This window comes from Cnephaeus nilssonii (assembly GCF_951640355.1).
Source record: "Cnephaeus nilssonii genome assembly, chromosome: 6".
NCBI classification, from domain to species: domain Eukaryota; kingdom Metazoa; phylum Chordata; class Mammalia; order Chiroptera; family Vespertilionidae; genus Cnephaeus; species Cnephaeus nilssonii.
In genome coordinates, this window is record NC_137077.1 from 8,624,568 (window position 1) to 8,696,071 (window position 71,504).

Here is a 71,504-nt window from a genome sequence, read left to right on the forward strand (position 1 = left end):
TGGTTAGGGGGTGATCAGGCTGGCAGGCAGAAGCGGTTAGGGGCAATCAGGAAGGCAGGCAGGCGAGCGGTTGGGAGCCAGCAGTCCTGGATTGTGAGAGGGATCCCAGATTGGAGAGGGTGCAGGCTGGGCTGAGGAACACACACACCCCCTGCACGAATTTCATGCACCGGGCCTCTAGTATGTTTATAAGCTCGTTGGTTAATCTCTTCCCGCCTCCCTTCCCCCCTTCCCTCAGATTTAGCAGTCTGTTCCATGTTTCCATGTCTCTGGTGCTATTTTATTCATCAGTTTCTTTTACTCATTAGATTCACATATGAGTGAGATCATGTGATACTTGTCTTTCTCTGATGGTGCTGAGTGTGGAGAGTGTGGCTTCAGTCTGAGACCCGAGTCTGACAGGCTACCTGGGTGTTCTCCCTGCCCTCATCCCTCCACGGACAGGGTCCCGGAGGAGGAGTGAGGGGGCTCTGCCCCCTGGGACAGCATGAAGCTTCCAGGAGACTGGCAAGAGGGAGGGGCAGGGTGCACGGGCCTGGCTTCTCCTTCCAAACTCAGTGCACAGGTGTGAGGGGCAGCGGGGCTGGGGGTGGGTGCCGAGCTGAGTCCCTCCACGTGGAAGACCGAGGCAGGGGTGAGGCTTACGTGTCCTCCGTTACCAGAGGGCACTGAGCGGGGCTCCATAAACATCTGTGTGATAAGGGAGTCTGTCTGTAAGGCAGGAGGATGATCCTCACTCTCCCAGGACAGTTGAGGATCCCACAAGGCTCCCCGCTGAGGACCCCAGGGGGTCCCTGCCCGAGGGAGCCTGGGATGTTCTGCATGAACTCACCCCTCCTCCCGGCTGGGACAGTGTCTTCTCATAAGCCCTACGGGCGCTTTCCAGCAGAGCTACGCCCCACGTACATGTTTTATTCTACAGCCATAAAGTGGATCAGGGAAGAATTTACAATCAAGGCTATAAAGTAATAACAGCAAAGAGGCTATTTCGTTGGGTTCAGGTGGAGGTGAGCGAGGAGTTCAGAAGTTCACGACCTCAGGGCATTTCCTGGCAGCTGATAACCCTCCCTAGGCACTGAAACCTACTGGTGTGTCAGACGCAGAGGTTTCCTCGAGGTCTGAACAAGGGGGTGGGGGGGAGGGGGGCACTGTTGATGGTTCTCAGACTGGACTGATAAAAACCTGTGGGCTTGGGTGGTGCCCCCAAGACAGGCACTGGGGTGGGGTGCCACTTTCTCAGACTCACCTGTATGCCACCTGGGGAGGGCGTCTTCTCTGACTTCTGTCCTTTTTGTCATGTAAAGGGAGGGCAGCGTGTGACCAGAGAAGTGAACCAGCTCAGCCTGCCATGTGGTGTCCGACAAGCCTGGGTTCACGTCCTGATTCCCACTCACTGCTGGTGTGACCTTGGGCAAAACCCTCTACCTCTCTGGGCCCGAAGGCTCTGACCTGATGGGGAAGCCAGGAGGCAACAGGCGGGGATTCGAGTTCCAAATCTGCCAACGCTGACCATGGGGTCTTCAATGATCCCTCTGAAACGGACGATGGTGATTCCCTTATGCGTCCTTTCCTTCAGCATTATTGACACTTTATTTGCCTATGGGAGTTGCTGGAGGACTGAGGAGACACAGGCCAGGACCAATGAGCAGATCTGGGAGGGTGCTCTGGACCCCCGGCCTGTAATTAATCCCTCACCCCAAGCTCTGTGCCTGAGATTCTGCCCTGTGTGTGTTGTAAGCCCACCAGCCCACATTGGCTTTATCCACTTATCATGCCCTGAAACTCAGAGTTTTACGGAACTCTTTACAGACACCTCCCTGAGTGAGTCATTTGAGAGAGGTTGGGAAGCTTTGCATCCTATGGCCCATCGTAGAAAGTCACGTGCATATCAGCAAACGCAAGGCTCTGAGAAGTCCTGCAATGAAAAATAAAATAAGCGAAGAACTTTTGTTTTTAAATATAGTCCCTCCTCAGATATTGCAGGGCAATTCTGTTCAACCGAACAGGCTCTAGAAACATGGACCTAGGAGGAGTCCCACCTCTTGGGCAGGCCCCACGTTTCCAAGCTGCGGTTGGTTAGATGAGCTGCTCAAGTTGGTGGCCCACTTCACACTGAACCCCAGGCCCTCTCAGAAGCTCCTGGGCCAGGGAGCTCTCCTCTGCAATACCCTGTCATCCCCAAGAGGGTCTGCGCTTGTCGCCTCTCCAATAATCCCTGACGTGACTTCTGTTACTGGCTCCCGTGAGAGATGGTGACTCAGGAATGGAGGAGTGTCCGCAGGCCACTCCTTGCCCCTGAAGAAAGCGTTCAGCAACGTGGGGGAGGAGGTTGGCTCCCTCTGGGACTTCTGCCTGGTTTTGTGCGAAGCTTCATCCTCGGATTGCCCTGAGCCCCAGGGCAGGTCACGGCCTGCAGTCCACCTTCACCTCTGTGCACACGGCTCAGTGACAATCAAGGAATGACTAGAACTCCCCTCCAGAGAAGCAAGCTCTGAGAGCACAGTGGCCATGGCCCTGTGGTTTGCTGCTGAATCGCTAGCGCTGATGTGGCTTCCGGCCTGTAGTAGGCGCTCTGTGAGCACCGCTGAATGAATGAATGTGTCCTTCCCGGGGGGGTCATCTCACAGTTGAAACTGAACTTTGCTTTAGGGCCTTACATGCAGAGATCACATGATGGATAAGAAAACAACTTTGTCCTGGGCTTGACTGCACCGTTAGGAACATTTTAAGGAAGGACCCAAGCCTGGGCAATCAGAGTTCCTGGGATCTCACACCCAGCTGCCTCCCGACTCTCTGTTCCAGTGGGTCAGCTGCTGCTTTCCCACCAGCCTTGCTCTCCAGGCCTTGGGAATTTCGTTCATGCTGTTCCACTCCTGGAAGCTCAGACCTCCATTTCTCTCTCTCTCTCTCTCTCTCTCTCTCCCTCCCTTTCTTCCCCCACCCTCCAGCCCCAGCAGTTGGAAACCTACCCCACCTTTGTGAAAACTCTTCAGAACCCCTCAAAGCATTCACTCATCTCTCACCCTTGACTGAATTCCTCTGGCAGAATGAACTTGGCCACACTTTTAGGCCCTTACCTTGGGATTTCACTGTTTCATTGACTGTTTCCCCAATGAGATGTCACACTTCCTGAAGGTCATGTGTCACACCTTCTAGGCTCAGAGTGTGGCACAGTTCCTACCGGGCACACTGGGGCTGGCCATAATGCCTCCCAGTACCATTAACGGAATACTTGCTCTGCGGGGTATTACGCCACATTGCTTCTACATTGCCTTATGAAGCCAACAGTTCCTTATCATCCCATTTTGTAGATGAGAACACTGAGGCTTGTAGAAGCTTACAGAGCCAGGAAGTGGTGGTAGATTTGGGACACAAGGCCAAGACTTCCAGAGTCTGGGCATTTAACTCATACTCATCACACTTGATGTGTCCAAACGCACAGGGAACATCAGGGTGAGGCCGGGCCTCTATTTTCTTCATTTCTTGGGCTCAGATCCCTTTTGCAATAGGATAGTGGACAGTGAAGCCAGGTCTGGAACCCAGGACCACCTGTCCTTGGTCGTCAGGCATGCTGTTTCTCCTCCTTACGAATACGTCCTCCTCTGCAGGGTGAGGACAGCAGTAGCCACTCCATAGCCCGTGGGGAGGACACTGGGAGAGGCTCTGTGTGAGGCGGTGCACACAGCCTGGCTCACTGGGAACACCTGACACCTGCCTCTCCCTTCCCATCCCCCCTTTCAATGCCTGAAGCACCGCTACAATCTCACTGGTTTTGATCTTTGTAAAATTTGGGATTTAAACAAGTCTCTAACGCTTAGCACATGGCCAGCATACCTCGGTGGTTTGTGAATTGACCCAAGTTATGTTTAGGAGAAACCTTGTGTGAAACTTCACCTGAACATGGGCGATGGAGGCAGCGACATTGACTCTGCGATCATGGGCAGGTCACCAACCCAGGGCGCCTCGGGCCGGGTACATGTGCCATGGAGAGATAGAAGTCATCTCATCGCTCCCCCTCCCCCCCTCAGCTTTATAATTGACATATTGTGTAAGCTTAGGGCAGGGGTCCTCAAAGTTTTAAAACAGGGGCCAGTTCACTGTCCCTCAGACCATTGGAGGGCCGGACTATAGTTTAAAAAAACTATGAACAAATTCCTATGCACACTGAACATATCTTATTTTGAAGTAAAAAAACAAAACGGCAAAAACACCCGCATGTGGCCCGTGGGCCGTAGTTTGAGGACGCCTGGCTTAGGGTGTGCACGCGATGATCTGAACATGTATATTTTGCAAAATTATTTCCGCAATAAGGTTAGTGACCACCACCACCATCTCACCTGATTGCCATTTTGTGTGTGAAAACATTTAGGATCTACTCTCCCAGCAACCTCCAAGTATATAATATGGAACTAACTATAGTCAGCCTGCTGTCCATTAGATCCCCAGAACTTACTCACCTCAAAACGGGAAGTTTATACTCTTTGACCAACACCTCCCCATTTCTACAGCCCCCAGCTCCTGGCAACCACCATTCTACTTTCTGTTTCTCTGAGTTTGGCTTTGTAAATATTCCACATATAAGTGAGATCATTTACTATTTGTCTTTCTCAGTCTGACTTATTTCACTTAGCATTCATCGAAGAACTAAATGAGATAGTGAAGATAAAGCAATTTGCTCTGCGTATATTAAGTGCTAAAAATCGGTATTTTTGATAATACTAGTTATCCCCATTTTCATGCTACTTAGTGAACAGGGAAGAAAACGGATGTCAGTGATAAGATATAGAGAGCAAGCAATAAAAGAGGTATACTAAGAAATACTATAGCAAAATCGAAATGGAATTCTAAAATCTGTTCAAATAACCCACACATACACTTCCCTGCACTTCCTGTCCCTGTTGGCATAGCCCCCCTGGACATCCTCCCTTCATGGAGGGGCTCCTTTCCACGCAGGAGGCTGTGGGCTCTGGAGCCTGGATGGGGCTACCTGCCTGGCTGAGCCGAGGCGGAAATGGGCCCAGCAGCATGGGGTGTGGGCAGCACCCTCCCAGGCAGTCACTCCCTCAGTGGTTCTGATGTTGTACCCAAGGCCTCAAAAGGGGGGTTATCCAACCTTTCCTCCCCATTCTACAGATGGGCACACTGAGGCCCAGGGGTGTGGGAGCAGGTGAGGAGAGCTCAGCCCGAATCTGGAATCTTCCATTGCTAGCCCAGGGACCTCTTTCTCTGCCCTGGTCTGCATCTTCCCAGAGGGCTTTGGAACGCCCGGGAGCATGAGCTGTGGGACGGTGACCTGGAGAGCAAACTGCTCCATGGCTGCCCCCCCCCCCCCCCATGGAACCTGACACGTGTGACCCTCCAGACCCTTGTGAGCCTGAAGGTCGTAAAGCATCACACCAAGTTCCCTGGAGGGCTGGGCGCTCGAAGACCCAGGTCAGGTAATTCCAGGGGAAGGCTTCAGCCCCTGGGAACAACCCTTAATTCCATTTTTCAACTCACCACGTGTTCTCGGGCGGCATTTTCCGCGGCCACGGAGGGACTGCGAGCCCGTCTACACAGCACCGTGGGCATCAGCGGAGTTGGTGAGCGGTGTCCACTGCTGCCCGGGGACGATGCAGGGGTAGCCTGGTCTTTGCTTTGGGTGTAAACATTCCAATTTATCAGCATTCGAATTACAGAAAGTCTCTCTTCAACAAGGTAAATGGGCAGAGCAAGTCTGACTGGGGAGAAGAGGCACAGTGCGTTGTAATTCCTTTCCACGTAGAGAGAAAGTGCGAGCAGAGAGGGCGGGGCAGAGGGTCTGAGAGATGCTGGGCCTCCCGGTGGCCTGAAGTGGTACAAAGGCTTCTGTGGTCTCGGGAGGATGGAGGCCCCGGGAGAGAAGTAAGGCAGCTGCAGGGGACGGTTCTTACCTTTTTTGAACCATGGAATCTTCTGGCAGCCTGGTGACGCTATGGGTCCCTTTTCTGTATTTATTTATTTATTTTTTAAATACGTTTTTAGCCCTCACTGGTTTGGCTCAGTGGATAGAGCATCAGCCTGCGGACTGAAAGGTCCCAGGTTTGATTCCGGTCAAGGGCATGTACCTTGGTTGCGGGCACATCCCCAGTAGGAGGTGTGCAAGAGGCAGCTGATTGATGTTTCTCTCCCATCAATGTTTCTAACTCTCTATCCCTCTCCCTTCCTCTCTGTAAAAAAATCAATAAAATATATTAAAAAAATACGTTTTTATTGCCCTGCCTGAGCAGTTTGGCTCAGTGGATAGAGCGTCGGCCTGCGGACTAAAAGGTCCCAGGTTCGATTCCGGTCAAGTTGCGGGCACATCCCCGGTAGGAGGTGTGCAGGAAGCAGCTGATCGATGTTTCTCTCTCATCTATGTTTCTAACTCTCTTTCCCGCTCGCTTCCTCTCTGTAAAAAAAATCAATAACATATATTTTAAAAATGTTTTTATTGATTTGTAGGGAGAGAGGAAGGGAGACAGGACAGAGAGACAGAATCTTGATGAGAGAAGAACATCATTGTTTGGCTGCTCCGCTTGTGCCCCCTTTCCCAGGGCATTGAACCTGAAAACCAGGCGTGTGCTCTGACCAGGAATCGAACCGGCGGCCTCTTGGTTCCTGGGTTGATGCTCAACTGCTGAGCCACTCCGGCCGGGCTGAGGAATGCTTTTCAAATCGGTGAAATAAAATACAGAAGATTGTAAAAGAAGCCAGTCATAATGAAATTCAGCTCCAAATAGTAAAACCTGTGTGTTCCTGCAGCTCATGCTACATGCGCTTCTTTATGAACACACTCAATATCCCGGGATATCTACAGCACCCATAAACAGACGGAAGTGTCGGGGCGGACGAAGTCACAGGCATGGGGAGCCCACCACTGTGTAATGTGTCTGCAATCACAACAGAAGTAGATGCTACGTCTTAGCGAGGGGTCTGTGACAACACAGAGGCACATGTCTTCGGGATGTAGACATATAATAAGAAAATTGTCTGAGCTGACAAGAGGTTAGTGTTTGGAATAAATTGATAGCGGTTAAGGTTAAATAGAAAAAAAAATGTTCAATAATGTCCTTGTTTGCTTTACAAGATATTTTTTCCTGGATTTTTAAAAAGCCCTTTGACACGGTAAAATGTGTTATAAATGTATTTTTTTTGTAATAAAAATCCCTTTGTTTCCCCAACATAGTAGGGAACATGTCTTCATTTCTCCCCCTGTTAAGCCACAATTAAGGTGGAAGAGTACCATGTAGTTCTCATGGTCTGGATGTATTAGGTCCCCCCCCCCCCTTGCTAAGGAAATGATCTCTTGAATGTCAGGTGCTCCCCCCACTGAAGTCCCCTGGTGCAGCCAGAGGAAAGCCCTGTGGCGTATGATGCTCTGCTACTTCCTGTGGGTGACAGGCTTTCACTTGAGCCTCATTTTTCATCATCTCTACAGGGCCGATTGCAATCTGAACCCCACAGAGATGAGATGGGGTGAACGGGGTAGGGGCTCAACAAATATGACCTCCCTCAGGGTCCCATAGGGTGTGCACAGCCCATGTGACTGTATGTGATGCCCTCGATACCCTCTTCTTTTCCTGCAAGACTCTCCCCCAGTTTTATTGAGGTGTAATTCACAAGTAAAGATTGTATGTATTTAAGGCATACAACGTGATGATTCGATATATATTGTGAAGTGATTATTAGTCAAACGAATAAACACATCTATCCCCTCACACAGTTACTATGTTCATGATCATCATCATCATTATTATTATTGGTGCAGTGAGAACACAGGATCTACCTCTTAGCAAAGTTCAAGAGCACAATATAGTATTACATGGTCACCATGCTGGAATCAGATCCCCAGAGCTTAATTCATTTTATAATAGAAAGTTTGTACCCTTTGATTAATCTCTCTCCACTTTTCCTATCTCCTCCCCTCACCCCCACCCCAAGCCTCTGGTAATCACTGTTCTACTCTCTGGTTCTATGAGGTCAACTTTCTGAGATTCCACATATTAAGTGAGATCAGACAGTATTTTTTTTTCTCTGGTTAGTTTCACTTAGCACAATGTTCTCCAGGTTCATCCATGCTTTGGCAAGTGGCAGGATTTCCTTATTTTTTTTCTTTTATGGCTGAATAATATTCCATTACATATACACACACACCATATCTTTTTTATCCATTCATCTATAAATGGACACTTAGGTTGTTTCCGTATCTTGGCTATTGTGAATAAAGCTGCAATGAACATGGGAGTGCAGATATCTCTTTGAGATGCTGATTTTACTTCATTTAATATATACCCAGAAGTAAGATTGCTGGAGCACATGGTAGTTCTATTTTTAACTTTTTGAGGAACCTCCATACTGTTTTCCATAATGGTTATATCAATTTGCATTCCCACCACCGTTGCATAAGGGTTCCCTTTTCTCCAAACCCTAGTCAATGCCGGTTATATGCTGTCGTTATAATAGTTTATTGTGCTATTAATAGATTTCCTGTGAGGGTGAAAAGTTCAGTGATCAAAGTGTGAGACACATTGGGTTTCACGGAGTTACACACTCTCGTAGACCCTGGTGTCTGTCCCGTAGATCTTCCCAGAAACGTTGAGATGCAATAGGCTCTGTGGTTCTTGACCAGGGAGCTGCAGCTTACACATTTCCCAAAGTGACTCACCCTAGGAATACTCTTCATCCAACACTATGAACATCGCCCGAACCACCGATGTCCAGGGTGTCTAGCTCTAGAGAAGACCACAGAGAGCATCTTAGTTACATCTCCCAGGAACTTTTTAATCTAAGCATACAGTAGCTGTGATGTGCTTAGCATCTACTGCGTATTAGACATGCCAGGAGACTCTCTGTGCCTCTGTTTCCCATTGATAACATAAGAATGCGAAAAGTGTCTTCCCCCTAGGGCTGTTAGGAGGGTTCAATGAGTCATATTTACTAAGTGTGTAGAATAGCACATGGTACTTTACCTGTGCTTACTAAATAGGTATGCAGTCATTTATCCAGGCAGCATCTTGGCAAACGAGGCAGATGGCTTCCCGTCGTCAGAAGAGGAAACTGAGGACTGAGCCTAAGATCCCTGACATTCTTTGTCAAGGGAGGGGGACTCTGCAATCTCATTCTGCGCAGTCAGGGAGGCTGCCACGGACTCCCAGAAGGAAAGGGTGCTGGAATGTGCCGTACCTTTCTGCCCTCATCCGTGTGCTCTCCCCCGCGCACTCACCATGCTCCAGCCCTCCGGCCTTCCCACTGCAGAGACTTTGAACTTGCTGGGCTAAGTGCATGGGCCACTGCCCCGAGTCTTCTCCGGGTCAGGTCTCAGCTTCCGTATCTTGATCCCACAGAGGCTTTGCCTGCTCCCCTAATTTAATTATTCCCTGTCCCATCACCCATTTGAGATCTTCATAGTTCTCTGAAATTGTATTTATTCTTGTTTACTCTGTTCTTGTTTGTTTCTCTTCCCTCCCCATCAGGATATAAGCTCCAATCCAGAAGGACATTTTTTCACTCTGCACACGATTGTTTTTCTAACTTCACATAGTGCTTTGAACAAAAAGGTGCTCAAATATTTGCTAACTGACTGAATGCTACACTCCTAAGGAGCTCTTCGGCGTTGGCTCATACACAGGGGCTTTCCGGAAGCTCATTCCTTCCTGTGGCCATCGGCTCTGCTGTCTGTGGCTTTGACTGTTCGAAAGTCCCCTCTCTAACTGGATCACTTCTGCCCCTTTGGTACCTGCAGAATAAGTCTCTTCCTATCAGTTTTGGAGGTGAGCTCTAGGTGGTGGCCCCATCTTTCGTTTGTCAAAAGACTGTTTGTCCTTCCTTTCTCCCCTTCACGTGGCCTCTCAGGTGAGACATACACATGGAGATCCCCCGCCCCCACCTTATCTTTCAAAGGAAATCCATAGATGGCTGATTGCTCACTGTCAAGTACCAGGGAACAGAAACCCACTCAGTCTTTCAGCCCAAGAATGAAGAGGAAACTTGGACAAATAATTCGTATTTCTAGAAGTTTATTGTGCTATTAATAGAGTTCCTGTGGGGGTGGAAAGGTCAAAGTCTGAGACACACTGGGTTTCACGGAGTTAAACACTCTCGTAGATCCTGGTGTCTCTCCCGTGGATCTTCTCAGAAACATTGGGATGCAATGGGCTCTGTGGTTCTTGACCAGGGAGCTGCAGCTTACACATTTCCCAAAGTGACTCACCCGGGAGTACGCTTCATCCAACACCTGTGAACATCTGACCCACCGATGTCCAGGGCTTGTAATTTGGAAAATCCTTTACTAGATGTTTCTTAGCCTTTCTAGCTCTAGGATTTCATCATTCTGGAGAGGAACCTTGTAGGGATAGGACATCATTCTCCTACTAAGTCCACAAGGAGAGGCCTGCCTGGCCCACCACTGATGAAGGGAGCAGACGCACTGGGAAGGAGCTTAAATGTTTCTCTTTTCCCATCGCCATGGGCAGCCATCTTTCTTCCTTGTCTTCCCTCTTCATTCCCCAACCCCCCAGCAGGTTTATGACCCCCTTCAAATAACATCTCAGGATTCTTGGGGAGATAAGAACCACCAGGTAATTGTTTGGGAGCTGTAAATGACTTAAATAGGTTAGGAGTCTAATTACCACCAAATGACTTTATTGCCTCCTGGTGATAACAGGGCTGTAACCTTCCCCCCCTGGGGAGGACCGTCCCCACCCCCAGGGGTCACACGGCGGTCAGGGCCCTGGCAGCTGGGGAAGAGGAGAGAGGCCTTCTTCCAACCCCCCACACCCTGGCAGCGCCTGGGAGCAGCTGTGCTGGTGGAGGCGAGCACATTGGGACCTCGCGGGCTCCTCCTCTCCTTCTGCCACCCCGTTGTCTTCCTGGGGACCTTGGCAAGTCCCTGCCACTCTCTGAGTCTTCACACTTACCTTCAAGGCCTGGTTTTCCAGTCTGTATGCAATCCTGGAGCCTAGTCCTGCTTATTATTTATGCTAGTTGTTCAGAAGTTTACCGTGGTAGAGGGTACTGGGGCTGGGGGAGAGGAAGCACATACATAACCATGCCTAATGCAGGATTTACTCACTCATCTATCCACCCAGTCTCAATATTCATTGACCATTTACTATATGCTAGACAGTGTGTTAGAAATGAAAACAGATGCAGTTAATATGGAGAGGAATACACACACACACCATTAATACAGTCATATTATAAATTTTGTAGATAGCAGTTAAACGCTTTGGCATCCGGGAAAGCTGAGTTCACGTTAGACCTCTGCTGTGTGACACTCAGTAGGTTAACCCACTTCTGACACTTATGATCTGTGTCATAGGATTTGGTGTGAGACTTAAAGCAGGTGACACATAGTAGGCCCTCAATACATGGGGCCACTATGGTCATAATAAAGGTACATAGTGTTATGGGAGTGAAAAGGAGGAACCATTATAAAAGATAACATGTAATTTATCTTTGAGAAGTTATCGGTAAAGATAATATAAGCTCTTTCTAAACTACCAAGTCATGCATATAACAGCCACCAGCATATTCTAAACACTTGAAAGATGTTATCATTTCAAAGGGGAGGTGGAGGGCAATGGGGCAGAGCGAGCGCAGCGTTTGAGTTGGGCCTGGAAGCTTGAGTGGGATTTCAATGGGTGGGAAGAGGGGAGGGCATTCCTAGCCAAGGAAAGTGTAGGGCAAAGGGCAGGAAATAGGACCGAACCAGAGTGTTCCAGGAGCTTCAAATTATTTAGTGTGGTGGAGGCAGGACTCATGGAAGGTTATGGAAGGAGAGAAGGTTGGAGAAGTGGTGGGAGAAGGGGCTTTTGGAAAACCAGGCTGGTTAGGGCTTTGTATTGCCCTTCACCTTGTCTTCCTATAATTTCCATATTGGTCCCAGTGTTGCCCTCGGGGGCTGCGTAGAGCAAGTCTTCCCTCTTCCTAAGATGAGCCCTTCAGACAGTTGAACACAAGGTCAAGTCTCCAGAAATCCCTCATTTGCATCCCAAACATCCCTGGCTCTTTCATGCCACTGTCAGGAGACCTGTTTTGAGAACCTGTGCTTTCCAGATCATTTTTCCCTCTCTTCTGTTCTTTGTTATTTATTTATGTTCTAAATGAATGGATTTTGGATTAAAATTTCTTTATTATGGAAATTTGTATCATACACAAAACTAGAGAGGATAGCTTTATGAACCTCACGTGCCATTGACAAGTCTCAACAACTAGTAACACACTGATTTGTCTGTTTGTTTGCTGGAGTATTTTTTAAAAAATGTTATTGGGATTAAAAAAAATTATAGGAAGGGAGTGGGAGAGAGAGGAAACATCAATGATGAGAGCGAATCATTGACTGGCTGCCTCCTGCACGCCCCCTATTGGGGATTGTGTCTGCAACCCGGGCATGTGCCCTTGACCGGAATCAAACCTGGGACCCTTTAGTCTGCAGGCCAATGCTCTGTCCACTGAGCCAAACTGGCTAGGGCTGCTGGAGTATTTTAAAGCAAATACCAAACATGACATCCTTTCACCCATAGGACTTTAGTACGCATGCCTAACAAAAAGGGGCATTAAAAAACCAGACCCTGTGATTTCAACAATTACCACAATTAATAGCAAGTTTCAATACCCTCTATTAGTCCATAGTTAGAGTTCCTTGATTGTATCTAAGGATTTCTTATGGTTATTTCTTAAAAATCAGGGCCAAAAAGATTCACATATTGCATTTGCTTGTTCTGTCTTCTAAGTGTCTTTCATTCTGTAACAGCTGCCCCCAGTTTTTCTATGCGATAGATTTGTTGAAGAAACAGAATCATTTGTCCTGTTTACTACCTCATGTTCTGAATATGGCGTATCGCTTCCTTACTGTGAGAGTGACTATTGCATCAACCCCCTCACCAACACTTTTCCATATTTGCCCATCCGAAAGGTAAAAGAATGTATTTCATACCATTTTATTGACATTTGAAAATTATGAATGAGGTTGAGGACATTTTCATGTGTTTAGTGTCCATTTGTATGTTTTTCCTGTGAATCTCTAATTTCTGCTCTTTGTCCATTTCCTATGGCTTGTCACCTTCTTAGCAACTGAACTGTCAAAAGTCAATGGATATTAAAGAAATGTTACTGTCTGTCTAAACACATTCTAGGTATAAACCTTTTAACTTGAGTTCTAGAGTTTGAAAGACAGTAAAGAATGATTTTCTAAATTCATAGTGTTGAACAAATACAAAACATTTCCCTGTGTCATCTGATATCACCTCACAGCTAACTTCTGAGGCAGGTCTTGTCATCCCCATTTAATGGATGATGAAGGCGAGATTCAGAGCGATTAGCAACTTTGGGTCTGGAAAAATTGTGAAAAACTGAAATGGGCATATAAAGATTGCTGAGAGTGGGTAGCAGGTAAGAGATCAACCAAAGGACATATATATATATATATATATATAACCAATGAACACACAGACAGTAGGGGGTGAGGGCATGTGCTGGGGGGTGTGTGGGAGTGGTCGGGGAGAGGTCAATGTGGGAAAAAGGAGACATATGTAATACTTTAATCAATAAAGAATAAATAAAAAAATTGCTAGGTGTTCTGTCTAGCCTACTCTTCCCAGATTTCTGCACCCTTCATTGTCTTTGAGCTGTTTTTCAACTCTTTATCTGTAGAACTGGTAACAAGACGAATGATTTCTGTCCATAGAAATGCAAATGAATTGTGTCCCACGGAGATGCAATTGTGTTTCTCTGGCCTAGGACCCTTTTTGCTCTCATTGTGATTCACAGCAGCATTCCAGATTGCCTCGATATGTATCCATTTTTCCAATTCTCCCTGGAACTGCTGTGAGGCCACTGTTGTGGTTCCCTCATTAATTAGTGAGTTAAAACTTTGCACTTGTTCATTTCATCTTTGTAGGATTTTAATCTTAAAAAAATGATCTCAAGTCTTTGGTCCACACAGCTAGAGTATGCACCTGTCAGGAGTTGACTCAAGTGTGCTTGATAGGGACCCTTTATTATGATTATTCTTAGCCCCAGAGCTCTTTGAAAAGCTGATGAAAGTAGTGAACCCTTTCCCTGGGAAACACACACACACACACACACACACACACACACACACACCTTTTGCGTACTCTTGGGAGAGTTCCTCGCCTCCTGATGATTTAAGAATTCCTGGGATGGAGTCTAGGATCAGAATAGCTGCTCGAGTTCAGAAGGAGAAGGAGGTAGAAGGAAGAGTTGGGGAAATGACTTTTTTCTTAACATCTGTGGAGTGCTTACCATGTGCCCAAAATGACTAACTCATTTAATTGTCACAGACACCCTAAGCCACGAGAAACTGTGGCTATGCAGAGGACATACACGGAGGGGACATGCCACCTGCCCAAGGTCACACAGCTGGCAGATATAAGGCAAAGGGAGTAAAATAGGTCCTGGGGGTAGGGGTGGGGGCAAAAGACATCCCTCCCTAGAGAAGAATGGTGGCCCCGAAATCACCTGTTACATCTGTACTGAAGGTAACATTCTGGTCACAGAATGTCGTGCAGTCGGCTCCACCCTATCTCCAGAGGATTCTGGGGGAAGGAGGGCATTGACTGGGACGGGAGATGGGGACTGTGATGGTTAATTTTACACATCAACTTGCTGCCCCCCACCCCCACCCCGCAATGCTCAGGAGACTGGTTTAATATTCCTCTGGGGTGTTCTGGACTGACATTTGAATTGGGAGACTGAGTAAAGCACCCGCCCTCCCGGTGTGGGTGACCATGAGGCCGGAATAGAACGAAGGGCGGAGGAAGGGAGAACTTGCTCTGCCTGTCTCTGAACCAGGGCATCGCCTCCTGACTTTGGACTCAGACTGGCGCTCCTACCTCCTGGCCTCCAGCTTGATCACTGCAGGTCGTGGGGCTTCTCAGCCTCCATAGAACATGAGAGCCAATTCCTTACACTAAATCCCAATCTCTCTCTCTCTCTCTCTCTCTCTCTCTCTCTCTCTCTCTCTCTCTCTCTCTCCCCCTCCCCCTTCCCCCCCTCTTTCTCTCTCTCTGAACCCAGACTAATATCGGGACCCTGAGCAGAGCAGACCTGTGCCTCTCCATTCCACCACCAAGACTGCAGATTTGCACTCTCCTCCATGACCTGCCTCTAACCAGGACGTCAGCAATGGCTGCGAGAGGTCTCAAAAGAGAGCCTGCTGCCTGGCCTAGGGCTGCCTTGGCCCCCGAGGGTGTGGGGAGCTGTCAGCTTCCATCCTGTCCATGAGAGACAACCTGGAAGGCAGAAAGAGGCTGCAGGAGGGCGTTTACATTTGGAGTGGAGGATGCAGAGTGAGCCCCCAACAGGGGACTGGCTGAGGTGGGGTCACATCCTGAATCCCTAGGCTTCCCCTTCCATCCAGATTTTGCTGGAGGTGAGGTGGCAATAATAAACTCAGGGCTCTGGGTGGTTTTTGAGTCTAAGTTTGCAAAGCTCATTCGCACTGTGGGCTGTACTCTGTGGTGCTGGCCCATTGCACGCCTGAAGCAGAGCTAGCCTTGCTGCCCGCAATTGACAGATGAGAGAGCTGAGGCCAGAGAGATGGAATGGCAAGGTTATACGGCCGGATAGACAGCATGCAGGACAAAGACCCAGCCTTCCTATTCCCAGTCCAACTCCTCTGTGGGATCCAGGCAGATTGCAGAGGGGCTGGGGCTTGGGGAAGGACCCTAGAATTTCTAGGGTTGCTCATTGAGGTCAGGCCAGCCTGCCCAGCGCAGGGGAGCAGGCCCTGTCCTCCCCCAGAAGGACACGTCTCAGCAATACTCATGCAGAAGGGAGGTTCCGTGCACAGCCTCCCTGTGAGCAGGTGTGACTTATCCCGGGGCCGGAACCCAAAGCAGCCACTTTCCTGGTGGGATCTGGGACAACAGCATCACTCCGCAATGGGTCCTGCCTCACACTTTGCAAAAGCACTTCCACTTCCTTCCAGACCCTGCCCGACGGCTCTGTGAGGCAGGCCAGGTGGGCAGGCCAATTTACAGATGTCAAAACTGAGGCCCAGACAGGGCGTGTGTCCAGCTCAAGGTCACGCTGCAAGGAAACAGCAGAGTCCAATGAAACGCTAGGCTTTTCAGGGCAGGGTGAGGCTGGTCTTGCAGCTGGGCCCCTTGCAAAGTCCCGGGAAATAAACTCTACAAAGACCTTGCTGTCTTACTCTTCATTCGGATCAGAAATGGCAACATCCCTCCCCAATTCAATAGAATAACCAAAGACACTAAGTTCTGTTTAAAATGAAAAAAACGTTTCCCTATATTTCTTTAAGACATTCACATAAAAGCCACACAGAATGTGATAGACATGGGCCAACTGCAAGGTCACTGGCGAAGGTTGTACCTGCAGGAGAAGGTCGGCACTGTCCCTTCGACCAACCTGGACTGAGCTCATAGGGGCAGAGCCTCGGCCGCTCATGTCAATATCCAGTTCCACTTATGGAGCGCTCAGCAGGTGCTCAATACATGTGTCATGAATGAGAGAGCCAACCACCTCTCATGGGCCCCCTCCATGCCTCTGCTCTCACCATGGTTCACCTCACCAAAGCAAAGGCCAGAGGCCCTCAGAAGTCATCTTGTCCAGCTGCTTCCTGTTACCGATGAGGCCCAGAGAGGGTCAGTGACTGGCTGGAGGTCACACAGCATGTTGGAGGAAGCACAGGTGCAAGACAAGGACCTCCTGGTTCCAGAACTCCCCCCGAGGTCGGAACGCCTCTGTCGTTGAGCCAGGAGGGCCACCTTGCTGCTGAGCCTGCTGCAGCCTTCCGAGGGGCATGCTGGGGTGGCTTCCTGGGGTGTGGGCCGTCTCTGGATCAGGAGGTTGACTCCCCCAGACGCCTGGGCACCCCCCTGCCACTTGTCGTCACCTGGGGAGGAGCGGGGCCCCGCTGGGGAGAGGATGTCCGTCTGGTCCCTATGTGGAGGTGGCGCAGATGCTGCCCCACCCGGGGTGTGGAGGCGGAAGGAAGCAGAGGGCAGGGACGCAGGTCTGCAGGACGACAGGGCCCGGGAGCGGTGGTGTCTCCCATGGGTGGTGCGGGAGGAGAGTGATTCCAGCAGGAAACCAGGCAGAGGCCAGCTGACCTTGATCCGGCGGGTAACAGCCCGGGGGCGGCAGCAGGGGGCCCTGTCACAGGAGAGGTCAGGAGCGCCGTGAGTCCTCAGCTTTACCCTGGGCGGCCCTGGAGCTCCCCGACCTTCCCCCCACGACACGTGGGCAGTGGGGGGCGGCTAGGGGACCAGCCTGGGGAGAAATGTATGCACGGGGCTGGGGGTGAGGGGTGGGGCGGGGGCCAGGAAGCCTGGCCTTTATTCCACCATTCACAGGAATTGCTGGACGTGGAGAAGTCACTTTGCTTCTCAGAGCCCAGTGTCTGTGTTAGCGGGAAAAAGAGGATAAATGAAAAACCCTGCCCAGCTGGCGTGGCTCAGTGGTTGAGTGCTGACCTATGAACCAGGAGATCATAGTTCAATTCCTGGTCAGGGCACATGCTCCGGTTGCGGGCTTGATCCCCAGGGTGGGGAGTGCAGAAGGCAGCCAATGAATGATTCTCTCTCATCACTGATGTTTCTATCTCTCTCTCCCTCTCCCTTCCTCTCTGAAATCAATAAAAATATATTAAATAAAACCCCCCTGCCTCCCAGCATCACTGCGGGGCTGCACAAACCTTTCGCCACAGGACTGTCTATTCTGTGTAGAGCTACCGCCCCAGAGGTTAGCATCTGGTACACAAATAGATGTCTCAACGGGCAGCGAATACTTACATCCTCATCAAAACTATACTGTCGCCGAAACCGGTTTGGCTCAGTGGATAGAGCGTCGGCCTGCAGACTCAAGGGTCCCAGGTTCGATTCCGGTCAAGGGCATGTACCTTGGTTGTGAGCACATCCCCAGTAGGGGGTGTGCAAGAGGCAGCTGATCGATGTTTCTCTCTCATTGATGTTTCTAACTCTCTATGCCTCTCTCTTCCTCTCTGTAAAAAATCAATAAGATATATTTTAAAAAAAAACAAACAAAAAAACTATACTGTCCTCGGAGGGGCGCGTGGCTCTTCCCGGCCACCCTGCTGCTGAGGGAGAGCTGGGACTCGAACCGGGGCAGTCGGACTCCAGTGTTCCCCCCCTGGGTACCGCCCTTTACTCCATGACCCTATTCTGTAAACTGTGACGTTTTACACAAGGAATCAAGGAGGAGGGAGAAGCCTGTGATGGCCACTCCGTGGGTGACGGCCCGGGACAGAGAGAGGCTATGATTTGTCCCAGGTCCCCACAGACTTCCAGAACATCCTTGCCCATGCTCTTTCTGAAAAATATTCCCCTGAGGTGTTTCCTCCCGTCTGGGTCTGGAGGGGATGTTCCCAGACAGCGGGTCCCCAGGCCCCCTTGGTGCCTCAGCCACTCACGGCCATGTCCAGCTGTGTGGCTGGGGCCACGTCGGCCTCACTCGGCTGCTGCGGGACCTCAAGGTTGCCCATTTTCTCCTGCTTCCGCCATTTGGCTCGCTGATTCTGGAACCAGATCTGATGAGAGAGAGAGAGAGAGAGAGAGAGAGAGAGAGAGAGAGAGAGAGAGAGGATGGATGTAAGCAAAGGGTTTTTCTCCATTTAGTGTCTCACCCAACATGCCTAATAACCACGCCTCCCAAGAGATTTTGCGGTTTAGAAAGCTCAGGGCATCCAGGATTTCTCTGGCTCTGGAGGTCAGCCTTCTGAGAGGGGACAGGGACCACAGCCTCCAACGCCTGCAGGGCCGGATCATTCGGGAGGGCAGCAGTGGGGTGCCCCGTCATCAGGAGTGATGGGGTCCATGGCCCACCAAGCCTAAGGGGGCAGCCTCTCAGCTTCAGCCAGCAGCCAGCAGCCACCATGTGAAATGTGAGCCCAGCTTTGCAGGCTCATCCAGTTTCTAAGACAGAAATCTTGATGTTTATGTGAAAGTTCTGAGCTTTCAAATCCTGTGCAGGCCAAATAAAACCCACCCGTGGGCTGTTTCCTGCTGGCCGGCCACCCGTTTGCCACTCCCGTGGGCCCCTGGGCATCTGCAGGAACATTGGCCGTTTCCTGTATTCACGAGCATCCTGATTGGCCCTGACACGCGGCCGTTTGTACTGGCTCATTCTGCTGAGACGCCGCTAAATTGTGAGCCACTTAGCTGGGGCTACCAACTTAGCTGGTGACAGATTTCTAATGGAAAGAAAAAGGGGAGAAGTCTGAGGCGGGGGCATCCTTAGCCAGAAGAACAGTAGGTTGGGATAAGGTAAAGAGTAGAATGTTGATCTGGGCCCTCACTAAGATTTTGAATTCAAATGAGCCCATCATGTTTGTTAAAAAAAAAGAAAAAAAAAAAGAAGAGTGATTTAGAAAACCGTTGGAGAGCATGCCAACCGTGCAACCATTGGATGTGGGTTTGCTAGAATGGTACTTGCAAAACAGGGGATGTGCCAAGAGGGCAGGACCTATGCCTGGTGAGTGATAAGGGGTGACTGTATCCCCAACCATGGAAAAAGCCATAGACACTCAGGGGTGAAGAAATCAGACAAGGATTACAAGGAAGAGGGAGAAGCCTGCGGAACGTTTCAGATTAAGCAGTCGGTGTGTGAACCAGGCCTCAGACCGTGGATCCAGGGTCCTCTCCATTTCTCTGCTGTCAAAGGGAGAGCCATGTGGTCCAGGCCAGGCGTTGGAAAACTAAGGCTTGTCGGCTAACTCTGGCCTGCCACCTGTTTGTGTATGGCCTACCCATGAGTTAAGAATAGTTTTCAGCCCTAGCTGGTTTGGCTCAATGGATAGAGCGTCAGCCTGCGGACTGAAAGGTCCCAGGTTCGGTTCCAGCCAAGGGCACGTGCCTGGGTTGCGGGCTCGATCCCCAGTAGGGGGCGTGCAGGAGGCAGCCGGTCAATGATTCTCTCTTCATCATTGAGGTTTCTATCTCTCTCTCCCTTCCTCTCTAAAATCAATAAAATATATTTAAAAAGAAGAAGAAGAAAAAAGAATAGTTTTCAGTCCTAACCGGTTTGGCTCAGTGGATAGAGCGTCGGCCTGTGGACTAAAAGGTCCCAGGTTCGATTCCGGTCAAGGGCGTGTACCTTGGTTGCGGGCACATCCCCAGTAGGAGGTGTGCAGGAGGCAGCTGATCGATGTTTCTAACTCTCTATCCTTCTCCCTTCCTCTCTGTAAAAAATCAATAAAAAAAAGAATTGTTTTCACATTTTCAAATGGCTGCAAAAAATCCACACAAGAAGAATATTTGGTGACACATGCAAATTACACAAAATTCACATTTTAGTGTTTATCGATAAAGTTTTATTGAAACACCGCCATGCTCAATTGTTGGTGTATGGTCTGTGGCTGCTCTTGTGCTACGATGGCAGGGTTGAATAGGTGTGACAGTGATCGAATGGCCCCCGAGGCCCAACATAATTACCACCTGGCCCTTAACAGAAAAACTGTGTTGACCCCGGTCTAGATGGTCCAGAGGCATTTTGTGAGTGAGGCTGCAGAGTGGATGATGTTCTGAAGCTGTAGCCAAGTGGAGAGGAAGGGAATGGGGGCATCTATCAATGGCCATCAGCAATGCCACCTCACTCCATTTTCACCCTCCCAGGAGAGAAATCATATTATAACTATGGGGACCTCCTTTCCTGGAGCGTAACGTTTAGCAGCTATGACTGTATTTGTGGGACAAAGCCAATGGCAAGTTTCAGACGGGGCAGGCCCGGAGGGTCCGGGATCCACGGCCCCGGTGCATGGAGGTGGGGCTAGAGCGGGAGGGTTGTACCTGCACCCGGGCTTCTGGGAGGTTGATCCTGGCTGCCAGCTGGTTGCGGACGTGGATGTCTGGGTAGTGGGTGAAGCGGAAGAGCTTCTCCAGCTCATGCAGCTGCTCTGTGGTGAAGGTGGTTCGGACCCTCCGCTTGCTCTTCCTCTCCTCTGGATGGAAGGGGGCGGGGCCAAGGTGTGTTAGTGACCTTGCTGTTGGCTTTAGTTACAGACCACAGTGGGTAAGAAAACGAGGAAGCAGGTGAGAGAAGGCAGAAGAGCATCAATGGAATAGGGAACAGAGAAAAGAGCAGACAGAGCTCAGCCCGTAGAATTTTGGACCTCAGTGAACAAGAGGTTGGGAAGACGAGCTCATGGATGGGGCGCCCAGGCACCGGACAAGGTTCTCAATCCCCAGGAAGGGCTGGGATCTCCTGGGCCCAGTCAGAGAGGACGATGAGGGCGGTGGGCCCCATTTTCTGAGCCGAGGACGGGGAACTGGATTGGGAGGAGTTCCTGTCTAGGCCCAGTATCTCAGGCCCAGCTGGTGGCCACAGTGCAGCACACCGGCAGCGCTGGCCGAGGGCACCCTGGAGGGCACGGGGGTGGGGGTGAGGGGTGTTGGGGGGTGGGGGTGGGGTGGGGTGGGGCCGGGAGAGGTGAGGAAGGTGGCGGGAAACTGCCCCCCTTCCAGGTTGCTCCTCTCCCCGTTATTAATTGTGCAAGCTGTGAATCACACTCCGGTGGGTCTTCACAGAGAACGAGTCAGCAGAACTTAATTAAACCTGAGCCGTTTAGCACATCGATCATAAGAAATACACAATTTACACAGGTGATTAGGCCACCTAATTATAAACCGATGTTTCTCCACGCTCGGCTCCCTCCCCTGATTGCTCCTTCTCTGGGGTCTGCTAATGGGCCCTGGCTGCTCAGCTACAGGCCCTGGGGGCTTCGCACGGGCGACGTCTCTGCAAGGGCCTGTCCTTGTCTTCCTGAGGCAGTGGGCTCAGCAGGGAGGAGATCCAGGGCACCCCTGGGAGCCCTCCCGCAGGCCGGGGACGCCTCCTGGACATGGCAGGTGGGCGGGGTGCAGGGCAGGAGTCTCCCAGGGCAGACCCACAAGGGCCTCTTCTCTCCAGTCGGTCAGGGACTTCCTGTGGTTCTCTTGTGCCCCCAGCAGCAGCCACGACCTCCTCTGGGAAACCTTCCCTGGCTGCCTGGATGGACCAAACCTCCCTGAGAACAGGCATCAGAGAGCTGTGTCACCCCCTCCCAGCACTTATTGCCGCTGTCATTGCGCTTTCCTTGTGACTAGTGGATGGCCACTTGTCTCCCCTGCTGGGTAAGGGCAGGGCCGTGCGTGTGCTCTGCTCTCTGCAGCATCCCCACTCCCAGCTGACACCTGTGGGGGCTTTATGATACCTGTGATGGCTTTGCATCCTTGTCTCCTTTAATGCGGGCCCACCTTAGTGACTCCCATAACAGACGGGCCATTGGAAGTGGCAGCTCCCACGTGGCTCCCTCCCTCTTGGATTGCTCGCCCTGAGAGACGCCGCCGCCATTTTGGGAGGACACTCAAGTAGCATGTGGAGAGCCCTGCCTGGGGAGAAACTGAGGCCTCCTCCAACGGTTGGTGCCACTCACCAGCCGCGAGTGCGAGCCACCGTGGGAACAGATCCTTTATTCCAGTCCAGCCTTCAGGTGGCTGCAAACGACACCCTTACTGCAATCTCACAGGGACCCTGAGCCAGACCACCCAGTTAAGTCATTCCCAGACTCCTGACCCACAGAATCTGAGTGACATAGGAAATGTTCATGGTTATCTGAAGCCACTAAGTTTGGGGACAATTTTTGTGTGTGCAGCAATAGATAAGCCTGCCACCCGGCAGCCATGCAGTAGCTCGTTGCATGCCTGGATGAAGCATATGATGAATACATCAAATTTAAATTATAGCCAATGCTAAAGCCTCTGCCGTCCACTCGGGTTTCTCCCAGCTCTGATACGCTGGGGGCCTGTTACCATAGTGATGTTGTCAGCGCCCTGCTTGCGTCCCTCAGACCTTTTTGTGCTCCAGAACCACTTGCTCTATTGCCAGGGCATGACTTTCTAGGCTGAAAAGCCCACATAATTCCAAGGAGTATATTTGCTCCCTTTCCCAAAGGATTGAAGCTTCGGTTTTACACAGTGGTCACTGCCTTCAGCACTTGGGCTTAAATCCTCCCTTCAGGTCTGCTTTTTGGGGGGATCCTACAAGAATACAACGTTTGTTTTTTGCCGGCAGGAGTCCAGCATTGTACTGCCTTGTACTGCCAACAAGGCCTAAGAAGGAGTCAGCTTCTCAATTCTAGAACCAGCCTCTAGGTCCCCCAGACCTGTAGGAATGTCCCCATGGCCACGGTAGGTTGTGACTGGTGGCAGGGATAAGTTGTGTGTGTGTGTGTGTGTGTGTGTGTGTGTGTGTGTGTGTGTGTGAGAGAGAGAGAGAGAGAGAGAGAGAGAGAGAGAGAGAGAGCGCAAACCACACTTATCCTGGGGGAAGTACAGACTTTTAGCTCTGCATCCTTTATCCCTGCTGCTGTCTGCTCTCATGGGAGCCTGTCTAAGGGCAGAGTCATTAATGAGCCATGAGACACACCCTAGGTCTCCAGGGAGCTGGCCTCTCTCAGAAGGAGGGAGCTGTCAGCTGGGCTCAGCATCCTCTTAAGTTGGGAGACCCTCTTGGAATTTTCCATTGGCTTGAGACCTGGGAGGGTCCAAGCCTTAGATGACGAGGGTCCCTGTGAGCGTGGAAGGATGTGGGGAGGATGGACCTTGGCTGCTGCCGGAGACACGGGGGAGCGGAGCACTGGCCTTGGCCTGGATGACTGGCCAGGCCCCGGCTCTTGTAGGTATGGGTTCTGCAGCTCAGAACAAGCCACTCTGCCTCCCTGGGCCCAGCCTCCCCAAAGAGTGGTCTTTGGACCCCTTACATCCTTGGACCATTTTGGGAGAGCTGGTTAGAACTGGGATTCCTGGGGACCATCCTAGACCCAGAGTCAGAGTCCTGGGTGCCCGGCCTGCCATGCTGCATTTTTCGGAGCTCCCTGGGTGTGCCAGTCAACCTCCACCAGCCACCCCATGGAGCCCTTACCGTGGCACGTGAGGCCAGAGGAATTACTCCTCTGTGGTTATTACTGGGGTGATGGAGGTCCTGCATACCAAGAGGGAAACAGGTGGGGTGGGGAGGGTCCTGTGAGGGCGGGAAAGGCCGCCCCTCCTGCCACCCTGCCCTGCCCTGCCCGGCGGGGAGACACCCGCTGCTGGGAGGAAGCTTCTGTGTGCGAAATCGCCGTGAGTGAAACCGCCAAGGCTTCTCAGCACCCAGTTTGCCGTGGAGCTGGTCACGGTGTCAGAGCTGGGAGGGACCTCAGGAATGCTCCCAAATGCTCTTTCATGCTCCAGATGGGGAAACTGAGGCCCAAAGATTCAAGGCTCGCCTGAGGGCTTCCTGTGACTCGGTGCCAGCTGGGCGTAGAGGCCAGATTCCTGCAATCCCAGCTTTCTGTCCCCCTCGCTCAGCGTCTCACGGACTCCGCTCCTTCACAGTTTCTGCCGGTGACCTCTGTGGTTTCCGCCAGGTTGGCGTCCCATCTGTATTATTATTTGCTTAGCAGCTTCCCAAATAGACGTTTTTGTTTACTTAAATAAGTAAACTCATTTAAAAAGAAAACCTCACGTTGTGACCAAAAAATGGGGAGCCAGCATCCTGGGTCCTAAACAGAAGCTTCGTGTACAGATAATTAGAACTATTGACATAAATCATCTCATCTTTGTCTGCGCGCCCCTCAGAGTCATCTTGAAAACCACCGGGGGACCTTCACTAGTCTCAGAAACACAGGATTCCAGCAGAGCGCGAGGTGGATGGGTTTAAGCCACGTTCGGGAATAGCCTAGAGTGGGTGGTCTCAGGCCTCCAGGGCTAACACTCATGTAGTGTTGGCAGCTGATGGGTCTTCTCTTGGTGTATCGTCTATAAGGTGGGGGCTCACACCTGTGACAATTGGATGGCAGGATGGCCATGGAGTGCCGGGAGCCAGGGGCGCTGTCTAACCCATCGTTGCTCTTTGGGTGGACACCCCCTGGGGTCTGCTCTGGCTCTAGTTGACGTGGACGTACTGGCATCTTTGTGGAGGTTCAGGATGAGTGGCCGTCTGCCTTTTTGTCACCAGCCATTGTCAGCTAGGAGAAGGGCAGCTCCTCTGGTAGGGATATCAGACCTCTCTCTCTCTCTCTCTCTCTCTCTCTCTCTCTCTCTCTCTCTCCTCCCTTCTTTTCTCCTCCCTTCTCCTCCCTTCCCTCCCCTCCCCTCCCCTCCCCTCCCCTCCCCTCCCCTCCCCTTCCCTTCCCTTCCCTTCCCTTCTCTCTCTCTCTCTCTCTCTCTCTCTCTCTCTCTCTCTCTCTCTCGACAGTCATGGATTCTATGAAGCTGCAGCAGGAGAGACTGAGGTTGGACGCCCAGAAGAATCATTTCTGTGAATGCTCATCCAATTCACTGGAACATATGAATGAACTTCTGAAAATGAGGCTGGGGATCCTTCCCCATTAATAAGCTCAGCTACCCCGGGAAGGAGGGGTCCTTCATGGTCTTCCCCTGCAGCTGGGGACAAGCCCCTCTCCGGAGACTCAACTGGGGGGCCGTGGGGTTGTGTGTGGGGTTCCCTGAGCTTCCTTCCCAGCCTTTCCATGGACTAAAGGAGTGGGAAGTGGGAGAGAACTGGGACTCTCATGTGAGAACCCTGGGCTCATCGACTCTCAGGCGCCAGTGGACACTTGAGACACCACCTCGGTTTCCCCTTCCTTCACTCAACCGTGTCACCGAGGATGAAGCTCAGCCCGAGTGGGAAAGGGACTTTCCTGAGCTTTCCTGAAGCCAAATGGGCTTCAGTCTTACTGCAAAGGGACTTTCTCCTCGGCCAGGGTAGCACTGAGACAGATGTCACCAATTCCTGCTCTTAGAGGTGCCTTCCCCAAGCCAGCTGTCAGGTCTGGATCTGGTCATTGCTCTTTGGGGACATGCTCTGGGGGGAGCACTGGCCAGGGGTGGGGGTCAGGATGGGCAGATCCGGGCAAAACCTCAGCCACTCCAGGACCAGCCCCAGGGTAAGTGTCTTCTCCGGCTGAGCTGGCTGGGCTGCGCTCACGAAGGAGAAGACTGTGCGGACTGAGCAGTGTTAGGGGCGGCCCTAGTAGGCTCAGACCTCGGGTCTTCTGCTTACTTGCTGGGCAACTCGGGGACACCGTCCACCGCTCTCCGTTCACAGATGCGTTTCCACATCTGTCAGGCTATGGTCATGCTGAAGTTAAATAGGAGGCACACACAGCCTCCGGGACAGTGCCCGTCACGTCGTGAATGCTGAGTAAGTACCTGGCAGCAGCATTCTCACGGGGGCCTGGCTGCAGGACAGGCCCCCGTCCCTGCATTCCGCAACTGACTGAGCCCGGTGTCGCATCGGAACAGCCACACTTCTGGGCTAGATAGAAAGAGATTGAAGGCCCAGCCCCATGCCGGGCATCTCTGGATTTTAGAGCCCTCTCTCTGTCACCACAGAGCAACCCAGCTGGGTCGTGGAGACTCAGGAACGGATAAGAAATGACCAGAAGACACTTACCCTGGGGCTGGTCCTGGGGGCGCCTCTCCAGCCTGGAGCCTGCAGCCGCCGCTTGCCCGGTGCCCTGTCCACCTGCCCCTTCCCGCCTGCCCCCGTCGCTCCTCTCGGCGGGCCTCTTTAAGATCTCCTCGATGGAGAAGGACAGGCCCAGCTTCCTGGGGGCCTCATAGCACCCCGAGTCCTTCCTCTCCATACCCCGCCTGGGCACTCTCTGTGGGCAGCTGGGAGGAGGGCAGAGGGGGCTTGTGGATGCCCAGGGTGATGCTGGTGGCGGGTGGCTGCTTCCTCCCCTGAGACTCCTGGGATCAAGAGGGCAGGCAGAGGTGGAGAGCCGGGAGCCTCATGTCGGGTTATCCAGGCCCGACGCCGCCTCCCCAAGGACTTCCATGGGCCGCTGCCGCTCACGCCTGGGATCAAGGTGCGGGTCACATGGGAAGAGCTGGACCAGCTGCACCCAAAAAGTCTTACTGCAAAGGGTCTTCTCCGGGCGGGCGGCCTCAGTCTCTAGCCTAGGCCCAGGCCCCAAGGTCAATGCCAGCAGGCAGCAGGGCACAGAGCTGGACGGAGGAGAAGCCTGCCTCCAGGGGAGAGCTGGGGTGCGGGTCCACCTTCTTGCCCTTTCTCCGGCTTGTGGCCTTTCTCTCTGGCTCCGGCCAGGCCTCTGGGAGGCTGCTGTGCCACCTTTGGGTCCCAGGTGGCCAACTCCGTCGGGGGCCGCACCACAGCTGAGGGTGTTCCCAGCGCCCCCCCTGGACGTCTCTCAGCTCCGCGGCGTCTAGTCTCCAGAATGCGCCTTCCGAGCATCCGTGCTCCCGATGGCCTGCAGGTGGCGGCCCAGGGAGGGGTCACGGGGCACTGCCAGGTGCTCTCCGTGATGGGCCGATGGGCCGGGCTGATTGCTGGGCCTCCCAGGCGGCTCTGGTCCTGCCCTGACTGTCCTCACTCCCCAACCTCACTTCAGAAACCTCTCTGTGGGCACCTGGACCAGGATGCTTCTGCTTGCCTTTGGCGTCTTTTCTGCTTCTTTCAGGCTTGCAGGCCCTTCCCTGCCCCCGAGGCAGCACCGAAGGGCCTTTCTCTGTGCCCCGGAGCCGTCGGCTGGGAGCTGACAGGCATGGCCTGCCCTGGCCGGGAGCTCTGTTCCCAGTGGCTGTGTAACCAGGGAGGAGGGGGCAGTAAAACGGCTGATAAGGAAGAAACTCTCCACCCTCCTTAGGGCCGGGGTGCAGGTGTCCGGGGGAAGGGGCAGGGGGCCGACGGAGGTTAGAGGGTGGGTTTGGGGGGCCTGGGGCTGTGCAGGGGAACTGGCCCGGCTGGAGCAGGACAAAGGAAGGTGGGGCAGGATGGCCAGGAAGTGTCCGCTGGCCCAATAAAATGTGTTTACTCAGCCGGGAGGGTTTATGGGTCTCCTTCACGCTGGAGGTTGGGCCAGGGTGCAGTCTGCTGGGTGTTGGCACAAGAAGTCTCTGTCAGGTGTGTTTGCAAATATGTGGGGACACAGAGGCCCAGGCCAAGGGGCTGTAGTGGATGCCATGACGGTGTGATCCAAGTGCCCTATTGGGGAGCTCCAGAATGCCACGCTGGGCGCAGGAGCCAATGTACACGAGAGTGACAGATGCCCCGGGAGCGAGTGTGCGCAGGAATCAGGACATTAGGAATCTAGACCTCTGTCAGAGGGTGGGGGTGGCAGGTGGGGGTGGGGAAGGCTGATCCTCACTCCCCGAGGAGGGTGAGTCGGGAGAGTTCGGGACTCACCTGAGAGGGGGAACAGGGAAAGTCAGGGGGTCAGTTTTAGGAGCTGTTCCCCATGGAAGTGTCAGGCTATCGGGTGCAGCTAGGGGACTTTGGGCACCCGTAAACCTAAAATATTGGGAGCGTCATTGCTCATCCGTGTCACAGTCAGGGTGGTTGGACATTCGTTCAGGGACCCAGGCTCCTTCCCAGGTGGGACCCAGGCTCCAAGTTTCCCAGGGACAGGAGGGAGCGAGGAGGGAGTGTTGTAATCAGAAGTGGTTCCTGGAACTGCTGCTCACGTTCTGTGTCCAGGATGAGTCACATGACCCTGCCCCATGCACGGGGGCTGGGAAACGGAGTTCCCCTCTGGGCTGGGAGGAAAACGACCCAGTGGGGTGGATGCACAGTGAAGTGCCTGCTGTATACCCTTTAATGCCAGGAGACAGAGTCCTGCAGAAGCCAGTCCCCCCTCCCCCTTCCCCGCTGGTTGGCTAACAGAGCTGTTGCCTTCGGAGGCAAGTTTCCTTCCACTCGGAGCAGAGAGGCACCCTGAATGGAGAGTGGCAATACCTAGCACACAGGACAGAACAGGGAGCTCTTTTTTTTTTTTTAATTTGGTACCAGAGGCTGGACCTGGCTTAAAGTCGATTCATAGTTCAGTCTGCTTGGACCTGGGGTTCTGGGTTAAAAGCCTCCATTTATATCACTTATTTGCAGTCAGTCAGAATAGCCTCCAAAGACCAGAATATCAGGTTGGTGTAGGGCTTGCAGGTGCTATGTGAACTGCTCTGGAAACAGTGGGAGAACTGTTACATATGCAATATCATATGTAATATATAGATCATACCACTTTATGGACAGCTGTATCAAGCTGAGAGAACCATTCCTCACCAGGGGATTTGTCGAGTCTAGTATTTCTCGGTGCTAGTGCATGGCCAAGACCTTTATTCAGCAAACATTCCTTTGGTGCCTACTATGTGTCTGACTCTAAGCTAAGTACTGAGTAAGACCAACATGGCTTCTGCCCTGTTACAGATCAGAAAGGAGGCACAATAAACAAGCAGACAAGTGGATAAAATAATTACAAATTATGGTAAGCAGTTTAAAGGACACAGTGCTGTAAATCGTCTTACGGTTAGTCTGTCTTATTTATTGCTATGCTCAGGAAGGTGAATTTTAGGTAGGGACGAAGGGATAACATCCCTCCTACCTTGACCATACATATGGCCATGTGCAAGGCCATTGGAACTCATGGTTGCACCTCAGAGAATGGGGGTATTGCAAAGAGAGGAGTGAAACTTTCAAACGGGTGCGAATTGCTTTTTTTAAGATCTCTTGAAATGCCATGAGATGCTTCGGGCTTACTTCCTTACCCATTATCAAGGGTGTTGTTAGCCAGTTAAAACTGGCTTTGTTGGCTCATTTTGATCTGGGTAAATGTAGATTTTGTCATTGTAGTTCTTGGTTTGATAAAGACCGCCAGTAAGCAAAATAAAATTATGTCACATGGTTTCTGAGGGTCTGTAATTTTGGAGTGACTTAGCTGGGTGGTACAGACTCAGGGTCTCTCATCAGGTTGTTGTCAAGATGTCAGTTGGACTTTGCTTATCTGAAGGTTGGACTGTGGCCGGAGGACCTGCCTCCAAGAAGGTTCACCTACATGGGTGTTGGCTGGAGGCCTTAGTCTTCACTATGTAGGGCTCTCCATAGAGCTGCTTACCACATGAAACTAAATCCCTCTGGACTAGTGATGAGAGAGAGAGAAAGAAAGAGAAAGAGAGAGAGAGAGAGAGAGAGAGAGAGAGAGAGAGAGACAGATATTAAGAAAGAGACCAAGGCAGAAGCTGCAGTGTCTTGGCACTTAAGCTTGGAGTGACATACCATTACTTCTGACATATTGCATTGGCCACATAGACCAACCTGACACAACATGGGAGGGGACTACACAAGGGTGTGGATACCAGGATGGTGGGAAATCAATGGGAGTCATCTTGGCGATGTCTTCCATAGTGTGTGTGCGCAAGAAATTTAAAAACGTTCTAGTTAATTCTACACATATAGTCCTGTCTGGATGGACCCAAAGGGTGGATTATCCCACTTTCTAAAGGCTCATTCTCTAGTCCCCCCAAATGATGGACCCATTATTTTCCTTAATATTCCAACAAAACCATCTGTCAATTTTCTCCCTTTATAGAGTGCAAGGCTGAGGGTGTCTGGCTGATATTTTGTATGAAGAAACCCTTGGGTTTTCAGCATATTTATTTTATACTATTGATCTTTTCATACCACTTGTGCAAAAACTTGTCAGGAACAATACAAGAATTGCAACAGCAATGACTGATTTCAGCCTTTAACTCAGTGGCGGGGGAAACTAATTATGTGGAGAGAAACCAATTGAGGGCTAAACGACAGGTGCTCAGTACTAATCCTCACCTGCCCCAGGCACTTGGACAGAACCTGCCCCTCAGCACGGGTGAGGACCGAAGTCAGAAGGAAGTGTGTCTTGGGGAAGCCAACAAGCAGAGCACAGGAACCCGAGCTTTGGTCCCTGCTCCCTTTAACGGCATTTTATGACTTGAAAGGATTTTTGGATGAGTTGGATGAATGGCCTTTGTTACGAGGAAGGGAAAGTTAAGAGTCTTTTCTATGCAGATGACATGGTTTTATTGTCACCAACCAGGAATTGGCCTCATTACTGTCAGAAGAAATGGCTCAGGATGAACTGCTCCAACCCCCAGTTGTCATTTTTGGCAGATGCTCTCCAACGTGGAGTTGGCTTTTATTCAACAACGTGTGGCTCGCACTCATCCTTTTAGTCATGCAGGGCTCCGCTTTCCTACTCAGTCATCTGGGGGACTCGCCAGGAGGTGATACTTGCTGAATAGTAGGTGTCTGTGGGTGCAGTGTTAGGATTTTCCTAAGGCCTTCTTAGGAGATTTGTAAAATGTACGTTGAAGAAAATATTAAGCTAAAATCGTCAAGACTTAGCTTGATGGACTAGGACATTATTTCTCAGTGTGGGAGCAGATTCGGAGCTGCTCTCTTAAGGAAAACAGCTTCTCACAGGGATTCCCACTGGTATTCCCACAGGTATTCCCACAGGCATTCCCACAGGTATTCCCACAGGCGTTCCCACAAGTATTCCCACAGGTTTTTGGATACACTGGTGAACTCCATACCTAAGCTGCTGAAACCCAAGGGACCTCAGCAAAGAACTGTGAACCATGAGAGAAGATGAATGTTGTTAGAGATGGGCGGGGGAGGGAGCCCAGCCCAGCCCAGCCCAGCCCAGGAAGTACCACCAGGCACACTCACGGGGAAGCTGGCCAGGGGAGGGGCTGGAGAGTGTTTCAGGCAGAGGGAACAGCCTGGGATGGCTGCAGTCTCTGGGTTCATGCATGTGCATGGGTATGCATGCGTGTGCAACCACTCATGTACTAGTACATGTGTGTATGTGTGTGGTGTACATGGGTGGGTGCATGCTCAGGTGCAGATGCCAGGTCCAAACCTCTCAGCCTGACAAACACCCTCTTCACCACCTGCCCTCTGCCTCTGCTTCTAGCTCTGCCCTGAGTCTACCCAAGTAAATCCTTGCTCCTGAATGGGCGCCCGTGTCCTTTGAGTGGCTTTCTCTCCACCCCCCGCCCCCTGCTGGGCCAAGTCTCCTCCTCTGTGCCCCTCAGCTCTCCAAACTTCCCACTGTTTAAATAAAATAAAACGCAGACCAGGCTTGAGAATCTCTCAAGCAGATGAAAACCATTTAAGCCATGGAAGCAAAGCAAAATCTAGCTTATTTCATGAACATGAGCGAAAATCCACTTAGATTATTTCTTGTAAATGCCTCTGGTAATCATAAAAGATATTCGTCATCTTCCCACGATGGTATAAGATAATCCCTTTGAACCCATCCCCTGCTAGCTGGAAACCCCCCTGTAGTAACCAACCACGGTGAAGGTTACCCACTTCCTCATTTACGCTCTGTAAGCTGCCTGTAACACCCTGCCTCTCTGAGCTGCATTCCAGTCTTGGGCTTGAAGTTCTTGGGTTCACAAATGGTTTGTTTCTTGCTCAGTAAAATATTCATGTCAGGTGAATGTTCCCTTTGACACCTCTATCATAGTTCCCTGGTGGGATCCCCTGCACTTCACCTTTCACCCCACACACCTGCCCAGTGGCTAACACAATAGTTAGCATTTTATTTGGCTGCATGGCACAGAATCTATAGTAATAATAGAGGAATATACAAATTGGCTGGGAAACCGTCACATAACGCCCAATCAGGATGGGGGCGGGGCCACAGTGGAGAGCTCTCAGCATGCCTGTGCCTGGGGTCGGAAAGGCGAGGAGGGGAAGGGAGAATTTTCACAAGTGGACTTGAGTTATTTTGGACTTGAGTTATTTTGGTACCACAGGGAAGACCACACCCTTGAGATGTGTGTGTAACCAATTGCATACGAGTCTGAGTCGAAGTCACCACCTTGGGTTTCAAGTTGTTGTAAAATTGAACAGCTCGGACCCTCAGCTCATGACTGTGAGCATGCTGGGAGTTAGACAGATAAAGATGCAACGTGGCAGGCAATCAACGCTATAAAGGGACAAAAGCAGAGTAAGAAGATGAGAACGGGAGGGCAGGTATGAGAGTCAGGGAAGCCTCTCAGAAAGAAGAGAATAGCATCAGGATGCTGGAGTCCCCACCTAGCTCTGCCTTGCCTTGCCGTGTGTGGCTACATCACTGGTCTCAGTGTCCACATCTGTAGAATGGGGCCAGAGGGTGTAGTGATTAGGAGCAGGGACTGTTGCATGGACTCTCACCTTTGAATCCCCTCTCGACTGTTCACTGAACAGTTAAGTTCACTTAATCTCCCTGAACCTTGGTGGTCTCATCCGTAAAATGGGGATGGAGCAGCTACTACAAAAGCGTGTCTGGAGGTGGCCTGAGTGAGGCAGTGCAAATGAGGTGCCTGCTTAAAGCAGGTGCACGGTTGATAGCGGTTTCTCCCCGCTGCATGCCCCGCTGGACCTGGGCACTCTGTCCTTTCTAGATAATCTGCTCCCCGCTGTCGCTGCCGCTGACTCCAGATTCCCTCTTGCAGCCCGTCTCCCTGGTGACAGTTGCTATGATTGTCTCAGAAGTTCAGCGGCTACCACCCACTGCGCGGAAGGCCCTGCGTGCTGCCGTCTGGAGTCCCTTTCACCCACAATTTATTAGGTTTGTTGTCTCTGATGACTTCTCAAATGAGCCCATAAATTAGGAGTATTAATAATGTGTTGCTGGGTCTTAAACGGGTAACTTGTGTTATGGGGTCCATTTATGTACCAATTACGATCAATTGACCTTTCCAATCGTATCACCATCCATCAGGGCACAAACGGTTCTCCTCTTGGGGCTCTGAGGGTTGAAGGGAGACATGAGCCAAGGGGTGGAGGTTATGTAGCTACAGTGATGTGGGTCCTTGTTTCTTCTGCACCCACGGGCTCCATCTCTTCACAGGCGTATCACCTAAATGTGCCTCACAACTCTGGCCTGTGTGGCTCAGTGGACATAGTATCGAAGGTTCGATTCCCGGTCAAGGGCATGTACCTGAGTTGCAGGTTTGATCCCCAACCCCGGTCAGGGTGAGTGCAGGAGGCAACCAATCGATGTGTCTCTTTCACATTGATGTTTCTCTCTCTCTCTCTCTCTCTCTCTCTCTCTCACTCACACAAACACACACATGTTAGCTTGACTAATCATCACTTCACTATGTATGTATTGTATATCAAATCATCATATTGTACACCTGAATATATACAGTTTTTATTAAATAAAATTTAAAAGAAGATGAAATCATCTTATGTGGAAGGTTAGATTATTCACCCACCCAGAAAATCAGAGAGGACTTCCTGGAGGAGGAGGCACTTGGGTAGAACTGGGAGGCCCCTAGAGGTCATCTCTCTCACATGACAGATGGCTAGAGAGGGGAAATGACCTGCCTGGCAAGTGGTGGGGGGAGTGCCACACAGGTTCACTTTTTAATTCTGCCACTTATGAGCGGTGTGAACTTTGTCGAGTGACATCTCTGGGCTCGTAGTCTCTCATCTCTTAACTGGGACTAGTGACATCTATGTCTCAGGCTTGTTGCAAGTGTTAAGTGAGACTACAGGAGCAGAGCAGTGCCCGGCACCCGGTCGGTCTCCTCCTGATGTGTGCTGTTATTTCCAAGGTCTCCCAGGGTGGGTGGCCGGGCCGTGGTGGCCGCTGTGGCCGACTCTCCACCACTCATTGGATCTTCGCGCTGTTGGGTGGCGGCACTTCAGTTTGGGGAACTGACCTCAGCTCTAGGCCTGGGCCCAGATTGGCCAGAATCAAACACCTAGGAATTACCCAATTCCTTCCCCTCGCAGCCCACATCTAAACCATCAGCATTCCTGTGGGTTAGATCTTTCAGCTGTGTCTGGGGTGAGACAGTGTGTTCGTTCCCTCCTGGGACAACTGCAGGAGGTTTCGGTTTTTTCTCCTTTCCCCTCCAGTCTAGCTCCATACAGCTGCCATATCTGGTCTCCCTGCTCAAGAACCTGCCCTGACCCCCCCACCCCCTTCCAGTGAATCCAGAGGAGAGCCAACAGCTTGTGAAGCTCTGTGAAATCTGACCCCACAGCCTCTCTGTGCTCCAGCCACACAGACCTGGAATGCACCAGACACACTTGCATCTTTGCATGTGCTGTTCCCTCTACCTGAAATGCTTTTCCCTACACAATCTCATGGCTCACGATTGTATTCCTTCTAGCCTGCTCGCACACCACTTTCCCAACCAGGCCTTCCCTGCTTACCTCTTCTCTGACACCCTGATCCCCCGTTTGTTTTTCTGTAGCCCTTAGCCCCTTCTTTCGTGCATATAATTTTCTTATTTAGTATGTCTATGGCTAAGGGCTTATCACCTATCTCTCCTGCCAATTGGATTGAAAGCCCATGAGAGTTGGGCTTTTTTGTCCATTTGTTCATGGCCGTATCCCAACCATCTAGAACATCATCTGGCACAATAACTATTAATCAAGAGAGAGAGAGAGAGAGCCTCCTCCTCCCATTGTCTCCTGGCCTGGGTCCCCTCTCCAGCTGCACAGTATTGTGTTATGCACGGACAAGCTCCGAACTGTCCATTTAGACATCATTCCCTGTCTGCCCAGCACCAGCCCCATGCATCATCCCCTTGGGTGAGACCAGCCTGTCACTGAAACATAAAGCTAAATACAATGAACCTTAGTCATTTGTAGCTTATGCTTTACACCATTTTACTATAATTAAAATAATGCACCAATTTTTAAAAGGAACAAGGAATGCGTCCCCTTTTCCTCTTTCGGGTGAAATTTTTCTGACATGATGATATAATGGTATTTTAGGGCAACCTTCAGTTCTTATTAGATTTTCATGGCACAGCTAGGAAGAGGGTCATTTTGGCAAAAATGCTTGAGGACTTCCTAGTTTTCCTAAGGGCCTCTCTTAGCACTTTGATATTTAAATTACTCTCTTTTGAGGTACTTATTCATTATCCTCATTGATTTCCTCTTTGTTAATTATTAAAGTTCTCAGCCTTTACCTAGAACTAATAACCAGCATTTTTTGAGTGCCGACCATGTGCCAGGCTCTGCGTATATCTTAATGGGTTTATTTTTTCCATAGCTCTCCGTGGACACACTACGCATGCGTTATAAGGGAACCGAGGCACGTGAGGTGCGGTAGCTTGCTCATGGGGCAGCTAGTTAGTAGAGGAGTTGGGGCTGAACTACTCATTTGTCAAAGACACTGTGTGCGATTTGAGCCACTCACTAATATCACTTTCGTTGGCCTCCTCTCATGAAATCCTGCCTCCTTTGTGAGATTTGCATATGCAAATCAAATCAGTTTTCATTTCACCTGCACAGCATCATGGGATGCGAATTTCCCACAGTCCATGAGTTTGACTGACCACTGACCCAATGGTGTGATGAGCTGGTGTGAAAGGGGGTGGGACATTCGAGCCGCCTTTACTGGAGGCCAGTTCACTGAAGATTGTTATGTATTGGGGGGCGGGGGACTTGCATGAGAAGTGAGTAAACTCACAGCTGTGCCTTTAGAGTGAAGATCCCAGGCCCTCTTCCCCGCCTCGGGCTGTTCCCTGGATTCTATGTTGGACAAAATGTAAGGCTGGTCGAGAAGGTCTGATCATTCTGCCGGTGGGGCCAGGGCTGGAGCGGGAGATGAAGCGGGGCTGCTGGACACGAATTGTGTGCGAGATTTAATTAGTTTTTACCACAAGCCAGAGAGAAAGGTCTGGCATGCCATTTGACAGATCAAGAAACCAAGGCACCGGGAGGTGAGGTCACCTGGCTTAGGTACTCAGATCTGGATTCAAATTTGGGTTTGTATGTCTCCCAAACCCATATGGCACCACCTTCTCATTAGTACAGAAAGATTAGCTGGGTGTGTGTGTGTGTGTGTGTGTGTGTGTGTGTGAGGGGGGGCGGCTTGGGGACCGCTGGCAGGGTTGGGCTAGGAGGCAGCCAGGCAGGTGGTGGTGGCAGGAAGTGGGCAGCTGGGCCTGCAGGGAGCGAGACAGCCCCGGATAAACGCCACTGGATCCACTGGATCCGCTTGCCAGCATCTGCTCCCATTGGCTGCCTCCTGGCCTCTCCTGTGCCGTGGACAGCGTTTGAAAACAGATTCGTTCTCCAGGAGCAGAAAGGAAGGATGGCCCTCCGATGATATGATCGATCGCTGCCACATACAAAAGCCTGAGGATGTGTCACTTCCTAATTCTGGGGCCGCAACAAGGACCCTCTCTGCCAGCTCCCCAGAGGTCAGGTTGACCAGCCGGAGCAGGGCCGGAGCGAGGCAGCGGGACACAGGGAGCCCCTGGAACGTAGGGGGCGGGCCTCTGGATTCATGTAGCAGTTGCGCGCAGTGTATTACATCACAGGGCTCACAGGAAGTAAACGGAGGAGCATCTGTCCACAGGAGCCCGCGCAGCGCCCAGCTGCTCAGCCCGCGGCCACCTCCGGCCTGGCCCCTGGAGGCAGGTGAAGTGGGTAATAATTTTGGCACGTCCAGGAATCCCTGGAGAGAGGGCCACACCCTCCCAGCCAGTCTCTCCCTTGGTTTCCCTAGATGGTCAGGGAGGTAGGGTGGGGGGTCAACATCATCTTTTTGGGCCAGATCCTTTGTATTTGGTCTTTGGCTGAAGACATGAAAGATCCCCCCGTAGTGTGAGCTGAGCCCGCGGCCAGGCAGGAGGCAGCTTTCCTGGGGGGTGTGGGAGGGCGCAGAGCCTGTGACTGGAGAGCTGGGCTTCTGTGGGGTTCTCCTGGGTTGGGGGGTTGGGCACAGCCTGCACAGTGACAGGCCCTGGTGCTGGGGGTTGGGGGAGCAGAGGGAACCCCTCCTGCAGGAACGTGAGAGGTCAGGCTCCCGAGGCTGGAATGGGACTTGGGACTTCTCTCTGCCTTGCCACCCTCTTTCCTCAGCTCTGCTGTGACTTCCTTCTGGTTCCCTTCCCAGCTCCCTCCAGGCACCCCCCCACCTTGGGGTTCAAATGGATTCTGGAGGAAATGTGAATGATGATGATGAACATTACTGAGTTATTAAATGATTCTTAGCCCGAGGAAAAGGCTCCCTCTCATCACTAACCCGGGAAACGGGCATTGAAACCACAGAGCCCTGGGAATCCGCTCCCAACGAGGGAGGGATGTGGTGAGAACGCTTCCCAGGCAGGCGTCTGGGTTCACTGTGAACGTTTTATTCAGCGTAAAACAGTCTGGGTATGTCTCAAGATGTAAGTGATTCAAGTTTTGTGTTTTTCAAGAGACTGGAACACTGTAACCCCTGAACATGGGCCTTTCGATCCCGGGGTGGGGGGGGGGTCCCCAAGCCTCTGCTGGGGGTGGGCTGCTCAGGAGCGGGAAGGCGGAGCTGGGAAGTCATCTCACGGTCTGCAGCAAGGACACACGAGTGTGACTTGGGTGGGGACGTGTGTGACTGGGGTGGGGACGTGTGTGACTGGGGTGGGACGCGCAGAACCCTGCAGGCCAGCACACCTGGGCGGAATCCAGACGGAGGTGCCCCCCCTCCCCCCTCCCCCCGCGCTGTGGACTTCATAAGACTCGGTGGGCTTGGAGCTTGGCCACAAGGTAACAGCCCTGAAGTGGGAGCAGCAGAGCTGGGGGGGCAGGGAGGGGGGGGAGTAAGGAAGAGCATCCTGGCTCTGTCTCCTGGTCCTCGGTGACCTTTTCCCCAGGCACTTGATGTCTGGGCGTTCCTTGGTTTGTAGGCTCAGCACCTCAACCTCTGCCTCCACCGTCACGTGGCCTCGCCCCTGGGAGTCTGTCTCTGCATCTCTTCTGTTTCTGTGAGGCCACTGGCTGCCGGGGGGTGAGGACCTGCCCCCGTGACCTCATCTTCACCTGATCACACCCGCAAAGGCCCCATTGCCAAGCAAGGTTAGAACTTCCACATGTCGTTTGTTCGTGGGGCTGCAATTCGGCCCACAACATCCAGTGAAGCACTTAGCGTGCTGCCGGTACCTCCTCAGTTTTCAATAAACATTAGCTGTTGTTATGATCTGAGGCTCAAAGAGACAAAGTACACAGTCTCTTGGCCAATGCGAACACGCCGGGCAGAGTTACGGCTGGCTGTTTTCTCTCTTCGTATTCACCGGCGGTGCCTTCCGACAGGCAGAAGCTGCAGACACCCTCAGGTTAAGAGCTAGGCGGGGAAATGACTACCTCTGTGTGCCCGGGTTGGCGAAGGCCGGCAGGGGTGGAAGGCGTCCCCCTGCAGTTGGTGGCCGCCTGTGGGACCAATGGCAGGTGCACGAGGAGAGGCTCAGAGCCCGGGCAGCCAAGTTAGAAAGAAAATAGCCACCTCTCGGGCCCGAGTCCTCATAGCCGGGACCACCTGGGCACCCGTGTGCCCCCAGCGTCCTGTCGCCTCTACTTCCCAAACGGACCCCCAGTCACAGCCCCTCCCACCTCCACTACTGCCGCTCTTCTTCAAGCCGCCATTGCCTCTTAGGGGACAACCGTGAAAGCCTGCACACCCGCCTCCCAGCTCCATCCTTCCGCCAGATCGCTCTTTGAATGAACGTAAGTCAGGTCATGCTCACAACCTGTCAAGGCTTCTCATTGCACTTGGATTGCCTTGGACCGCATGCTCCTTCCTGACCGGTATCCCTCCCATCCTCCCCGCTGGCTCCCCTAGCACTCCCTCCCCGTTTCTTTCAGTTTCTCCAACACACCGAGCCGGGGCCTGCCCCAGGACCTTGGCACTTGCTGCTTCCTGTGTGGAAAGCCCTCCCTCAGGCCTTGCTCTGGCTTCCTCCCTCTCATCACGCATGCCCATCTCTCTTCGAATATCTTCCCTGGCTGCCCCATGGGAAGGACCTCCCTGCCCCAGACCCCCTACCCCAATCATGGCACTTTCCCATTTTCTTCCTAATACCTGGATTTGAAACGATCTTGTATTTTATGCATTTCCTGTGTGTCTGTCTCTGTTTTTAGAAAGATGAGAAATGATGACTTTTTTTCCTTCTGTACCTTTAGTTCCAAAACAGGGTACGGAATACAACCAGAGCTCAGGAGGATGTGTGGTATGGATGAAAAACAACTCTGTGACCAACAGTTGGGAGGCATCGGGCAATGCAGCCCTTCTCACCATTCATCTCTTGGACCCCAGTTTTGACCAGTAAACCTCTGCCTTGTTCCTGAAAGCCAGTCCCTACTTCCTCAGCTTGTTCTCTCAGCTCCTCGTTCATCCCACAACCACTGAGCGCCTGCAATGTGCCACGCGCTCTAACAGGTGATGAAGAGGCAGATTTCAAAAGCTCAACAGGGACAAGCACAGAGAGGCATCTACCCAGACCTGGAGTGGAGGAAATCAGGGAGGACTTCCTGGAGGAGGTGACGCCTCAGCTTGCATCTTCAAGGATGTGCACAAGTCGGACAGGCCGGAATGGAGATGAATGGAGCGTGGGAAGGCATGGCCACCAGGCAGTAGCGTAGGGAAGCAGAATAACATCCACGGATGGCACTTTTCAACACTGCCATGCGCTGTACTGAGCACCTGGCAGGGATGATCTCATCGGTCCACCTGGCAACCCTGGAGGCAGGTGCTGTACCATCCCGTGTGGCGGAGAAGGGAACTGATGCGGAGAGAGAGGTTCGGGTGCGGAAGGGAACGCAGCCAATATGGGGCTGAGATCGGGCGCCAGTATGGGTGTGTCCCTCTTGGCTTGAGTACTTCCTTCCCTCTTCGGTCACCTGCACACCAGGAAGTGGCCTGATGCTACATCGGAGTCCTTGCTCTCCATCCAGTTCTCCTCCGCTCCCCCCGACTTAACCAGACACCCCCCTGCGCAGGGTTGTGAAAGTCTTCTCGGTGGGTACAGCCTGGCGGCCAGACCTTTTGGACGCTCGACTCCCCACACCTTGGCTTTCCCAGGCTCTGGGCCTGGTGCCGGGCACACTCTCTCTGTAGTTCAGTTACGATGCTTTCGGCTGTAAGTGAGGGAAACCCCAGCTCAACCTGCCTCACACAAGGGACTTTATATCTCCAGTGACAGGCGTGGAGTCCTGCGTCCACCTGCCCCCGGCAGCCACCGCTGCCTGTGGGAACCTGTCTGTCTCCGTCCTCATTCGAGAGGGGAGCTGCCGAGGCTGCCCACGGAGGCCCTCTCTCAAGGCCACGGCCATGGGAGTGACGAAGGAGGGGCCACAGAGATTCAGGTGCCCAGGAAACACCCCGCGACTCCCAGGATGAATCCGACGCGCTCACAGCCCCGTGTACAGCGGCCGCCGCAGACACCAGGCCCCGGGCGATCCCAGTGAGACCCAGCACGAGGCAGGCCACACAGGGGCCACGGCACAGACTCGGACACAGTGGCCTCGGCGGGAGCCTCAGTCCCCCCACCGGGAAGCTGCGGCCCCTCCGGCACGTCACACACCTCCCAGGGCCTCAGTTTCCTCTTCTGTAAGCTGGGGCTAGTTACAGAGCTGGAAGGAAATCCCAAGGTGATGGTGGAGCATCCTTCCAAGAAATGCTGCCTCCGTTACATAGAGGCTGCCTTCGTGGGCACAAGGACAAACGGGATTTTGAGTCAAAAGTGATTCAGAAGATGCTTTAGGAGCCCCTCAGCCAATTTATTTTGCATCCATTTTCCTTTCTCTGTGTTCACAAGGATGATGCAAAGCTATGTCTAAATAGTCTAAAATAACCTGCAAAACAAGTAAACTAAAACGGCTAGGTGATACGAAAGCACGGGGGCATAGTTTAATTTGGCAGCCTTTCCCCTTGTTAGCGCTACATAGAAATCGTGCGCCTCACGAATGATGGCGCGTAAATCAGGGGCTGGCCAACGTGTATACCTAACCGGTCAGGAAGTCGATATTTCAGGGTTCGCTGCCTCTGTCACGTCGGCGGCCACAGACAATCCGTAAAATGAATGAGCGTGGCGGTGTTCCAATAAAACTTTATTTATGGAATTTAGATTTCATATAATCTCCATGTGCCATGAAATAGTATTCTTCTGATAGTTCAACCATATAAAAATGGGACCCCCCTTCCCACTCTTGGCTCCTGGGCTGTAGGGAACAGGCCTGCAGGCTCTGTCTGTGGGATCCCGGGCTACGTGGGTGAAAGGCGATAAATCTGGTTTGCAGCCGGGGAGGCCGGCCCAGAGCATCATTGAAATTTCTCGCTGAGGGTGGCAGGAGTGCGGGGGAAGACTCATGGATCTGGGGGCTTTGAGGCACTCTCCTCCTGAATTCCTCCAGCCCCTTCATCCTGCAGATGGGGAAGCCGGATGCAGGCAGGTTAAGCACCTTAAGCGCCTGCAGCCAGCCCTTGGTGGCGCCGGGTCAGGATGCTTGGTGTTGTAGGGTGTTTCTCAGACACAATAATGGGTGTAAAAGTGTGAGCACAGTGCAAGGAACGGATTCAATCCTTACCGATTGTTACACCCCCCACTCTTCCTAGCCTCGCATCCTTTTTGTGGGGGAGGAGGTACCCCCACCCAAGGCTGTGCGCCCCTCCCAAACCCCGCCCGCACCTGGCCGCCTCCTGCCCCCACGCATCGCGCCAGGAGCCGAGAGGAGAGGAGACGTGTCCGGAGTGGCAGTAAAGCTCAGCTCTGCGCCTCCAGCCCCCCCGCCCCCCCACTCAGCTCTGCGCCTCCAGCCCTCCCCCGCTCTGTGCCCCCTCCTCAGCTATTTGTGCTTCTTTAAGCCATCACCTCGGCGCTGCCTTTCTCCCTTTACCTCTCTCTCGCTCACTCTGTGTGCTCTCTCTCCACTTAGTGGTTCATTTACTGCTCAATCTGTGATTAATTAAAACAATTTAAATAACTGTGCTGATGCTAAATTCATTTACAGCCACCTCCGCCGCGCATGGCTGCGTGAGCACAGGGGAGCAGCGGCGCGGACTCGGATCGACCGCCAGGAGGCGCTGTGGTCTAAGGTTTAACGGAGACACAGAGCCTTGTCTCAGGGCTAATTCCTGCGCAAGGGAACACCGCGTTAGGAAGGGCACACCGACCCCTCCACCCATCTTGCCTTCTCCCATGTGGGCTCCCACCGTGCCCTGGCAGTCCCCAGAGCACCCCTTGGCTACCCCAGAATAAGAAATGCCAGGGAGACGAACTCCTGTCTCCTGCTCTAGGTCAGCTCAGGATGGTACCTGCATACCTTGGGCCCAGACACCAGGATCAGCCTGGGGGCAGGACCAGGAGGCCACCTGCTGTCTGGACTTGCTCTGGTGGAGGCAGCACAGCTGGGTGTGGGCTGGTCCCACACACAGAACCGCAAGACTCTGTACGCGGGCCAGCTGCCTGCTTATGGATCAATGAGGGCTGACATTAGTAGAGTGTGAGGCAAAGGGACCTCGGGCAAGTGACTTCCCCCCTCTGGGCCTCAGTTGTAACCAGAGGCGATTTTGCCCCCAGGGGACATTTGGAAATGTCTGGGGACAGTTTTGGTGGTCACAACTGGGTGAGAGGGGGCTACTGGCATCTAGTGAGCGGAGGCCAGGGATGCTGCTAGATTCCACAATGCAGGGGAAAGCCCCGCAACAGAGAGTGATCCGCCCAAATGCCAGTAGCACCAGGGCCGCCTGGGCCCGCCTCCCTGACCCTCCGGCATTCCAGGCGTGCGCCTTGGCATTTTGGTCCTGCAGACATCTGCCTGACCCATCATCCATACCTTTCTTGTCTTTGCTCAAACACTCCCTTCTCAAGGAGACCTGTTTTGACCACCTTATTTAAAATTGCAGCCCTGCCCCTCCTCTGTGGCCTCCTAATTCCTCCCACCTTGCATTCTAAAATCAATCCATAGCAATACAACTGTCTAGCATCCTATGCATGTTATTTATATATTTTGTTTCTTATTTATTACCTGTTTCCAATAAGGAATTTTAAAAAAATTTTTGGGCATATCTTATTGGCTGGTATATTCTTCTTCTTTTTTTAATCCTCACAGAAGAAATGTTTTTATTGATTTTAGAGAGAGGAAAGAAGGAGAAGGGGGAGAGAGAGAAACATTGATGTGAGAGAGGAATATCTCATATGTGCCCCAACCAGCAATTGAACCCACAACCTAGGTATGTGCCCTGACCTGGAATTGAACTACAACTTTTTTGGTGTATGAGACGACACCCTAACCAACGAAGCCAACCGGCCTAGGGTTTGGCTAGTATATTCTTGGTGCTTCAATAATACTTGGCACATAATAGATGCTCAATAAATACTTACTGAATCAAATGATGGCCCCTGAGCTGAGTTCTTAGGCACTTGCGTGAAGAAGGCTGACAGGAAAGAAATGGGCTCATTTGAATCTGGTGTTGGAGGAGAGCGCTATGGATACCCTGGATCATCAGCAAGACAAACAAGTGGGTCCTAATGAAAACTGAGCCTGAAGCATGGCAGAACTGAAGCTGCCCTACGTCGGCCACATCCTGAGGAGGCGGGTTCTTTGGGGAGGGTAATAACGCCGGGAAAACAGAACGCAGCAGGACCAGAGGGAGACCAGAGATGAGATGATGGACTCCATAAGAGAAGCCATCGGCACGAATGCACAGGCGCTGAGCAGGGCTGCTGAGGACTGGACACGGGGGACGTCACTCCTTCACAGGGTGGTCAGGAGTCAGGGCTGACCCATGGCATGTCTCTCTCACATACAGACACACAGACACACAGAAACACACACAGCCCTGAGAAGTCTGACAGCAAAGAAACCAGTGCCACTTGGTCTTACCCAAGGGTTTCTCAATCTTCTTGGCTCTGGAACCTCTCCCTCTCCCTCCACCCCCATCCACCATGCCCTCCTGCAGGCTCACGCTCACAATCGCTGCTCTGTTCCAGCCCCTCCTGTGGATGTCCGAGGGCAAAGATTCTGAACGGGAGTTGGGGATCCTTGTGATGAAGTTGTGGGGGCAGCTCTGCCACCAGGACAGCTCCGTGGGGACAGGGGCGCCAGGCCTGGCCCAGGTGGGCAGGCACCAGATCTGGAGCCTGGACGCTGGCCGGCCAGCCGGGAGGCGAGGCGCAGCTGGTCCACGCCGCCCTTGCACCTGTGTAAATATTACATCCTATGAGGCCTGGCAAGAGCGCGGCCGCATAAGCCCAGGGGTATTCTTGGAGGAGCCGGGAAAGTAAGCTTTCGCCTCACGTGCCTGACCTATCAGAGAGCTGGCAGTCGTCCTGCGGAAAATCGGGGCGTGTGTTTAGAAGATGCTGACCAGCCTGGGCGTCCCTTTTGAGGCCCTGGGCGCTGGGAAGTGGCACCTGGGGAGCCACCTGATCTGAAGGGATGCTGGCGTCCCAGCCTTCACCACTGGGTGGGGGTGAGAGCGGGAGGGGCCTGAAGTCCCACCGAGGTCAGGAGGGGGTGCTGAGTGAAGGGAGCCATCATGGACTGGACGGGTGGACTTGGTCACTGTGACCATAGGGGCCAGAGCAAGGACCAATGAGGGGGCCTTACCCGGAGAGGCGGGCTTCCACCCAAGATAAGCCAGAACCTTCCAAGCTCTGGTACACTTCCTGGAGGATGTGATGAGGCAGAATAGTGCTGTCCCCAGTCGTGTCTGAGCAGGGTCCTACGGGCCGTCAGATACCAGAGATTCTCCTAAGATCCCGTGAGCCAGGCCCTCTTTCTCGTTTCCATTTATTCCAGGAGCAAAAGCTCCCATCCAAGTGGACATCATCATTATCAGCCCACGTCTCTTTGCATCCCAAGCATAGGTCGGAAGGTCCAAATTAGAAGCCCCTCCCGCCCTGGGTGGGGAGCGGGCTTTGAATGCAGGAAGGAGAGGGTCCAGGGGGGAGCCAGCACCAGATGGTGTATGGGACAAACACCCGGGGGCTCTTAGCTCCGGGGCATTTAAGACAGGTTGTGACTGCCCTCACACCCATCTCCGTGGGCTCCAGGTCAGCCCGACAGGCAGCCTCCATGTCTTGCAAACCTCTGGAGTTATTCCCTCCCCGTTTGCCTGTTGTTCATCTTGCTCTAACTTTTTGCAGCCACCGAGGTCAGGGTTGTGAGGTGGGAAATGGGAGGCTGGGGGTGGGAAGGTGAGGGCGGGAGGGACAGGTGGGCAGTGAGGTGAATAAGGAGGAGGGTGCTCTATCGCTGGAACAGGTAGTTACGGTGAAATCACGATGATAGGGAGCCACGGGTTGAATTGATATGAGGGGATGGATCGACCCTCTACCCTTCCCCTCTGCCGTGTCCCGCAGCCAGGCTTGGCTGTCTCCGTTAGGGGAGGCCAGATCACAGCGTGGTGGGGTGGGCCGAGGGAATCCATCAAATGAGCCATTTGCTGGGGCCACCTTGAGCCCGAACAGACTGCTCGGTAATAATGATGCCATAAATGCAAAAGCAAATACTATTAACTTTTAGAATTGAGATTTATGGTGCTGATTTCCGGGGCATGGAGTGGCTGTAGCTTCTCGCTTTTAGGTTTTCAAGCATAAACGGTGAAGTTGAATGACTGGAGCCGGAAGTGGCAGCAGAGAGAAGCCAGGGGCCTCCCAGGTCCCGAAGAGGCTCTGACCCTAACGCTGGCGGGCGGTGGAGTCCAGGAGCTTGGGCCTTGGAATCAAATCGACTCCGGTGCAGGGACTCAGCATCGCCAGGTTTCAGCTTCCTTCTGTGCAGAGAGGATCGACTCACCCAGTCCATGACTGTTCACTGAGAACCTACTGTGTGCAAGCACTGTGTGAAACGCACCTCACAGGGCTCCTGAGGGGACCAGGAGAGATGTGAGAAGGGCCGGGTGTAGGCTGTTACTTAAGTAACTCTAACGAAGAGGTGTTACTTTTTATACATACACTAGTAGCCCTGCGCACGAATCCGTGTGCCAGTAGCTCTCTGCAGGGCCTGGCTGCTCTGTGCCCGCTGGCCAGAGGCTCTCCACGCCCAGAGGCCCATCCGTGGCTGGGCGCAGAATGCTTGCCTTGTCGTCGGAGCAACGAAGCAAACATTCCGCCAGGCCGCTCACGCTGCCTGCTCTCAGTGGCCACCCCTCCAGGACTGGGGGACTCTGGTGGGGCTGAGAGGACCAGGCGCTGCCATCCTGTGGCTATGGGCGCCGCCATCGTTGTGACAGAGTGATGGTTAATTTGCATATTACTCTTTTATTAGATAGGATCATTCATGCACTCCACTTTCTAAGAATAAACTTTTTATTTGAGAATACTTTCAGGTTCACAAAGATAGTAGTGTATCCCCTGTCCCCCTCACCCAGTTTCTCCCATTGTTACCATTGCTGTTGGTTCATTTGTCAAAACTAAGAAACTGACGTTGGTACCTTACCATTGACCCAACTCTGGACTTCATTTGGGGCTCATCAATTTTCTACAAATGTCCTTTTCCTGCTCCAGGATTCCATCCTGGAGCAGGATGGCTACCACATTGCAGTTGGTGGTCCCAGCTCCCCAGTCCCTTCTGGTCATGGCAGTTTCTGAGAACACCCTTTTATTGAGTAGCTATTATACCCTGACGTGTGCTTGCAGCTCCCGCTTTTCCTGTCTTAGAGCCTCCTAATGGTTTCCTTCCCCAGTTTTCCAGCTGCCCATGTCTCAGGTGGACTGGGGCTCACAGGGCATTTTTTGTCCGGACATCTCAGCATCGTGACTCATGACAAGCAGTGGATTTGCAGATCTGTCACTTAGTTTTAACCCTTCCACTTGCCAGTTGATACTTCAGGGCACATGACTCACCTCAGCTTAGATTCCAGAGACAGAAAGCTCAAAAGGCTTAAGCAATAAGGAACACGAGGCCACTTCACGATAAGAAGTCCCGAGGTTGGAGGGGCCAAGGCCGGTTCCTTCAGGGGCCCTGGGAGCTCCCCGGGGACGCAGGTTCTCTCTGTCTCGTCGCTCTCCCACCTTCAGCTTGTCGCAGACCCTCCAGGGTCACAAGATGTCCTGCTGTCTGCTTAGCTCTCCTCCCTCCGCACCTGGAGATCGGCGGGCCGTCCTCCTTGGAGGTCACCATGGGCGGCTCCACGCTGGCTCTTTCCCCGTGGCCCACATCTGGCCCAGCTTTGCCTGCGCCTCGTGACTGGGATGCTAGACCCTGATGTGGCCCTTCCTCCCCCTGCCTCTGCCTCAGACTGGTAGCCGCAGCCTCTTCCCCGTTTGCTGTGTGACAGGCTCCTGTCACACAGCAAACCACCCAAGTCCACAGGCAGGTCTCCACGGCCCCCGTGAAGCCCACCTCGCGGGGCTAGAGGAGAGAAGGACGCTCCCTCACCCCCATTCCATCGCCTTGGGCCAGGGTCAGCTCTCAGCACCCTGACAACTCTCCAAATATAGTCCCTCAACATCCAGCCTTCCCGAGGCAGCGCCAACATTTAATAGGGTCAGAGGGGGGCTGGTCAGCCAAGGATTGCAAAACCGGGGTTCGGTTACCTCCTCAACACCCTGGAGAGGAGGCCAGCTGGAAACGGGGGGCCCTGGAGACTTGAAATCGACCTAGAAAGAGCCCCATTTTAGCACCTGCCACACTAGTATTACTGATTTTGTTGCTGTTGCTATAACGTGAGGGGCAGAGTGTGGCCCAGAGTCCTGTTTCCGGACTTCCAGAGGGGTCTCCTCCCCCAAACACGGTCTCTCAAGTTCAGGGTCATGTCAGATGTTCCAGCGGACAGGCCCATCATTTGGAATCAGCTCCTTTCCTGCTCAAGCCAGACACACACACACACACACACACACACACACACACACACACACACACAGAGAGATGCTCACACGCAGGGAAGGCAATTAAAGGAACCAGCGCGGTGACACAGAGGCAGTCTGTCAACTGCGCCAAGTTGACAAATTTTGCATCGTAAAAACAAAAACAGGAGCTTCCCCCGCCCTCCTCCTGCGAAGAGTGTAACTGAAACAGCGCGTCCCGCCGTCCCTCCTACAGCGGAGGCGGAGCGGAGGCAGGGCCGGCAGATAACTCTGGGGCCCTGATGGTACAGGCAGCATCGTGGGGTCAGCAGGGTGGGGGAGACACAGGCCAGAGAGGGCTCTGTGGGGGCCCAGCCGGGAAGGAGGCTGGCATTTACCGAGCTCCTGAGACACACGGAGCAGGTGGTCTGTTTCACCTCACTGCACCCTGCAGTGCGGGGTGAAGCCCTTTCTCAGGTGAGGAAGCAGGCTCCCGGGCTGAAGGCCAGCTCAGAGGCCCACCACGAGACAATGTCCCCACGAGGGTTCAGACCCAGATTCGTTCGACCCCAAAGCCTGGTGTTTGAGTCCCGGGTCTCTGCACCTCACCTGTGGACAGTCTCTTCCTTGAGGGACCTCACCCCGCTGCCACGTTTGGTGCCCAGCAGAGCTCATGCTGAACAAAGATTCCGGAAACTGACCTCAGTTCAGTGCCAGGATGCCACGGTGAACAAAACCAAACCCAGCCCTGGCGGTTCCCACGCTGGTGGGGAGGCAGAAAGTGGCAAATCAGAGGCTAAGGAGGACCAGCTCACGTGGTCCCTCATGACAACCCTACGGGCAGGTGCTGCAGTTTTATCCCTGTTAGGGATGAGGGAGGTCAGCAGCCCATGGCCACCCAGCCAGTAGGAATCAGCTGGGACTGGAACCCCTGACCTTGGCTCCTACATCACCTCTCCCTGCAACCGATGGAGCAGGTTGGCACTCGGCGGGATGGAACTATTATGATGGACTGGAGGGGAGCATCAGGGAAGACCTCTCCAGGGGGTGATCTTGGACCAGATTCTCCCCTCTCTGCAGGGGGTGCCCACTCGGTCAGGGCTGGAGTGGCTGAACATAAACACTTGGCAAAGCAGTTCAGCTCAGCCTGGGCTCCTTCTGGGAGGCACACCCTTCCCTGCTCAGGGGAACGAGACCCTGGATGCCCAGTGTCCACGGACCTTGCCTACCCAGTGACACTGAACACAAAGCCCTAAGGAATATGAAGCATGACTCTGCTTAGGGCAGCATGGCAGACAGCACTATGCCCACCTTGCCCTCGCTCGTGGCAGACATCACTAAGCGATCACCGCACTCTGTCCTCCGAGTCTGGTCCAGGATTTCAAATCCTCCCTAACTCCATGTCCCAGTAACAGCCAGTACCAATGGATGCACATGGGGACTCGAGGTGAACCTACCTGCCATCCTCGCTCCAGCGTTGTTTCCGAGAGATGCCAGGGCCTATCAGACTCGCCCTGGCTTCCTCAGCCCCTGCTCAGCTGGGCCTTCCTTTGCCCATCGGAGCTCCGGCCATCTGCAAGGCCTGCACTTGGCCTGTGGTTTTCTGGCCTACATTTTTCCACACCATGGTGGCTCTTAAAAAATATTTCCCTGGCAGCCCCTGGGTGTCTTCCTGCTGGGAGGAGAGGGGAAGAAGAATTAGCAGCTTCCCATCTGAGAACTTCCACTGGAATTGATTTATCCCAGCAGAAAGAGCCCGGCATTTTCCTTCCAAATTAATATGCAAATGAGGGTAAGCAACACCTCCCACGGGCAGGTTCAGAACACAGCGGTATTATCCCGGAACATTTATTAGCACTATTAATAGAGTTCACCGCCTGCCTCCTCCCCCCTGCTTTTATTGCCATTCTAATTATGGACCGTTTTGTTTCATTTAATTTTCCTCCCCGGTTCTGGCGCAGGCCCATTGTCCCCGGCTGGAAAGGAGGCTCTGGCACGCGAATGGGCTGCGAGGGAGGGGGCTGCATTCTTTGTGGGTGCCTCTCTCCGGGACATTGCTCTCCTCGCTGTCACCCCATGTTTCTGGCACCACAGTCATGCAGAGAGGAAAGCCACCGAGCTGGGGATCGCCATGGGGATGTCTGTTGTAACCAAGCAGCCTTTGAAAGAGGGGCATGCAGGGGAGACGCTACCCCTGGGGAGCTCTGGCCCTTGGGGATCCTTGTCATGGATGAGGCTCTGTTTCTGGTACCCACCACAGCCCAAGAAGGCGAGGGGCCATTAGCATCCCCGCTTCCTGAGGAGGAAACTGAGGCAGAGAGACGTTAAGGGACTGCTCCCCCATGCCCAGGTCATAGATTTTTGGATTCGGTTCGAGTCAAGTAAAGCACTTGATTTATTAACTAGTTTAGTTCTGGGGCCCGTCAGTAGGATGCCCATTCTGGAAGAGTTTCAAGGTCCCCTGGGACCCAGCTCCTTCGGTTCTATTGTGTCCCTTTTAGGAAGTCACGCTATAACCAAATCATGGTGAGAGGGGAGAAGAGGTAATGAAAGATATTAGCTGGAAAGGTAAGGGAGGGTAAGCCAGCTCCGGGGAGCACAGTGTGTGCCGCCAGTCCCGGGGCCAGGCCGTTTGCAGGGAGGGGAGGGAGGAGGACGCCACCTGAGGGCAGGCAACCCATTGTCAAGTCTGTCCATCCTTTGTTCAGTTTCCTCCAAGGACCAACGTCCCAGGGCTGCTCCAGGCAGCAGCACATTCCACTTCCTCTTGTCTTCACACCGTTTCCCCGCCCTGGCTTAGGAGGTCATAAGTGCTTTTATTTATTTATTACTATTTTTAAAAAATATACATTTTTATTGATTTCAGAGAGGGAGAGGGAGAGAGAGACAGAAACATCAATGATGAGAGAGAATCATTGATCTGCTGCCTCCTGCACACCCCCTACTGGGGATCGAACCTACAACCAGTGCATGTGCCTTGACCAGGAATTGAACCATGACCTCCTGGTTCATAGGTTGACACTCAACACTGAACACACTGGCCGGACCATACGTGCTTTTATTCCCAGCATCAGGAACAGATGCCAGACTCCTGCTCTCAGCCGTGAGCTGGTGGGGGGGGGGGGCGTCTTATGGGCAGCACATTCCATCACTGAGCCTCAGTTTCCTCTCGTGTAAAAGGGGTGGGTTGGACCAGAAATGATCGTTCCATACCATGCTCCACTGAGGTACTAGGGGTTAGAATTTCAACATGTGAACTGGGGGAGACACCGTCAAGCCCCCAATAGCTGCCTCTAGCACCAAGGCACTGTTGGAAAGAGATCGGGGATGTATGAGACAAGACACACCGCATCAGTGGGACCGGCAGCAGCAGCAGCCGGGCCATAGGAACAGCCTGGAAAGCTTGCAGTTCTGGCCCTGGTGGTCTGGATCCCTGGCTGACCCCTCCCCTCCCGAAGGAGCCCCTGACTCACTGAACCTGAGTCACATGTCTGGGCACCTAAAGACTAAGCAGCCGAGAGAGAGGTTAGGTCCTTCAGCCTTCCCCTGGGCAGGTGGGCGCTAATGCCCACCAACACTCCCCGGGTCCTGCCTGCAAGGAAGGAGGGTGCTATTATGGAGGTTTGGATTCCAGACCATCCTCATGACTCCCCAGGTCCACCCCTAAATAACAGAGGTCTCCCCTATGTGTTGACTTGCCTTCCGAAGCCAGGCTCCATGTTCCTTAAGAGCGCCTGCCTGAGCCCCAGATAAGTGACGCTTGGCAGGGAGGAGCCAGAAGGTGACAGATCCGGGGATTCCGCCAGGATCCCTCTGCTGGTAAATAAGTTCACTCATTCATTCAGTCAGCAAACATCTAGGCTTGATGCTAGGCTAGGGTGCCCACCAGTGCGAGCTAGACACGGCCCCTGCTTTCACGGAGATATAGGTCAGCAGCAGGGAAGGCATTCTGGCTGCTGTCTGATGTCCCAAACCCAGGCTTTTCTCCCCTGTTTCAGAATGACTTCTAAGAGGACAGAGCGCTTCTGTCCAGAGGAGGGACGTAGCCCGGTGGCTAAGGGCACAGACTCTGAGCCTTGGTGCTGTGGGTTCAAATCCCAGCTCTGTGATTCACTAGCTGGGTGTTACTTAACCTCTGTGCGCTTCGCTTTCATCTGTAACAAAGGGATGATAACAGTGCCTATCTCACACAGCTCTTGAGAGAATTAAGGGAGATAATTTATGTAGGCCACGAGTGAGGGCTCTCGCTTGTATACCTAGAACAGTGCCAAGCACCTGCTGAGAAAAATGTCTGTTGGATGAAAGACTGTAAATTACCCACGCGGGGTTACTAAATTCAACGTTCTTACACCAAGCACTTAAATGAAGGGAATGGCGTCTCTTTGTCTGACTCAGGGGCTGTCTGCCTCCCGTTTGTGCCCGTTTCCTGCGTGGTGGGGAGGACAACGGAAGAGCGGGTTGAGTCTCAGGGTTTCATCGGACCTGGATGGGTTTGCATGCTGACCGTCTGCAGTCCCGGGCTTGGGTCAGAAGCTCAGATCCTTCATCTCCCCGCCCCAGCTCCATTCAACAGAGCTTTGCTCTCTCCGCCTGTCTCCCATGAGGCCGTTACGTCAGGAAGGAGGGCTTTGAGTCCTATAGAATCCCTTACTTCTAAGACCAACGCCGAGGGAAGAGGGCTTGATTTCTACTGGCTCTGTACTTCATTTCACGTTGGGAGACAAAGTTTAATAACACGTAGGTATTAGGGCACTTTTTTCTAGGTCAGGTTCTGCTGACCAGCGCTAAGTTTTCTCTGATTCATCACAGCTCCTAAATCAAAGGCACCCAGTGTGGGTTTTACTTCCTCCTTTTCCTCAGAAGGGAAAACCATAAACAATGTGTGTGACCTGAGCTCTCCTGCTCGCTTCCTCCCAATCGGGTAGTTACACACATAAATCCTGGGGCTCCGTGTGGCCCAGGCTCAGCGCCAGGTCTCATCTGAGACACCCTCAGTCGATTGTTAAGCTAATTAAATGAGGAGGCCATTAATGCCACAGGGGCCTATGTCAGCAACCCAAAGTCTAAGCCTGAAAATGTCTCGAGATTACAAAATCCAAACCTCGGGACAACCAATCAAGAACATTGGCTATAGCCAATCAATCATTTCCTTGCTTTGCTTCCTCCTTTTCTCTATAAAAGGCCCTCCCTTAGCTCCTAATCACTTCCTGTTTGTTGTTGCCCAATTCTAATCAAATTTTGCTCAAATAAACTCTTAAACATGTTAAGTATGCCTCAGTTTATCATTTAACACCACCCAAAGGACAGGAACAGCACTTCCTTTATCCCTTGGCCTCCCTGTGGGATGCCAATGAAGAGAACCTACTTCATTTATTTGTCCCTGTGAAAGAGGGTCTAAGATACTGACAATTATAAGTTACAAGATAAACCGTTATTTTTTGTAGCATCAAGAAAGAAAGAACTCTGGGGGTTCACTTGGCTCCCAGGTGGCTCTGGGCCCCCACGTGGCACAGGGAGAGCTCAGCAGTCACCTCAGTGGGTGTCCTCAACCTGGTCCCAGACCCTTGACCTTCTCTTTGGCCACGCCTCACCTCTCTCTCTTCTATTCTAAGTTCAGTTTTGACCTATAATTTAAAAAAGTTAAAAACATGACACTTGTATAGATGTGAAATGAACAAAGATTTTATTTAACTCACGAATTAATGGAGGGACTAGCGAGAGAGTAAAACCAGAACACACACACACACACACACACACACACACACACACACACACACACCAATTAGGGTTGCTAAAATAAATTGGCTAATAGATGCAAAATTAATATTCTACAGGGCAGCCGCTCTTGAACTTTTTGGTCTCAGGGTGCCTTTACACACTAAAAAATCATTGAGGACCTCCAAGAGCTCTTGTTTTGTGGGTTAGATCTACCCATATTCGCCGTGTGAGAAGTTAAAACCAAGAACATTGCACAACTCAAGCACAGCCAAGTGCACGTTCCATTAGCTGTCAGAGCAATGGTGGCAACATCCCAGGTCATTTAGTCTCTGGAAAACGCCACTATATGCTTGCAAGTAAGTGAGAGCAAAATAGGCAAACAATCCCTTACAATGATCATGCAAGTAGATTTGACCTAACAGACTCCCTGGAAGCACCTGGGGCAATCCCCAGATGTACCCCGCTGACTCCACGCAGGCTGCCTTGGGAAGTAAAATGTAATGGCTGGCATTGTTTGTTTTTTACCGGGTGGAAATCAATCATGTCTCTACCAGATGCAATTCACCTTCATTGCCGTGGGCAAGAGTCATTTGCATTGCCCCGCTTCCCACAGCGGCCCCTCCATAGGGCTCTAAAACAGCCTGGGTGATGACCTTCTGTCCAAGGTACTCATCCTCTCGGAGCTCATTTCCGAGTCTTTGTGAATTTCCCTGACAGCAGGGAGCCTGCCTCTGGTCTCCCTGGTGACGGGACGGTCTGGTTCTCTCTGTTCCTTTTCTGGCCTGCTGTTACGGTATAAGCTGCACGTGGACCTTCCCTTGAGTCTGTCCCTTTGGTTCTCAAAAGCTCACGGAGGAAGTAGAAAGAACTACAGTAAGAACAGCGTCATAATCCTCATGATCCTCACGGCAGTGCCGAGGAGAGGAGGCACAGGGTAGAGATATTGCGATGTGCTCTTGGCTACAGCTTGGTTCCTGGAAAGGCCCCTCTGAAGCCCGACATTCCAGGAGCCGTGGCGTTTTCACGTGGCAGACGGAGCCGCCGGGACGCTGGGACCTGAAACAGCATCGGACGAAACCACAGCGGCCACATCAGTGTGAAAGTCATTTCTACGCGAGGCTCCCCCCAGAAGGAAATTATTCCTTGCGCCCTACTCAGGAGGCAGAGGAAGTAGCCTGATCGAGAGGCCAGGATCACGGCTGGGAAGAGAAGTGTAACTGTGCGTGGGCAGGCGTGAGCATCTTCATGACTCCAGTTGGGAAGGCCTAGAAGATCAGATCGGCCCAAGGAGAAGAGGAGGCGGGGGAATCAGCAGAGAATTGTCCAGAGCCGGGCTGCCTCGATAAATGGCTAGCAAGTCCTTGCATGTATTAGGATTGCTTTGGGCCACACATGCTGGAAAACCCTCCATGGTGGCTCAACAAGAATTATTTGCCAAGTAAAATAAGTGCTCCCCCTTCCTTACCCTATAAACCTGCACCTCACGCTGTCACTGCAATGTCGCATAGTGGCTGCTGCATCCCCAGGAGTCTTCCAGTAGAAAAAAGAGGGAAAGGGCAACACACATGCACACACACATGCACACACCCAGGCACATGCATGTGCACACACACATGTGCACGCATGACTTCTCCTAGAAAGGACACGATCCCCCGGGGGTTACCTCTGTGTGTATGTATGGCCATATCTGTGTATGTAACTCTTCAGGCAGGTGGCAAATAGGTTGTTTTAGCTTTTCAGCCTCAGTAATAGAGGAAGACAAGGAGATATTGGCTGTGAGCTGCCTTTGGGTAAATGATTGGCAGTGTCCACCCCGGCTCCCGTGTGAGAAATGCAGGAGTGCACAGACTTGACACAGCTCTGCAGGTGAGGACCCAGGTGGGAAAGGGCAGGGCCTTCGTATGTCCCACAGACTCCTGCCTCTCTTCTCTGTCAATGCCCTGCCTACTCCCCCACCCCATATACCTTAGCATGGGAGGCCATACCGACGGCCTCAGGGACCCCATCTATCAAGTAAGCATCAAATGGGAAATTTTCTACTCTTGTGTCTAACAAGCCTCCCAAATACCTTATTTGGAATCCAGAGGCATGAGTTTTTTTTTTAGGGGGTGGGTGGGGGGCGAGGAGCAGGATCCTTGCCATGGCTCAGGCTCAGTTCTGGCTCCTGGAATATTTGGCCATGTGGCTCTCCACAACTTTCAGCTCTGGAAAATGAGGACAAAATACCTACTTCAAGGTACTGATAGGAGGGTCAAAGCCAACATACATGATAATAACAAGACTACCCACCACTTAAGGACCACTTGCCATGTGCTAGGATCTGTCCTCAGCCCTTTCCCCACGTTATCACATGGAGACGTACAGCAACACATCAAGGCACGTGTTATGATGCCCATTTTTCTGATGGAGAGAGAGAGGTTGAGTAACTTGCCCCAGGTTATACAGATGGTCAGGCCTGATTTCAACCCAGAGTTGGCTCCAAAGACTTTGCTTCCAAATGGCTGTGCTAAAATGAAACCGCGTGAATACAAAGGGCTGTGAAGTGTGAATCAGGTGTCCAACCTGGGCGAGTGCGTGAATGAACGAACAGACACATCTTGTCCATCTTTTACCCCCGCCCACCTCACGTCCAGCAGAGTGCCAGGCGCATATCAGGCACCTGGTGTTTATTCACACCCAACAACCACTGGAATGAGTGGGCTTAGCCACTTTGCATTCTTCTGGCTGCAGGCACTATTCCCAAGGTTGGGGATGAGCTCAGAGGAAGGGATACCATAGTTGCTCAGGAAATAGTTTGCTGGACTAAGATGAGGAGAACACAGAAGATTTCCCCCCAGCAAATGCTATCAGGAGGCCCACATCGCAGCTGGCCACTCAAACTTCCTGTGAGATATAGACAAGTGCTCCAACTCTCTAGCCCTCAGTTTGTTCATCTTTCAAATGGGGTAACAACTCTTGCCCTACCTTCCTGCCTGCTTCCACTCTTCCAACACAAGCTTTCCTGCCTCGAACTTTGACTTGACATTCCCTATTTGTGCAATACTCTCCGCTCTTCTCTTTGCATGGATGGCTACCCCTCATCCTTAAGGTCTTGGCTGAAAAGTCACCTCCTCAGCGAGGCAGGTCTAAAGTGGACTTGCCCTACTTAACCCCCCAGTTATGCTTCATCAGGTGACTCTGATGATCATATCACTTCTGAAATGATTCTCTTAATTTATTTATAAACATGTTCATTATTTATTCTCTCCCCTATAATACAAGCTTCCTGAACTGTGTCTCCGCCCCTCCCCCCCTCCCTGCTGTGTCCCCAGGACCTGGCCCAGTGCCCAGAACAAAGGAAACACTCAATAAATATTTGTTGGGTGGATCAATATAGGCAGCCAGTAAATTAAGTTATTTCTAGTGGCACCGATATCATCATTAGAGAGGGACGGAGATCTGGCTGGGGAGATGGTGGACATCTGGTACCCAAGCGCTCTTCTCAGCTGCCACCGAATGACGTTCTCTGCTAGGGCATCAACCAGTACATCTTCATTCTCTGGGCGGCAGGAGGACCAGGGCTGAAAGAGCGTAGGCCAAGGGAGGAAGTCATGCTATCAGGAGGCCCGCATTGGATTCTGGTCCAGCTGATTTGCCCTCTCAATCCACATGGAAGACTGGGTGTCTGATATCTAGACAAGGAGAGAGGTTTGCTCCTGAGTGAATTCATTTGTGGAAGTGCAAAATGAGCTCAACTGGTGTAGGAGGCCTGGTTTGAGTCTTAGTTCTACCACGTAGGAGCTGTGTGATCCTGGGCGGTAACTTCACTTCCCTGAGCCTCATTTCCCCTTCTTTATGAAGCTGGGATAGAGTGAGTTAAATATAATAGTAACAGCCATAAAGGTGTTTGTCAGATTCCAAATGCAAAGCATGCATGAGAGATTTTCTCCCTCCTCCTTCTTTTTCCTCTCATTCTCCCTCCGTCTCCTCCTCTTTCTCCCCCTCTTCCTGACTCTCATGTACTATTACCTCCTAAGCCCAGACTTCCACTACATACAGTGAATAGCAGGTTTAAGAATATGACAGGAGGGAAGGGCTGCAGGATCGCTGGTCTCTCAATTGCATGGCATAGAAGTATGGACACTAGACTGAACACCTACATTTTGTTTTGAGTCCCACACTAGATGGACTGTCTAGAGATTTTAAAGGGATAGCCCTGGAGCAAACATCTTGGACTAATCGCTTCTACTCTGGGGGGCCTCATTTTCATCTTATATAAAGGGGTGGGATCTATGGGTCTATGGGGATAGCCAAGCTGTGCCTACGCTAGGAAACAGTCTGGAGCCATAATGGGACTCAGAGGGCAATGGGGCTGTGATGGACTAGTGATGTCTGCCATGAACTTGTCAGGGGCAGTGGTGCCCCATACCGGCCCTCCTGGTCCACAGTGCTGTTCGGGTGCCTCCCTGCAGTGCTTCTCTAGCTGAATGGTCATAGCGAGTCAACCCAGAGATATATGCAGCCCCATATTTTGTCCGTGACAGAGGTGCAGAGAGAAGTACCACAGGAGAGCACACGTATTTTCCAGGACTTGCACCTTCAACTTTACTAATTTGCTTCCTAACAGGCTTTGTTAATTCATTAGGAGCCAATCACTTGTGAATTTAACTAAGCTTTTTGGGGAAATTACTTAAAATTTCCACCTCAGCAGCTCATGGAGGAAATGAATCCTAGAAGTTTATTAGTGGCTGTACCACCTGGGGTTTATTTTCAGGTTTCTGTTTAAGTTATCCAAGCTACAGAGAAGCGGACAGGGAGGGTGGAGTCCCTGCCGCTACCCAGGAGCGGACAAGCGTGGCCACTGTCACCTTTCTGTGGAGCTCACCTCCGCCCTCCTCAGTCTGTACCTCTCGTGGATGAGGAGGATGGCCTGGTTGTCAGGCCACAGCCCACGGAGTGACCATAGCTCTGATCCTTCAAAGCTTGGATTAAATGCCGCCTCCTCCAGGAAGCCCATTCTAATCTCCGAGGGTAAGAATTAATCTGTGTTTATTCTGAGGGTCCCAAGCACTGGGCTGTGTAACAACCATCTGCCGCATCGAGAAAAAGTCATTATTCTTTATGAAGCACTTCCAAATCCTTGCGGGCCCCAACAACTTATAATAGTGATGAAATAATTATGAACAATAATAGCACATATATATTTGCTATGTGTCAGACACTATTTTTTTTACACGGACTATCTCACCTGCACAGAAAACTTTTGAGGGAAGCAATATTATTTCCATTTACTAGGTGAGGAAACGGAGGCACTGAGAGTTGGAGTTATGTCCTGCAATTTGAATGTGAGAAAACAGAAGCTCGGAGAAGGTAGAGACATTAACCAGCGTGGCATAGTCAGCAAAAGGCGGAGCTGAGGCTCAGTGCCAAGTGCCATTGCATCAGGTGGCCTCTCTCCCCCTCTCTCTGTCTCCCTGTCCCTCCATCCCTCTCAAGAATATTTCATATTGTATCATGTGTTATAATTAGTTGCTACTTGCCTGCTTGCACTTAATTTATCAAAATTATATCGCAAAACTGGGGCGAGATGAAGGATGGCGGTTTCAGTACATTAGCAATTACTTGAGGTCAAGGCTGTTCTTTTTTTAAAATATATTTTTATTGATTTCAGAGAGGAAGGGAGAGGGAGAAAGAGAGAGGTAGAAACATCAGTGATGAGAGAGAATCATTGATTGGCTGCCTCCTGCACACCCCACACTGGGGATTGAGACCGCAACCTGGATATGTGCCTTGACCAGGAATTGAACCATGACCTCCTGGTTCATAGGCCAACACTCAACCACTGAGCCACACTGGCCGGGCAAGGCTATTCTTGATTATTTTTTTTATCATTACGAATTCCATTTCTGGACCAGAGACAAGTCTGGGTTCACCGATCCCTTTCCTGTTCTTTGTGGGCTTGAGCTAGACTACATTGCCAGGATCCCTTGTCGTCAAGTGAACGAATGTGACAGAGTTGTGGTCAAGAAAAGAGGACAGAAGTGACTTGCCCACTTCCTGACCTCCCCTCCAAATTGCACAGCCACCCCATGGTTCTTCATGTACCTCTCTTTCCCTGTCTGCCAGCCGGATACAGAGGACCCAGTGGAAGACTCCGAGGCCTAGGGGATGGGGAAGCACAGATGGCAGGAGCCGGGTCCCCTCATGACTGGATGGAGCAGAGGTCAGCTCCCTTCTTCCTCCTCTACCCCCCGCGCTGGATTCTGATGAGAGTGAAAAATAAACTTTTATTGCGTTAAACCTCATTAAGGTCTTGGAGTTGTTTGTTATGGCGGTTGGCCTACCCTGATGAATGAACCCTCCTTACCAGTTCCCAGCTCAATTAGCTAATCCTCTGCATAAATAGAGCTTAAAATAGATATATGTGTGTTGATTCAAATTGTCTTGGTCGGCCTCTTTGCCGATTAGAAATTTTTTCTAATTTTGATTCATTGAGTCATTAATTCATTCACTTAGTGCTTACCATATACATCAGCTATCTACTGCCGCGTAACAATATCACTATAAACTGTGGCTTAAAACAACTCACGTTTATTATCTCACAGTTTCTGCGAGTTAGGAATCTGAATGTGACTTAGGTGGCTCCTTTGCAAGATCGTAATTAAAGGCGATGGCAAGGGCGGGGCTCTCATCTGGATGCTGGATAGAGGACGGATCCACTTCCAAAGTCACAGGTCTCTTGGAGGTTTTAGTTTTTAAGTTCTGGGACTGGGGAGTTCTGTTTCTTGATGGCTGTTGGTGGAGGCCACCCTGAGCTCCCGGAGTCTGTCTGTGGTTCCTTGACACCCAGGGTGGCTGTTTGCTTACTCAAAACCAGCAAGAGGGAGAGAGTTCACCAAGATGGGTACCGTAACCTACTGTAACCTAGTCACAAATTCAAATTTCAAATCTCCTATATCCCATCACGTTTGCTGTATTCTATTGGCTAGAGCCAAGTCACAGGCCACACCCACACGCCAGGGTTTTGAGTTATTTTTTTCTTACTTACCCCCTACCTTGTAGCTGTTGCAGGGGTGACTAGCCCCGAGGAAGTCTTGCATGTGAGTGTAAATGGGTAGTAGGGATGTCATTTCTGGGAATGAGAGTAACTTCCTCATGTCTAAGGGTCTCACCAAGGCCCCAAGAGTTAAAGAGGTATATCTAAGCTTCTCTCTTACAAATGCTGTTTCCTCCTTATTAGCCCAGACATATGAACTCATGGTCCAATAGGGCCTAAGCTATAGCTTGAGGCTACCCAGCAGCTGCGGTGACCTGCCAGGAGGCTTGGAGCAGCTAGTAATTGCCACTGAAGCTGAACATAATGAATTAGATGACTCTTGACTATTTGCACTTAATTTATCAAAATTATATCACAAAACTGGGACACCATGAAGGATTGCTGCCAAGTAGGAAACTAGGTGTAAATAGGTCCTTAGGCACCAAGGAGGGAGGATTGGGCAGGAAATGGAGCCCATCTCCCTCCAGCTCACTCTGTGTGTCCAGCGCTGTTCCCAGCCTTCGGATGCACTATGTCACTTAAATTTCATAAGCGCTCTGTGAGCTAATGTAATATATTCATTTTTCAAACAAGGAAGCTGAAGTTCAGAGAGGTTAAGTAACTTGCGCAAGGCCACACAGCCCATTAGTGCCAAAGGCAGGAATAAAACTTGGCTCTGACTCTAGGGCAACGTGCTTGCCCTAGGCGGTGCCAGTGTGAGGTCTCTTCATTTACCTTATTTTATTTATTTTTAATCTTTATGTGTCTCCCCTCCACCTGGTTCTCACCCCACCCTAGGCCTTCGTTCCCTCCCCCCCCCCAAGAATTATCAATCCGCTCCATTTCCATGCCCCTTTATTATGCACACAAATTTATAGGGCTCATCTACATATGGATTTCATAGCAGGGGCCCAGTGCTGGGAAGCTTGGCTGGGTCCGCCCTGGAGGGAGATTGGGAAAGGAGAAGGGAAGGGAAGGAGGTAGCACTTGTTATAACCCATGGAAGGAGGAGCAGAGAAGTGGCAGACAGCATGGAGATCTTCCTGACAAGGCTTTGAAAGCCTCTTGATAAATCACAATCTGTTTAGAGGGTGCTTGACTTGTATCTGGAAATGGCCTCTCAAACCCTTTTACTTTCTCCATCCCCTTGGTCACCTTCATAGATCTACATCTCCTCTCTCCTGTGGACAATGGTAACACCGGATGGGTGGCTGGCTCCAGCTTTATTCCTGCCTGATCCATCGGAGTAGGATAGTTCCTAGGATCCCTTTAAAACAAGTGAGCCAGTTAAATCTCCTGCTTGAATGTGTCAAGGGCATTCCTTTGCTTTTAGTAATCCATCCCAACTTCTAGACATGGTTTGTAAGGTCCACAAAGTTAACCCTTATACCTCCCCATTCCCCATCATTCCTTTCTTGCTCTTTCCAATGGAATAGAACTTCTTTCTTATCCTTAAATGCTTCATGCTCTCCCTGCCTCAACCATCCACTTGGGACACTCTTGCTTGCTTTATCTCTGCATTCCAGATGATGCTCATATAAATGATGTGCTTTTATCTGCCCAGCAGTTCTTCCCTCTTCTAGAAATTGCACCTTGATTTTCCTTTGAGGAACCCCTACTCTCAGGCCATGTGGTTTGGTAGGAGTGATCCCACACCCCGATTCCTGGTCACATGACCCAGGCCTGACCAATCCGTGCTCTGTATGTCCCTGGCCACGGTGAATGCATTCAGGAATTGACTAGGACTCAAGCCTGGCCAGTGAACACAGCACCGGGATTTTCTCCAGAACTTTTGGGAAAAGAAGGTGTCTCCTCCCGCAGCACTGAAGCTGAAAGCACACACAACTGGAGCTTCTGGGCCCTTCCTTACTACTCCCTGGAGAAAGCCTGCTTGAGAATGAGGCTCACGCAGAGGAAACTAGAACCCGGAGACAAAGAGAGGCCATTTCTTCCAATATCATTTTAGCACCTGGATCGAGTCCTATCTGAAGCATGAACCTCTACACCTTTCAGCCGCATGAACCACTGCATTATCAATCTTGCTTAGCCCATTTGGAGTTAGATCTCTGTCACTGGCATTCAAAAAGGACCTGCCTAAGACACTCATCTTTCAGTCACAGTCCAAGGCTCTTTCTTCGTGCCTTCTTTTACTTTTGAGTAGGCTTAATTCTCACTCTTATTTGAACATAATATTTTTTTTGAGTATTTTCTATATTCTAGGTGCTTGAGATTTACCATGAACTAAACAGATAAAAATTCCTGCTATCAAAAAACATATTTTTCTAGCAGAGGAAAATAGTAAACAACATGATAAATAGTAAAATATATGTGTGTCCTGTCAGAATGACTATTATCAACAAATCAACAAATGACAAGTGCTGGCGAGGAAACGGAGAAAAAGGAACCCTCGTGCACTGCTGGTGGGAATGCAGACTGGTGCAGCCACTGTGGAGAACAGTATGGAGTTTCCTCAAAAAACTAAAAATGGAACTCCCATTTGACCCAGTGATCCCACTTCTAGGAATATATCCCAAGAAACTAGAAACATGAATCAGAAAGGATATATACACCCCTATGTTCATAGCAGCACAATTCACCATAGCTAAGTTTTGGAAACAGCCTAAGTGCCCATCAGCAGATGAGTGGATTAAAAAACTGTGGTACATCTGCACAATGGAATACTACCCTGCAGTAAAAAAGGAGTTCTTACCATTTGCAACAACATGGATGAAGATGGAGAGCACTATGCTAAGTGAAATAAGCCAGGCAGAGAAAGATAAATATTACATGATCTCACTCATTTGTGGAATATAATGAACAACATAAACTGATGAACAAAAGAAGATCCAGAGACAGAGAAACATCAATCAGAACGTCAAACCTCAGGGAAGGTAGGGGATGGTCGGGGTAAGGGGGAGAGATCAACCAAAGGACTTATATGCATATATATAAGCCTAATCAATGGACACAGACAACAGGGGAGTGGGGGCATGAATGGGAGGTGGGGGGGTAATGGGGGAATAAGGACATATATGTAATACCTTAATCAATAAAGAAATTAAAAAAAAATCCGATCCATGAAAAAAAATATGTGTGTGTTTTTAATGGTGATCAAGGCTAAAGAAAAAATAAAGCAAACAGAGGGAGAAGAATTGCAGCTCTGAGTGGGAGAGTAGGTGAATGTAAATTTTATGTAGGGTGGACAGGGAAGACCTCACCGAGATGAAGACATGATAGCAAACCCAGAAGGATATGAAGGAGTGATCCACCTGCTTCTGAGTTCCAGGTTCAGAGAACAGCACATTTAAAGACCAGAGATGGGGACATGCTGGTGGGTTACATGCTCCTGTAGCAATTCTATGTTACCTTCTCAGTGATACACACGTGAGGTTATTAGATATTGTATCATAGCCCCATCCCTTTATCTCTTTCTTTTTCTTTCTCTCCCTGCCCCCTCACCATATTTTATTTTCTCTTTGCTTTAGTTTGGGTATTTTGAATAGACTGCTCTCTGAGTTCACTGATTCTATCTTCTGCTGAGTCCTATTTATTGTTAAGTCCATTCACTGAACTCCTCATTTCAGATATTGAATTTTTAAGTTCTAGAATTTCCAATTAGTTATTTTTATACATTTTTGCTTTATATTCTAAAATTCCTTATCTGTTCATTTGTTCTACATATATTTTCTTTTAAAATATATATTTTTATTGATTTTGGAGAGGAAGGGAGAAAGAGATAGAAACATCAATGATGGATGCAAGAGAATCATTGATTGAGCCCAAAACCCAGGCTTGTGCCCTGACTGGGAGTTGAACTGTGATCTTCTGGTTCATAGGTCAATACTTAATCACTGAGCCACACTGGTGGGGTTATATTTTCTTTTAAAATTCTTTAACATGTCTATAACAGTTATTTTAGAGGTTTTGTTTGTTCATTTCCATGTCTGGGTTGTCTGTGGATCTACCTATATTGACTATCTTTTCTCTTGATTATGGGTCATATTTTTCTTCTTCTTTGTATGTCTCCTTATTTTTAACTAGAGGCCTGGTGCATGAATTCATGCATGGGTGGAGTCCCTCAGCCTGGCTGGTGATCAGCCTAACGGGGGCCAGCTGGCTGGGGGGAGGGACCCTGGGAGGTTGGTGGGCCGGTTGGGGGGGGGGGGCTGGCCCAGGGGAGAGGCCATGGAGTTTGGCAGGCCGGAGGAGGGGCCATGAGGGGGGTCAGCTGGGGGGAGAGGCTGTGGAAAGTTGGCTGAGGGAACGCACTGACCACCAGGGGACAGCTACTGCATTGAGCATCTGCCCCCTGGTGGTCAGTGTGCATCATAGCGACTGGTCCACCAGTTGTTCCGTTTGTTTGGTCGTAATGGTCACTTAGGCTTTTACAGTCCTCGGGTTACAGTGGGCTCGATGTACGTTGTTTCGTGGTTATGCCGCCATCTCCCATTTATTTATAAAAAAAAAGTTCTGTCATTTCGGCGTATGTACATATGTGCTTTATGTTTTTTATTATTTATTTACCACAAGTAAATGTCAGGAATTGTTATCTTTCTTTTAAATTTTTTTACTGTTTCACTTCATTACTGCTGTGTATGTGCTCCATGTGAGTGACGTAGGTGCTTATGTAGGTGGGTTCCGACTTTTGGTGAAAATCGTATTACATCCCGCCGTAGGAATGGATCTCTGATGTAACTCGAGGACCTACTGTGTGTGTATATATATATATATATATATATATATATATATATATATATATATATTATGTTGGAAATTTTAATTAAACAAACAGTAGAGACTGAACTAGATTATATATAAATATATATTTATATATAATCTAATGGTTATATAACCTTTACCCCCAGAGAGGCACACCTTTTTCCTTGTCAGGAACCCAGGGTGAGTGGGTGATCCTTCAGATCCTACCATGATCAAGCTGAGCTGGGCTGAGGTATAACTTAATTAATTTAGTTGACTTTTGGCTTCAAATGAGATAACAGAGATCTGTTATCCTTCATCCCAACATCCAACTTTCTGTGCTGCCACTGCCGAGAGACCGTTTCTTTGATCTTATCAGAATTTGGGTCAGGAGGGTCTTGGCTTACGGCTTTGGTTAGTTTCAGTTCATCGCTAGATTCAACCTAAGCACAAAACTACAAGATCCATTTCTGCTTCCCAGCTCCACCTCCACAGCTGCCTACACAGCACGATTCCTGTGGGGAACTGGTTGGCCAAGAAATTCATTATTGCTTTTGGACTCTTCTAGATTCCAATCTGTCATGCCAGCCCTCATTGTCACTAAAAGTTCGCTGGTGTACCCTTGTTTCAGCAAAGTTCCTCTGCCTACTTCTCTGCCCATACAAACCCAGATCAGGCCACCAACCTCAGGTGTGGGAATGGTGGGTGCTCTTTCCTCACTGGTGCAGAGCTGGTTCCTCCCTGGAATTTGGCTCATTTAAACTTCTTTGCTTCCACTACTCACTGATGATTTTAAAGAAAAGTGTGACATTAAGTTTATCTGGTGTTTTCTTCTGCTAATGATGGAACAGTGGTCTTTTGCAACCTTGTGCATCTAACCAGCAGTGATCCCCTATGTTGCCTTCATAACAGCTATAACATTTGTAATTTGCTCTAAACCTCCAGACTCCTCGTCTAGGCTGTAAACATGATGAGGCCATCACATGTCTGCCTTGTTCAGTGAAGTACACCCAGGACTTGGCACATTGTGGGTGCCCAGATGAGCCTGGGTCAAGGTACATTTATTTCTTCAACAGGGAAAGGATCATCAACACTCAGATTGTCTGGACTATGTCTCCAGGTTCATGATGATTTAGGGAAATCATCACCTTTGTCTTAGGACATGGAGGGGCCCAGCTTCTTTTCCTCCAGCCAGGCCTCTGTGCGTGGTCTGTCAGCTGAGTGCTGCTCTCCTCTCTGGGTGTAGGAACAGTCGGATTGTGTGTGGTGGGGAGGAGTGGGAGCCAAGTCTGTCTCAATATAAATGATCTGGCTGCTCCGGACTTGTGAGTCTGAGCTTGGAGAGAATTGCAAGCATGGAAGAGGCTCTGCTGAATGGAGACCTGAAATTCAAGTTCAACAGCCACAATTAGGGGAAAGAAATCTACAAGAGGGAAGCACACCTCCAGGCACACCTGTGAGTTACTTTCTACTCAATCTTTATCAGCAGCCAGAAGAGCAATGGGAGCAATGTATTGACACTTTCTGTTCTAGGTACTGTGCCAAACACGTCACATATACAGTTTAGCTAACGTGTTCTTATAAATACCACTTTTGCAGGTGACATGCTTGGGTTCAGATAGGTTAAGTTGCTTGCCACCAGTCACACACTGGGGAGTGACAGAGCCAGGATGGGAAACTCAGGTGTCCGATTGCAAAGTCTGTGGTTCTTCCAGCCACCTCCATGTCATTGATTGTTGCCTCTTCTGTGTCAGCCACTCGAAAAGTCCTTTACAATCATTAATACTGACTTTTCAAATTAGACAATATGCCTTTGATCGACAAGTATACCGAGGTTCAGAAATGTAAGGGATTTTCCCAGTGTCATCTACACTAATAAAAGAGAAAGATTAAAATTGACTGTCACTTCACAACACCCACCAGCCAATCAGGAGTGAGTATGCAAATTAACCTGACAAAGATGGTGGGTTAATTTGCATGCACAGGTGTCAAGTGGCTGGGGGCAGGGTGGCCGCTTGTGCATGCCAGTGCCAAACGGCCTGGGTCCCAGGGATGGGTGTTCTCGAGACCCAGGCCGCTCTGAGCCTGTAGGCTCATGAGTAGGCCCAGAAAGGCTGGGGTCCCGGAACGACCCCTGGCCACTCCAGGCGTACGCGCGTAGGCACCGAGCAGCCAGGGGTGGGGCGGGGATGCGGCGGATGTTCCCATCCCGTGGCCGCTTGTGCGCACGCCGGCACCAAGCAGCCTGCGTCCCGGGGACAGGTGTCCTCGGGAGCCAGGCCGCTCTGAGCTTGAAGGCCCGTGCGTAGGCTGGGAGCGGCCAGGGTCCCAGAACGCCCCCCGCCACTCCGGGCCTACGTTCACAGGCGCTGAGCAGCTGGGGGTGGGGCAAGAACATCTCCAGGACCCAGGTGCTCTGAGCTGGCGTGGCTGGGGGCAGGGCAGGAATGTCTCTGCAGTGAGCGAGCAGACAGCAGGGCCCTGCTTGCCCCTGGCCTGTGGCAGTGAGGGGCAAGCAGTCCCCTGCAGGGACCCCACAAAGAACAGACACCAGGGCCCTGCTTTCCCCTGCAGCGGTGAGCCAGAGAGCAGACAGCAGGGCCCTGCTTGCCCCTGGCCATGGCGGCAAAGGACAAGGAGGCCCTCACAGAGAGCAGACACCAGGGCCTGCGGTGGTGTCAAGCAGGCAGGTTCTCGAGAACCACGGGGAGCAGGCCTAAGCCATCAGTAGGACATCCCTTGAGGGCTCCCAGATTGGAGAGGATGCAGGTCGGGCTGAGGGACCCACCCCCAGCCCCGTGCATGAATTTCATGCACCGGGCCCCTAGTTTCTATCATATGTGCAAGAGTTGAAATCAGATCTTAGGTCAGTATCCCCAAAACCCAGAGCTTCTCGTTGGCCCACATCCACCCTCACCCTTGCCCAACCCTGCTCTGTGGACGAGGTGCCTGCTCTTCCAGAGGGTACCTGCAGGGCTCTTGACCTTGGACTCCTGGTTGGGTATAGCCAGCCGGGAAGCCAGAGGCTGGGAGGGGAGGAGGTTGGGGTCTGAGAGCATTGCACTCTCTGCTTCCCTGTGGTTTTGGCAGTGGATGCTGGTGGCCTCTTTTGCAGGCTCCAGCCCTCAAACAGACTCTGAGAGTAACTTTCCCCACTTGTCCCTCAGGCCTGGGGGAGGGGATGTCGCAGTTCCTGTCGTTGCTAGTCCCTGGGTGCCTCCACACCCCTTGGGGGCCCTCTGAATCCTGCCCACCCCTGTGTGGCCACCAGCGTCCCTTCATTAAAAACATCTTCAAAAATACCATCTGAGTGAGCGTCTGTTTCCTGCCAAGACCCTGGCTGATATAATTTCTCATAAGAGATCCAAAATTCGGGAATAAGATTTCAAAAGCTAGCTTGGCTCGGAGCCCGTGTTGAGAAAATGTTCACTTCCTTCCAGAAAAACAGCTTCCACGCTGGCCGCATCTCGTCTTGCCGTCTGCAGGCCTCTGTGCTTGGACTCCAGGCTCCCGACACCAGCCAAGTGCCCGGCCCCCGGTCAGCACGCCCAGCATCTGTGCCTGGAGCCACGCTGTAGCCGCGCGTCCTTGGCGCCGATCCTGGCGGCCGTGAAAGAAGATGCAGTCTAATTAGGCGCCTTCTGGGTGCTGGTGGGAAGGAGCGTGCAGATATCTCTTCCTCGTGGCCTGGGGCTGCTCCTGTCTGGAGGAGGATGCGTGAGCGGATCACTGGGCAGAGCGTCCAGGACAGCGGCTTCCCAGCCTGTCTGGGCCAAGAAGGGGGAGATTTGGCCGGGATCTCTGGGGAGGGAGCCCTGGCTCCCCATCATTGTGACCTGCGTTTCTCTCCTTGTGTCTGTCTCCGGCCGCACTGGGTGGGTTGGACATATTGGGCATCCAGCAGGGCTTGGAAGCTCAGGCGAGGGATGGAGAGTGGGCTGGGCGGGGAGCTGTGGTGAATCAGACCAGCAGTGGGAGCTTGGCAGACAGTGGGTGCTCTTGCTCAGTTGGCAGAGAAAGGGGGCGGGGGGAGGGAGGGAAGTGGCGCTTACGGCACAAGGGTCACCGATGGCCACTGCTTGGCATTGTCTCGTGGTGTCCTCGCCACAACCTGTGAGGCAGGCAGCCGTGTCCCGGCCTTCCCATTGACCTGCGAAGGGTCAGAGAGGCATGCGACCTCTGTGTGCGGGAGGGGAGGCCGGTGGCTGAGTGTCCTTGCGTGAAATGGAATCTTTCTTTGGTGCAGAAGACATTTACATCTTCTGAGCTTCAGATTTGGGGTCTATGAAATGGGAACAATGACACTTGCTTCAGAGAGCTGGTGTAAGAGTCAAGGAGGTAAAGGCGTGTTAAGACTAAATGCTTTCCTGGGTCAACTGTTGCCTTTGTTGACAGCCTCCCAAGGAATGTAATCAGAAAACGGGCCAGCTCTGGATACTACTAAGGTGTGCATTAATGTTGCGGTGGGCAAACGAGAGGTAGATATGAGTCTTCTAACACGTTTAGGTCTAACATACAACCCTAAAAGCCCAGGCTATGCCAACCCCTCAGAATCCCATATGAAAGTAAACTTGATGTTGAAACGTTTGAAAAGACTGACTACTTTAAGAAATGTTGAGCCAATGTGGGAGACTGTGGAGGCAGCGCTATGCCTACGTAGGAAGAGTTGGGGACACAGTACGGTTATGTAGGGCAGCCAGACAAACAGTTTTAAAACTTGTTTGTACAGAAAGCATTTTGAAAGGGAAATTTTCATTTTTTCCCCCTGGTGGCTTAGCCGGGTGGCTGACGGAAGTTGTGGGGAGTTAATGGCCCCTCAAGCCGCCCCATGGTGGTTACCATAGGTACATTACTGGGAATGCTCAATGGGCTTCCATGTCTCGTAGGACCCAGAGGGTCTCTTGATATTCATTCTAGAATTGCAGTGCCCAATATGCTCGTTAATACACGCATGTGGCTATTTAAATGGAAACCATTTAAGCTTATAGGAAACGAACAATTCCTTAGGCTACATCTCAAGTGTCAGCAGCCACACGTGGCCAGTGGCTGCCCTGCTGGACGGCACGGGTTTAGCGCATTGCCACCTCCTCAGAGGGCTCTGTGAACAGTGTTGATCCAGAGGGTCTGGCAGTGCCAAAGCTGACCCAGTTATCAGGATCCACCTCATCTGAGTCCCAATTTTACCGAGAAAGGAAGCGCAGCCCAGAGAAGTCCGACGGCGCTGGCCTCCAGGTGCTAAACCTGCTCAGGCAGTGACTTACATAATCAGCGGACGCTCTGGGGCGGGGCCCGCTGCTCAGGTGTGTCCAGAAGGGAAGGGCTTTCCCTCCTGCCCAGTCCTCAGAGAGCCAGACGGGAGCAGAGAGGGCGGGAAAGGTAGGCACCTGCCTGGGTGTTGGTGGGGCAGGCTGTCTGCTCAGACTCCTGGCTGTGAATGGCTCCCCTCACGATGGGGCTGCCACCTGCATTCTCAGGGCTTGCCGAGGAGCCCTGATATTCATTCCAGGACTCGGAGACTCCTGGCTTTTAAATGTTTCCATAGATTTTTTTTTTTAGAGAGGGTAAATGGGAGGGGGAGAGGCAGAGAGAGAAACATCGATGTGAGAGAGACACATCAATTGGTTGAACTCCTGTCCGTGCCCTGATCAGGGCCTGGGATCGAGCCTGTAACCAAGGTACATGCCCTTGACTGGAATCGAACCCGGGACCCTTCAGTCTGCGGGTCAATGCTCTATCCACTGAGCTGTACCGGCTAGGGCCTG

General features: G+C 51.5%; 1 protein-coding gene across 1 annotated transcript; it reads right to left on the reverse strand.

Moving 5' to 3' along the window:
- Positions 1-16,926: 16,926 nt before the first annotated feature.
- ISX (intestine specific homeobox) lies at positions 16,927-26,611 on the reverse strand (the record flags this gene model as incomplete). Its single annotated transcript, XM_079775704.1, has 4 exons — positions 16,927-17,139; positions 18,416-18,532; positions 20,790-20,941; positions 26,419-26,611. 4 exons carry the CDS (start codon positions 26,609-26,611, stop codon positions 16,927-16,929), a joined length of 675 nt encoding a protein of 224 aa, XP_079631830.1.
- Positions 26,612-71,504: the final 44,893 nt, after the last annotated feature.